Below are 72,089 nucleotides of genomic sequence, written 5' to 3' on the forward strand. Positions count from 1 at the left end.
TGCGCTAGAGGTAGACGTAGACTCTGTTATGTTGGAAACCAATCCTCTTCCTTACGACGGAAACGACATAGTCTAAAGCCTTTCTTAATTTTCTCGTAAGCTCTGCATTCCAAATACACAAACAATCGTTTAAAGTATTTGTATACGTGTCAGCAGCAGCAGTATATGCATCTGAACACAAACAATTTAGTGTTGCGAAGCTACCTAAGCGCGATTAAGGTGGCTCATTTTGCTAAGTTTGCAAACAATTTACTCCTTTATAATAAATGGCATCATACATATTGTACACAGAATAAAGGGTCGAGGGGCAGTATGTTTCGAATATCCTGCTAAAATGAAACGAAAGCTTCTTTATCATTATTATTGCTGACATTTCTTGCTCACAATCTGTAGCCGCTACTGTATCAGCACTCGAGTTGCACCTTGAGTCTGCACCTTGAGTATTTATCAAAACGATGAATACGTTGTTGAGTATTATGCCGTAAAACTATGCATGCGCGCAGTATCGGTGCGTTTTTCCTTCTTCTTTTTGTATCTGCCATTTCTTTTTCTGTATCTGCGGGTTTTCTCGCGTGCCCAATTGCATGCACATATTATTGAGTGTTTCCAATACTGTTTAACACTTCGTGCGGCAGATGCACGACATTGTTTATTTGTCTATATTATTAATATCTGGGGTTTTACTTGCCAGAACCATGATGATTATGAGGCACGCCGTAGTGGAAGGCTCCATGCATTTTGACGATCTGGTGTTCTTTAACCTGCGCTGAAATCGCACAGTACACGGGCCTCTAGCATTTCGCCTCCACCTAAATGCGACCGCCGCGGCCGGGATCGAACCCGTGACTCTCGGGTCAGAAGCCGAGCTCTGTCACCACTATAACACCGTGGCGGACGTATTTTTTAAGGCGAAAGCCTTAAATGCCTCATCAAACGCGACCGTCGGCGTCCCGCGTCTACGGCATCAGCGTACCACGACGTTGGGGACGAGGGATGCAAAAAATCATGGTCACTTGATGACATCACCATATGACGTTATCATTGCTTCACAAATTTTGGCGTGACGTCATATGATGCCGTTATCACATGACATCGTAGCTTGGTCAAAAGTGGGCAGATCACGGAGGCAGTGCAAAACCGCGCTTTATGCGCAAAAAACTGAAAAGAAGCAGCTGGCTTTCGCTTTCGAGCCGTCTTAAGCGAACCCATCAGGGAGCCTGTGAGTTTTTATTTCATTAACTGGTTTTCCATGACGCAGTCATTGTACAACTTAACTTAGTTTCTTGTATTTTTTCACTGACATAGCGTGTCTACTGTACACAATGCTTCCCCGTCTTCTCGTTGTTTTGATGCGTCTTCTTTGTATAGACGCTTCGCGAGAACTGTTTGTATGCGCATTCCTGTATGAGCCTTCAGGGCTTAAATTATTAATAAATAAAGTATGTTTGCTCAAAGAAATAAGATACTGTGTGTGTGTGCGCGCGCGTGTGTGTGTGTGTGTGTGTGTGTGTGTGTGTGTGTGTGTGTGTGTGTGTGTGTGTGTGTGTGTGTGTGTGTGTGTGTGTGTGTGTCCAGTGTACATGCCATTGATTTGTGCGCTTTAATGCTGCGCTGAGAGAAGCAATTACAGAAATAACACGCAAATTACACAATAAAACACAACTGCCATTAGTCGATTCGGAGTGATCGTAAATGATCAAAAAAAAACGGGAACTGCGTAATTATTTAAAACAGGACGAAAATGTAACCTTGAAACACAGAAACAGGGAAGGATAAAAAACATTTAACTGCGCACATATATACATGGGCATCAGACCAGCATAGAAGGCGTACTTGAAACGCGGAAAGGAATATAAAAAACAAGAACCCGCCGTGGTTTTAGTTATGGTGCTTGACTGGTGACCCGAAGGTTGCGGGATGGAATCCCTGCCGCCGCGGCCCCATTTCGATGGAGGTGAAATGACAGAGGCCCGCGTACTTAGATTTAGGTGTACGTTAAAGAACAACAGATAGTCAAAATTTCGGGAGCCTTCCACTATATCCGGCACCTCTCGTAATCATATCGGGGTTCTTGGGACGTAACTTCTCACAAATAATTATTATTAGGAAACAAGAAGGACCTGATCTGCAGAAAAACACCCTTAATATATTCCATGATACATTCCAAATCACCTAAAATAGCGAAAGCAACAATCAAAGGCAGTTACAGGACCAACCAAGTGCAGTAAACAATGTTTGGGAAGAAAAATGCAGGATTCATGCACACGTGAACCAAAGCATTTTAAGCATATAGCTGATATAAGTGTGTCCATTTATTACGCAAGGTTAACACCGGCAGAAGTTATCCTTGCATGTGCATTGGAAATACCGGCCGGAAACTTACGCTGCAAGTGCATAATGTGTTCTTCGGATGCCGCTTGTCACGTTTGATTTTTACTGTCCAAAGAAACCTCGTATCTTCTAAAACGATACAGCTCCCAGCGTTTCTGGAATGATTGGTGCACTGCGGCACGCAACACCCGGCCATGGTGACGGTAGCGAGCGCATAAAACTGGATTGAAACGAGCACCGACCTAAAAACAGCACGCGCGCCACGCACAAGTGACCGGGCGGGGGATTCCAAATGGTGGCCACGCTGCCGCCAAGGCCGAGGAGGCGGCACCTGCATTTCAAAAGCTGACACCACTCTAAGCGGGGGCGCGCGCATCGAGGCACTCTAGAGCAGCGCAGAGCCGTCGATGGGGAGAGTCTGGCGAATGGGCGGGGCAGTGACGTCGCAGCGCGGCGATGACGCTGTTCACGTCACCGACACGCCTACGCTCCGGCGGCGTCCGCCATATATAGTCTTTCCGCGCGACGGGCGCACGGATGAGGCTATGTACGCGCTGTTCATTCGTGAAATCTAGCGCTCCTAAACAAATTGCGAAAGCGAAATTCTGCAAGAACATTGTTATACAAATTTAATAAAGAATATGGAATGAATTAGACGTGTCCAAATAATCGTGAAACTGAGTTGTGCACGCCGATTCGAGTCCACGAAGTTCTACGATACGCGCTGTGCTTTTAGAGCGCAGCTCTTAGGCGTCTGTTCCTGCGTTGTTCGGCATCGCCGTTGGCGTAGTCGGCGTAACCGATAGAGCGAACGAGGACGAAAGACAGCGAACGTGGATTCTGTCTATATCACGAACCACTGCATCGCTTTCTTCCTCCGTCATGCGTGCTCGCCCTTCGGTCGGAGCTCGTGCGCACGCAGGGCAGGTGGGTGCGCTGCTACCGTCTCGCTTGTCGTGACGGGGATGTCGATGACGCCTGCAATGCACAGAGTGGCGTGCGTAGCACTCGAGCACTGGCAGTTTCTGTGGCAATATGTAACGAATGTTCCAATGCGGATAGCCAGAAATTCAAACACAGTTCGCGTTGCCTCAACACAAAGCTGCGCTCAGAATTCGCATGACGGATTATCGTGATCATCGGTGACTTTTCGAGCTATGAAGATCTGTGGGTTTGCGTCTATGCTTTTTTTTTTAATGCGAAGCATTTCTTAGCGAACTACTGCGACTTTGAGCGTATCTATCTGTCTACCTATCTAGCCGCCTACGAATTTGTGCTCTCCTGGCCGTTTCGTTCATGGGGTGTACACCAAAATTGGTATGGCATAATGTGACTGTATGACAAACATAAATGACTGGTCATAACATGAAAATCATGACATGCATGTCATGTACAGCATGATTTACATGCCACAGTCTTGGTGCTCTTGCGGCCGTTTCGCTAATTTGATATTTACCAAAATTGGTATGGCTTGACAAGAGTGTATTGCGAACATAAATAACAGGAGTTATTATGAAAATATGACACGCGTGTCATGTACAGCATGACTTACGTGCCACGCTCATGGTGCGCTGGCGGCCGTTGCGCTAGCTTGATATACACCAAAATTGGTAGTGCGCGACATGACTCTGTGACGAACATAAATAACGGGGGTTAATGTGAAAATCATGACACGCGTCATGTACAGCATGACTTACGTGCCACGCTCATGGAGCGCGCTGGCGGCCGTTTCACTTGCTTGATATACACCAAAATTGGTAGTGCGCGACATGACTGTGTGACGAACATAAATAACGGGAGTTAATGTGGATGTCATGACACGCGTGTCATGTACAGCATGACTTACGTGCCACGCTCATGGTGCGATGGCGGCCGTTCCGCCAGATTGATATACACCAAAATTGGTTTTGCGTGATGTGACTCTGTGACGAGCATATACAACAGGTGTGATTTTTGGAACATGTCACGTGACAAGTGTTACGTGAGAATCATTGCATACCACGCCGGAAAAGTCTGTGCACGCGTTCTGGCAGCAAAGAAGATAAAGAAGAGGACGGATTGCGTGCCGGTTCATGATGATGACAATTTTTATTCGCCACTAACGGGAATTCTCCAAGCTTAAACAGCTCTGCTTTTAAAAGAAACAGAGATACCAGCGCACGTAATTGTATTAAGGGCACAAAACCGCAAAAGCGGGCGTACACAAGCGGCTTGGGGATCGCGAGCCCTAAAATTCCCTCTTAGAGAATTTTAGTGCCGGGACCCCAAAGTGCCTTGCGTAGGTAAGCCCCTTACATTGCTTTGTATAGTGTGCGGCTGAGAGTAAAAGAAAACGTAAGAGGGTGAATAAAGAAGCGGCTTGGAGTCCCCGGCACTAAAACTCTCTAATAAAAAAGAAAGAAAGGAACCCGCAGGGTCCCTTATGCATTCGCCTAAGACCACTCGAAGGCAAAAGCCGTCTTCCTTTTCTTCAGTTGATGTATTGTTCCTCACGCCACCCCCGCCTCCCCCCTCGAAAGCTTTGTGACCTAACATTGTTTTGCACTGCCTCCAAGATCGGAGGCACTGCCATCTTTCTACACCACATCTGGTCATGTGCTGACTTCATCGCGTGAAGTCGCGTTATTGACGTCATGATGACATCACAATCTTTGGTCGTATGGTCACGTCATTACGCGATGATTTTTGACATCCCTCGTGTTGACGCTACCGACGCGGGACGCCGACGCCCGCGGTCAATTTTCGCGTTTGCGGAGGCATCTCAGCTTTCGTCAGACCAGGTGCAGGGCCCCCAGTAGGCGCGTGTTAAATGAAAACAATACCTCGTTCCGCTAGTCTGATAGCGGACATCCTGTTGGTTTACTTTACAAAATCATTTTTCTGCTCAACTTCTTCGCGCTCTATACTTCCTAATCACGAAATTTCATTGATGAGCTTCCTGCACGAGCACAGCCATCGTGCACTATACGTGCATGACTCAAAAGCGCAAGGCACATTCGCTTAGCACAGAGGCGCAGATTAACTTACATGCGCGAATTAAACGTGAAACCAGTGGCGGACCCAGAGGGGGGGCTGTAGGGGCGATCGCCCCCCCCCAAAGCATGTGTAAGCCCTCCCCCCCCCCCGCCTGTAGTGCTGTCTCTCTCCTCATCCCTACCCTACCCCCCCCCCCCGGTCAGACGAAGGAACCCCCCCCCCCCCAAAGTTGCCGCCTGGATCCGCCCCTGCGTGAAACTGGTAGCATGTACACAAGCGGCAACACAGCTGTAAATGACATCATAGGCTGACAGCCACAGAAACGCAGACCACGTACATAACGTACAACACATGCCAGGTATACCGCCGCAGCTGACGCGCGGCTGCATTAACCTGCGATATGGAAATAAGTCTTCCCCTCACAACATCACGGTAACATCCCAAGCTCGTGCTTACGTAATTACGTAAACGCAACACATCACGCTTGACACTTACAGCGTGATCGCTGCAAAATTTCAGTCTGCCCAAGCGATCGAAACGCGAACCATAAAACTGAAAACCATAAAACCATAAACCATAAGCCTGAAAGGGCCCCATTGCACAACAAATAATAAGTGTGTGTTAATGGTACGTCGTTTATAATACCAGCAATATTCAAGCTAAATACTCAAGTACGTATCCCTCATAGCACGGAGCAGTCGGTCGGGGTACATTTGCTGTGTCTGATGTTTCTGATCCAAAGGCGTCGTCGCTTCTTTTCCTTGGGAAGCCTAAAAGGCAGAAACCCTGGGCGCTGCGGTTTGAACAGCCAACCGCAACAGCAGCCCATCGCACGCAATAAATTCACGCTTGAATGCGAGGAGCAGTAGCCATGAATACGCGCTGCTTCGCACAAAGCTTCGTAACCTACGCGCACTCCTCAGCGATCGTGTAAGTGTGGCGCGCCGGCGTCTCTCCGTCGCGGCAGCGCCGGACTCCGCGCCGCGCTGTCGGCACTGCCGCCCGCCGCCGCCGGCGAGGAGAGAGGGTTTACGTCACAAGAAGAGGGCGGCGCTGGGGCGGAGCTCGGAGAGCGGCGAGATGAAACAATCGCCAAACTCTCCCGAAGGGTATATATGGCTCTGGAGCAGCGGCACTTCTAGCGCCATCTAGTGTCGATTCACACAAGCGCCATATTGCATACAATTCTATTGGACCAACGCCATCTGGGAAATGAGACGAGAAATGGTGATGACGACACAGATTGTGTACAGCGCCATCTAGAAAAATTACACCATCTCCCGCTAAAGGGGACCATGAGGCGATGCGAAGCCGTCGCACTTGTGTTGGCACGCGTGAGCGACGCAGAGACGAGGCGTGTTGTTGAGAGTCTCGGTACCAACTAGCTTTATTTCTCGGCGAACTGGTTTTCCTTCTCTCCCTCTCCGCGCCTCCTTCGTGCCTTTGTTACGGCGCAGAGGGAGGAAAGGGAATGTCGTTCTTCCTCACGGTGGCAGCGCCACGGCTGCACCGCGGCGCATTTAGAGTTCACCACAGTACTCCCCCTCTAGTGAGAGCACGAGCGAAATGAAACGCGGCTACAGGTTGAGGCGATTTGGCCCACCTGTCCGTCTTCCACTGCGTGTGTGATATTTTTCAGTCACTTGGGTGTCCGTCGCTGGCGTGGAATGTGGCGCTGTTCGGCAGGTTTCAGGTGGAAGGGCGGAGGTTGCTGTCGTGGACTGGTTGGTCTCCATGTGTGCCGGCTTAACTCTGTCCAATGACACCACTTCCTGGCGGCCATGCCTTTCGATGGTAATCGTTTTTCTCCCGTGGCGGAGAACTCTGAAGGGTCACCAATTGTTGGCACGCGTGAGCGACGCAGAGACGAGGCGTGTTGTTGAGAGTCTCGGTACCAACTAGCTTTATTTCTCGGCGAACTGGTTTTCCTTCTCTCCCTCTCCGCGCCTCCTTCGTGCCTTTGTTACGGCGCAGAGGGAGGAAAGGGAATGTCGTTCTTCCTCATGCTGGCAGCGCCACGGCTGCACCGCGGCGCATTTAGAGTTCACCACACTTGCACGATCGCGTTCCGTTGGCGTTCGCTGGGCATGCTACCGACCTAGCGTCGTGGAACGCGAAGAGGGACGCTACGCGCGTCGTATCTTCCATCTAGCCTTGCCGTTAATTCTCACAGGGCGAGCGGGGAACGCGGTCGACAGGCGGGCGAGAGGGGGGCAGCGTAGGAGAGGAGAGAGAAGGGGAGGGGAAGCGCATGCGCTCGAGCTCATCGCGGCGTTGCGCAGGAGAGAATTTCGGCATGTGGAGAAGTGGAGAGGGTATGGCAGAGGGGAAGGGGGAGAGGGGAAGTGGAGAGGGGTATGGGAGAGGGGAAGGGGAGAAGGGAAGGGGAGAGGGGTAGAGGACATGGGGAATGGTGAGGGGGAGTGGAGAGGAGGTGTGTGGAGAGGGTATGCGCATGCGCAGTAAGGGTCGTCACGCCGCACACCACCACCCCTACCACCACCACCGGACAGATACTGCCGTTTACTGCCGGCTGCCGGGAGATTCGCCGGACAACGGAGACGTGACAAGGTTAGACTAAGAGGAGCTACGCCCCTAAAATATGCAAGTTTCGTAAGTGTGCTCCTTCATTTCTTCAACTACATGTGCACCCACCTTCAGAACTTTCTTTTGAATTCTGTATATATATATATATATATATATATATATATATATATATATATATATATATATATATATATATATATATATATATATTATTGCATGTTGCATTTTATCAAGCTAGGAACACAATCTCGGTATTTGAACAATTTTGTGAAGTGATTGAGAGATTACACTTTCATATTTGTAAATTTCTTACCGTATTTTCGTTCAGGCAGCTATTTAACTTGTACAACAAGAATGGGGTTATTTGTAACTTTAGTTCATGATATCTGGATATTTGTAAAGCACTTGCTATATTACGCCTTTTATACAAAAAGTTCTGAAATAACGTTAGTTTACCTGGCATTGCTTTTCTTTCATGTGTTTGCGCACGGTGAGCCTTGTTGTACACTACCTCAAAAGCAAAAATTAGCCAAGAGTGTTGCGGTCGTATGGCCACCTCTGCTCTTTGTTTTGTTTCCCTTACGTCTTCCCAGTGTGCTTTGTCCATAATAAAGGGCTAGTGGAGGCTAACAAATTGCCGAATAAAGTGGTGTGCATATGGCTAGCAAACCACTGGCGACCATGAGTAAAAAGCTCGTAGTGTGAAGCGGTCACTGCGCGTAAGTATTTCAACTGACTGCGCGCGCAATTTAGTTTTTTTTATTACTCTTAATTCTTGCATGCGTGATGCTATTTTTGATTATCTGTGAGAATAAGATTTTCATTCTTTTCTTGTGCGTGTTCGTTTTGCGCGTTTTTAAGCACGCACCAACGTTCTCAAACTCCATCACCGGATCTAAGCCACGCTGATGCCGTTTCACACGTGATTGTTTTGCGTTCTGTTGTTGCCCCAGCACTAACACAACGCTTAAAGATGGATAAGCGCCATTCCGCACCGCATTATAAACATTAAGTAGACTTCAAGTACCCTGTGTGGAAATTCAGCGCAAGAAACTACAGCACGTAGCAGACGCCCCTCGCTTTACACGCGCGGAAGGCCCACGAGTACGGTGCAGCAGCGACGCGGTGCGGGAGTTCACCGCAAAAAGCCCACGCGGGAGCCGGCGCTTTGGACACTCCCCCTATTCTAGGGCACTCTAACCGCTCTAATTACGTTAGTGTGCTAAGCAGTCACTAAATTGTGTTGCGGCCTTCCCACTTGCGTCCGCTCAAGGAAAGGTTCCGCCGTACGGCGCAGCAGGACTGTGAATGGAGCCAACTCTAGGAAGGTTCTCAAGTAAGCTCACTCGTTTTACTGACAAGAGTGGCACAAGTTTCCCTATCTTGTTTGTAAACTAGGAGACTAAGGTTCATACCAACACCATTTTGGAAAGTCAGAAGAAGACACCAGTGAAAGAAGCACTGAACTATAAAATAGGAATTAGAATATTAAATCTTAATATCTCTATTTAGCCTAATAACGACGCCTTAAAGGTTAACGACTGCCTTACAAATAAGACGGAATGCTTGCTAATTATGGACGTTTTTCGTGACGGAGTGTGGAAGATCAGACGCAGGTTCCAACAGAGACCTGTGAGAGTGAGAAAGAGAGCGAGTGAAACTTTATTCAAAGGAAAGGGGGATCTTAGATCCTCTATGCCTGGGGTCCTACGTCCAGGGTTCTACGGCCTTGGCCGCCAGCAGGACTTGATCCAAGAGCGCAAGCTGCACTCCCGGGTCGCGTATATGAATTGCTGGCGCCGCAGCGCACGCGAGTAAGAAAAAACTACACCATTTACCGCTAAAGGGGATCATGAGGCGATGCGAAGCCGGAGCACTTGCACGATTGCGTTCCGTTGGCGTTCTTTGGATATGCTACCGACCTCGCGTCGTGGAACGCGAAGAGGAACGCTACGCGCGTCTTGTCTTCCCTTTAGCCTGACCGTTAATTCTCACAGGGCGAGCGGGGAACGCGGTCGCCAGGCATGCGAGAGGGGGGCAGCGTAGGAGAGGGGAGAGAGGGGGAGGGGACGCGCCTGCGCTGGTGCTCATCGCGGCGTTGCGGAGGAGAGAATTTCGGCATGTCTAGCCCACGTTTTAGAGGAAGAGTGGAGAGGGGGAGGAGAGAGGGGAAGTGGAGAGGGTGAGGGGGGAGGGGAGACGGTATGCGCATGCGCACTAAGGCTGGTCACGCCGCACACCACCACCACCACCACCGGATTGAACTCCGCCATAAGATACTTCGCATCTAAAAAAAGAGAGGACGCGGAGGAAGCCAATGGTGGCCGCCGGGCGCTCTTGTTCGCTATTGATTATTCTTTTTAGGTCACGTGACTGAGCCCACGTGCGTTTTCGAACGCACGCTCGCCCCCCTCCATGGTGCAGATCCGCGCATCGAGGGCGCGTGTGAGTGGTTTTCAATAGGGTTATAGTTTCGATCAGCAAAGTGGTTCCGACTCTCAACGTGAAGTGCCTCGTCGTCCACCTGTGCACGGACGGCGACGCGCACGAGTAACACGTGAGACAATTAATGCGGCATGGATCGGCGGCAGGGAAACCGGAAACCCGAAAGCGCGTCCACAGTCTTTGCCATGTTAGCTTGATGATTAGTTGAATCACGTAGGTTTGCGCATGTTGCTCTTCCATTGCTGTTTCTAGCGCACACACGACACAAAAACAAACTAGTTAAAGGGGTCCAGATACCGACCAAATGATTTAAACATCCGAAGACCGGATCCCTTTAACTAGTATATTTCATCCCGGCTAGACGGGTTTCTGTCATACTCTCAACTTCGAGACAAAAACTAGTAACACCGACGAATACAGGCCCTAACTTCCAACAGATGTATTTTCAAAGTGTCACACTCATATATGTGGGATTGGTGAAAGACCCGAGCAACACCGTGGAGAAGGGATCCCAACTTAGAATAGAACCTAGATTGCCTGCTCCAGCATTGTTAACATTAGTCAGAGATGTTTCAATGTGTGCGGAAGGCAGTGATGTTTCAAGGTCTTTTCAGCAGGCGTTGATGCGGTATCGCTGGCAAAGCTCCCAAAGTCAAAAATTTTCTTCGGGATAATAGCCGAGCAGTCCTTCCTGCAGACAATGAAGGCGGGTGTGTGGTTCGTCCGCATGAGAATTTAAAAGTGAAGGCTAATGCAGCTATTAATAATATTAACATCTGCGGTTTAACGTCCCAAGACCACGATCACTATACTCTGCTACCATTACAGTGTTATTTCATGTACTATTATTTTTGTAACGGCTTTATACCGCTTGTTCTACCTATTGCACTGTATTCTTCGCTTTTGAAACTGAAATCATGTATTTCGTAATTTGCAAGCATTTTTTTTTCTTTTTTTACTAGCATTGCATAATAATGACCATGCTGTTATTGATGCTTTTGTCCCCCCTTATGTAATAGCCTGAAAATGGCGATAAAGGGTCAATAAATGTTGATGATTATATCAATATGAAAGACGCCGTAGTGGAGCACTTCGGAAATTTCGGCCACCTGCGGTTGCCAGTGTAGCTATTGGATGTGCATTCTTAAGTAAAAATGATGTTTCACTGAAGAAAGTAAAGAGCGAAGGAAAAGATTATGTCAAATGCTAAACCAAAGCAAACTCGCTCGTGATATAATCAGTAAAAGAGCATTGGTTTTTAAACTGTTCTTTTAGGTGAAGACCCATAAGTCATAATGGCCATTGCGTGTCATTGTGTCATAATCAGGTACTTAGCAAAAGTCTGTTGGCCTTTACATTAAAGACAAGTTGAAGTTACGGAGCAAAGATGATCTGTTTTTGACGAAGAATTCTTAGCAAGTCATCAGTTATCGTCACTCTGAGTCTTGCAATAACTTGCGTGCTTTCTTGATCGACGTCAAAGGTGTGTATTATTCTTTACTCATAATGAGCTGCTTTCGTGCTTTTAAGAATGCATGGACGTTCATGATGAATTGAGATTGATGAATACCCTCTGCGTATAGTTGCAAGGGTTTCGTGAGTTTCTTTCTTTCTGTTTCCGCGCCATACTTCTGATACTGATGGAAATATTGTTTCTTCAAAAATAAGGAATTCGCATTAGTTCACGCATTGCGCCCATTCTTAGCGGTCTGTATCTTGCCCGCGTTAACAGAAAATTCGGAAGGCAATTTATCAGTTCAAATGTCAAGAAAGTGTACCGGTATGTTGACTATTGCCTTGTTTTACTGGATACAACCAGATTTGATAGTGACGTGTCTCAGCTACTAGATGCTTTTACAATGTGCCTTTATATGCTTCTTATCACCCCAGAAACACAGGGAATTAACAGTCTCAGATATTATACGCATGCGTTTAACAGGTAACCATGAGTGTTGGTCGTACGAGCATAGAGACAATAAGCCACTTCTGCCATTTTCGTGGGGTCATTCTAAGCTCGTAAAGAGGAGTATTGAGAAGCTAACTATAACGAACGCGCTTCGCCGCTCCTTCTGTCACAAGTGTCACAGGAGTTTCTTGCTCAGGCCGAGTGCTTGAAAAATGCTGGCTACCCACAGCCGGTGAGCACTTCAGTGGCCGAATGTCTTAAAACCTTGAAACGTGGCCGCCTGAATCCGCTGACAAAAGTGCCACAAAAGGAGGGGGAAAGAAAGAAAAGTAGGCTGTTGTATCATATGTACACGGTGTATCACACAGGTTTATGAAGAATGGAAGCGCCGCTAACGCCAACTTCGTGTTGACAGCGCCAGACAGAATATCCAGTCTGTGCAAAGCCAGCTACCGGAAAGCCAAGGAATCTGGGTGTACGACAAAGAACAGACATGGCTTTGTTGAGTGCGCCACCAATGTGGTGCATGCGCCACCGCTAACGTGCGGGAGGAAGTAAACGCCGGCCAGACTGGTCAATGTATGAACGACAGCTTGCGGGAGCATGCCAACAATGTGCGCAATGGCGCGGTGAGGGCCATCTTAGCCTCCACTGGAAAAATGTGGGTGCAATGCCCAAGTATTCGCAATGCTACATCGTGGCAAGGAGCGCCAAGCATATGACACGCGAGGTAACACAAGCTGCGAATATCGCTAAATGGCGGACACGTGCGTAAGTCCAAACCAAGTAGGTCTAACAAAGAAAGAAATCAATTATCTTAATCACAATTCCTGAACGACATGGCGGAAAGGGCTGTAAATATCTTCTCTTAATCTTTTCCTGTTTAGTCGGCTCTCACCTTGCAGTTTTCATCGTTTGCGACGGGAAATCTGAAACATGCCGTCGTGCGGGCTTTTCACCAGTCCCATATATATGAGTGCGACGCTTTGAAAATAAATCTGTTGGAAGTTAGCGCCAGTATTCGTCGGTGTTGTTTTTGTCTCGTGTGTGTGCTAGAAACAGCAAGTGAACACGAACATGACGACATCTACGTGATTCCACTAATCATCAAGCTGACGTGGCATAGATTTTGAACGCGCTTTAGGATTTCGGGGTTTCCCTGTCGGCGATGTATGCCGTATTATTTGTCTCACATGTTTCTGGCGATACACTCGTGCGCGTCTCCGTCCGTGCACAGGTGGACGCGGAGGCCCTTCACGTTGACAGTTGGAACGACATTGCTCTTCGAAACTATCACCCTATCGAAACCTATTCTCACGCGCTCTCGGCGCGCACATCTGCGGCGTAGCACAGGGCGAGATCGCGTTTGAAAACGAACGCGCGTGCCCAGCCACGTGACGTCAAAAAAAGAACCAATAGCGCGCAAGCGCTCCCGGTGGGCGCCTTATACCGCCGCTGGCTCCCTCCTCGCTATCTCTTTTTTTCCGTCTTGTGTGTGCTGCTGCGCCAGCAATTCATAATACGTTCCCAGGTCCGAGCTCGCACAACCATGTGACAGTAAAAGCGAAACAAAAAAGCTGCAGTAAAGATACAAAATCAAATTTAAGGTTACAGTAAATATGAGATTTATTAACAGTATCTGCGCAAAAGCCAACGAATTCAGCTGTGTGATGGAAATCGCAGGTCTTATTTTATTTGCGTTATAGCGAATATGTTTAAAATAATTTCCCCGAAACATCAATTGATAGATCAGTCTAAATCAAAGTCTCACTAGCGCGTTACAGGTTGCTGCTGATCACCAGTTGTTTTGTCGTCGCATGCTGCCATGTTTTAGCCAGCTGCGAAAAGAAACGCGGTTGCAACAACGAAATTTTTAAGTCAGCATGAAACGACGAAGGGTCGAGTACACTCTTAAAATAAGAAAGTCCTGTCTACCTGACTCTCTGTGTGGCAGACGATGATTACCTTTTTTTCCTAATGATAATCACAATACTCTGGTCGGCGCTCCTGCATGAAATAGATGACTCCCTTGCTCCAAGGGAGTCAGCCATGGACATGCATATACAGGGTGATTTTTTTTAAAAAAGAAAGCTTTATTGTCTGCGACGAATATACAGTTCGCTGGTTTGGCGAGTGCATAATATGATATACCGATAGCTACTGGTTGAGAATATATAAAATGCGATCGTGAAATGCGGAAGTACGCACGCATTATGCGATGACTTCACTTAGATTATTGCTGAAATAGCTCGTCGGAATGTCTAGAAATTGGCAGGGTTCTGAAAAAATTAAAGTATTTCCCTCCAAGCGAAACATTGACAGTTTGACAACGTTTGACAATGACAGCGCTGACAAATTTACGAACCTCTAAACGTTGGCAAGTGAGGTTCGTAGATTATTACGACTACATGTACTGCAGAAAACGTACGCTTACTAGTGAAATGAGCATGCATGGTGTTGAATTGTTACATCTTAGTGCAAACTATGAAAGAAATGCATGAATAAGAAGTAGAAGAAAGGAGAAAGGTAGGAGGCAGAAAGGTCTGCTTTCTCCTACATTTTACTCGTGCCTTTCTTTCATAGTGTGCGCTAAAATGTACCCCGCCAATTTCAATGAACTCTCCGAGCGACATGTTTTACTCATACATGGTGTTGCACGCGCAGGCGATCGGGAACAGATATAGCTTGATGACCGTGAACACATGTGCCGCAATGCTGTCATGAAGGCCCAAGAGCATGCATGTGACTTTTTAGCGACTGCGACAAACGGGCTCCGTCACGCAGTCGCGTCGCGACGGGAGCACCAACATGTTCGCGACGAAGTGTCACGGTTGCTCTATTGAAAACTATTGCGTGCGCGCAGATACGCTCATCGCGGCGTGGCGCAAGAAAGAATGAGGCGCGCGAGAGGGGGGGGGGGTGTAGGAGAGGAGAGAGAGGGGGAGGGGACGCGCATGCGCAGTGGGGCTATGGACGCCGCGGGAGGAATCGGCTAAGCCCCCGCCGTACGAGCTTCGCATCTAAAAGTCGCACTACATATGCATCGTAGAACATCACAGTTTACATTCGAAGTTGTATCATTAACATCAGTGTGAGCTTCAACCACGAATACGCGCAGCACATAACAGGCGAGGTTTGCGATCGACTCTGGCTCGACAATCAGGTGTCCTTGCTGTCGTGCGGGCGCTCGGACGATCAGCGCAGCAAGGCTTTCGGCGTGATTCGCGAGTATCATCCGGGTCTCGGCAATCCTGCTGGGACACCAGTTTGCGGCAAGTGCAAGGACACTTTGGTCTGTGGTAAGCTACCTAACTTCAGCACAGCGAACGGTTACGTGTACCTCGGATGCCCTAAGGTCTACTTAAGCTGAACGCCGTCGAGGAGCGACTGCTTACCCCTCGACTGCTGTTTACGTGTGTTCATGTCTATTTGAATGATGGACGATCAGTCCCTTCATGCCGTACTGACCGTTCCACTGAGTCGGGCACCTCATATTGATGAAGATGAAAGCTATCTTCTAAGTTTTATTTTCTTCTCAGTAGACTGTGGTAACTACCCCCTTCCCTACCCCGAATGATTTCTGCAGCTAACGTAGTTTACTCCTGCTTCCGGGATCGGCCGACTTTTGATGAAGCAAGGTTGGCATGCGTTCATCATAAGTCACGTCATGTCACATCATAACGATGCCCTGATTACGTCATAACAACCTCACAAATTTCAGCGATTGCTGGCGTCACGATAAGCCGGATGCTTATTTTTTATGTATCACTTCGTGGTGACGCCGATGCCGACGGTCTCCTTTCCCCTTTCATGACGAATCTAAGCCTTTCGCCTTAAAAAGGCGCAATTACCACGTCATCGCGCAAGCTTCCCTTTCATTCCTCCTGTTCGGCATTCCTGCGACTACAATAATAAAGCCGCGCTCCTCGGAAGCGTGGGTGCAGGCGTTCGTTCACTTAGTCTTTGTGGCGTTCGCGTGATCTACTAAAGAGGACGGTAATATAGCCTCGCCGGATGGCTTACACTTTGAACAGTAGCACTGATAGTTGGACGAGTTGGTAAGGTTTCATGGTTATGAAACCGCGCATCGAAAAAACACGAAACATTCACAACGAGGAAGACACGAAGACAAGCGAGGAGGACAAGAGTCTTCCCGCTTGTCTTCGTGTCTTCCTCGTCGTCAGTGTTGTGTGTTTTTTTCGTTGCGCCGTTTCATAATCATTCCACCTTGGAGCTGTCGTACGCGAATGCTTTATGAACGCTGCAAGTTTTTCGCAACATTTGGTGCCGAAAAGCGGAGGCCAATGCAAATATACGCCAACATATTATGAGAATAAAAGTACAGTGAGCTTTGCGATAAGAGATGAAAGAACTTCGATGTCACACTTAATATAAGGGGTCAATTCCCATTTGGAAACTATTATTCATTAGAGGTTAACCGCCTGCGAATACAGTGGTGCGCAGGAAATCGGAGGTCTTGTCAAGGCCGGTTGTTAGCAAGGCGGGTAAAAAAAATCCACGCAATATCCACGAAGTGAATGATGCTGGAGGAGCTGACTAGGAGATAATCGGGCACACGTGAATACTCCGTACAAGTCTACTACTGTCATATAAAGACGTCACACTTTCTTATAGTAGAGATTGTGGTCAGGTTGTTCTCGAACCACAAGCGGTCGCAAACCTCGCAGGTGTGTCCGAACGTGTGGTCGAGGAAATCGTACTTGAAGCGCGCGTCGGTGCCACCAACTTCAGGTAGCGACCACTTTCGTCGCTTGGTCGCTGCATCCCGTACCCGTATACCTCTTCCAGGTTCTCTTGCCTCCGCTTCCGCGCTGCCTCGGCTTCGCGGGCTTGTATCTCGGGATCCGCTCGACGCTGACATCTCTCTGCGGCCTCGCAAGATCTCACCTCAGGGTCTTGTCGGCGAGCCCGCACTGCTGCTGCTTTGCGAGCCCTCCGCTCCGCCGCCTTGTCTTCTTCGTTGATGTTACTATTATTCAAGCGCTTTGCCGGAGTGCAACGAGCGCCGCATGCTACAGTTGGCTATCCTATATGTGGTTTTGCCCGCGTTAATATTATCATCAAGGCACTCGAAGAACAAGAGGAAGCAGACTTCTTGTTCGCCCGAGCTGCGCCTGTAGCGGTCGCCTCTGGAACTAAGGTTACGCGTACGGCGCGGGACATTTCCCTAGCTTAAGAACCTGGCGAGCCAGCTCCTAAAAGTCCGCGGAAAATCTCCAGTGCAACTTGTCTAAATTATCAGCAAGCATTCGGTGCTATCACTTGCTCTTTTCCCGTCGTAAGCTGCTGTTTTCCAAGAATTGCGGGAGTATATTTTGCGATAATTGCAAGAGACACAATAAAAAATATCTTGAAACGCAAAAGCGCTGTCGCGAGAGCAGCACGCTAGGTAATATGTACGAAACGAAGAACAGCCCAATAGCGCGCTCTTTGTTCTCGACGACGTTCTGCGTCGCAGGAGTGTGCTTCCCACACTTGGAGTGTTTGCGGCTTTTTCTGCACGTTGTAGTTTTTCTCTTATTTTTTTTAGTTTATTTATATAAAAAAACATATTGTCAGTAGGTCACTACAGATCATATATAATATTTTTTGGAGTTTTATGGAGCATAATTCATATGATGAAAACATTTGTCAAATATAAACAGTACATAATGATCATGCGCAGGCACCATACACAAGAATATACTGATACATAAGAAGTGCGCCAATATTAAGTGCGGGTAACACATATGTACTTCATACGATCGCCACATTTACTAAGTATACACAATATTTTATCAGTACCCACGACAAATACGCCCGATTTACTGGGTGGTAGGCATGTTGTCCTAAAGTAAAGTTAGAAATTTATTCATCTCGTTGCTACTATATATGCGTACGGGTAATCTATGTCGTTCTGCAATCGCTGGCTTGAAGAAATGATATTAGCAATGTGGACGAAAATAGATATGTGGCTAGGAATATATATTTTAAGAAGTTTATCTGCTGAATGGAGAAAAATATGAAGGAAACTCACGATGAAGTACTGCGTCATTGAAAGTTCGGAGTAGTTTACATAAAATAAAAAAAGAACAGAGAGGGTGAATTGCATATGAAAAGTGAAAACAAAGATGGCCGTGAATATTCGCTATGGTGAGCGAAAAAGAAATCACAAGGGATATTGGGTGCTATAACAGAAAAGACACCACTTTACAATCTGAAGCCAGAGCTGAATGAACGCAGATAAAAACACACTGCAGTAATCATTCACAAAAAGGAGGAGGCATGCTTCTATCGTGAGAAATATGTGAATGCGAGGTGTACTGCACTGCCTTGCGGTCCTGATAGGGGAAAGAGCCGACCTCAAACGCGTTTACCGCTCTTTCATTTTCAGGTTGGCTTTGCTGCACGATTCGGTGACTTTCCTAGAAAAAAAATGTTTAGTTGAATTACAGAAGGAAAGCACTTCATAACGCCGTGCCAGTGGCGTTTGCTTGAATAAAGTGAATGTTCACGAAAAGTACCAAGACTAAATGGCGCGATGGTGCAAGCTGGCAGAAAACGTGTCTTCGACAATACCCGAGAAGCTCGTCGAAGGTTTTTTTTTGTGAGACGAAGTTTACGAAATTACAGAGAAGTATGGCTTTCGTATCGTTTACGCTCAAACGGTCAACACCTCGAGCAGTGTGTCGGAACGGAACGAACAACAAAAAAAGATAAAAAAACGATATTTTTGACTAGAACAAAAACGTAACCGAAACTTTGTGTATTATTTCGTTCGGAGTGATACCGAAATTTTTAATTTTTTTTTCGTTGAGCAAGAAAACTTGGCGATGCGGAAGAACTGAGGTAATGCAACGTGAGCACTTATGCATCTCACTGGGTACAGTAATGGCGCGTACCTCAGGCAGGTATTATAAAACAAATATATGTTGAAATTGTGCGAAAATCGAAAACAGTGGCAACAAGAGATTTTTATATTAACGCAAGTGGACTTTTGCGCGCTTTTCACGCAGGCCAGCATGGAGTGGACATTGTCGGCGCTTAAGTTTGTTACCGCGAAAGCTGTTTGAGATCACAACACCGATTTTTGGGCCATAGCTGTCCGCCGCCGTCGGTGTGCGTAAACGCTGTCGCGTGAGATAGGAAAAACATGGTTGATCCCTACGTCATATGAATCGGAATAACACGAAAGTAAAACGTGCCCTTATAGAAGTAACTGAATGTTTACTGTACGTTGATATAAGATAGTTTACACAATGTATATTGATGTCTGGCAGCTAAAGCACTGTTTAACGTGGATGCACCCACTTTGATGCTTGGTGGTACATCTCCATGCCGACGACTAACGTTAACGTTCAGTGATTAAATGAACCCTTGTGGTAGCTGTGGTAGTTAACGGTGAAAGTGTAATAAGAGAACGAGTTGTGATAGCCAGAAGAGCGTCGCATATAGGACGCAGAAATTGGTCGCCATCCTGCGGCATGTGAAAATGTGATTGAACACCACGACCGCACTATAGAGGGAAACGCAAAGCGCGTCGTGCCGACCCGGTAGCCCGGCCGCAGTTTTTCTCGGGGCGAGCTCGTAGGCGGGGAACGCCGTGTTACAGCCAGGTGAGGCAGGCGCGCGTCGCAGAGCTATTTTTGGTTTGTTTAGCTTGATGCTATGAGCGAGGCCGACGCTTTTACGACGCTTGCGTTAAGGTCGCCACCTCGCAGTGTGGTAAGACATTGACAAAATTGCACTTCTGTGGAAAACGCGCCGAATGGGACTAACGTATAACGCGTGTAAGGGAGTAATCGCGGATGCCACAGCAATGATGAATTACTTTACTTTGCCGCTCCCAGAGCGCGACACCACCCCGCCAACCGGGAGAGTGGTAGATATAAAAGGCGCGTTTGAAAAGCCTCTAGAGTCTGTGACCGTGGCGCAGTGGATAGCGCGCCCGGCATCTGTTGTTGTGGACCGAGCGGTCGTGGGTTCGATGCCCGTTGACGGAACTTTTTTCTTTGCCATCTGATCGTGTACATTATTTCGACGTCATTTCCGTGACGGAAATACGTCACCGAAGTCTTGGTGGTCCCCTGCATAAAACACTTTCGTGTTAAAAACTTGGCTGATCCCCCTTTCATAGGAATCTGTATAACACGAAAGTGAAACATGTCTTCACATGGGTAGTTGAGGGTTTACTGTGCATTGTTTCGCCCCAAGGGCGAAGGAATGAATGCTGTAGCAACAAATTGTAATGTCATGCGAATAACTGCATGCAGCTCGAAACATGCAGCGCGCTCTAAAGCCGAAAGGATGCACGAAAACAACATATACAGGCGAGCGCGATCTAACTGTCAGAATTGTTACTTCTATGCGTGTGAGCATCGCACTCTTTCCGGAAACGCGGCCACTGCAGCGAGCGAAGTGACCTTCGTTCTCTCTGAATCGTCAACGGGAACTTGCGGTGAAAGGACAAGACGTTACGAGCCGCCCCATCATGATCTAAGCGCGTGCTCACGAGAGACACCCCCTGTAGAAGCGCGCTCGCATCGCGACGCGCAGGGGGTTGACCTTTAAAGCGCGCCCTGCACGCTCTTCGCGCCATCTGGCTAGCGATAACAAGAACACGCTGAAGTCACCGAGCGCTGAATACCGCGAACGGTAAATGGTGTATATAAATAGGATGCCGTTAGTAAGCTTAAGGACGTGCGCGCTGTGGCCGTGTGGTTTCACGCCGTGCGCTGCGGAGCGAAGGGTCGTAGGTTCGACTCCCGGCAACGCAACTTTTTCTTCTAGTTTTTTTTTCTTTGCCTTCTGTTAGTATACATTTAACAACGTCATATCCGTGACGGAAATACGTCAGTGGAGCCGTGGTGAACACCGGCATAAAACACTTTCGTGTTAAAAATGAAATCAGAAACAAATTTCTAGGATCGGATGGGACTTTAACCCGCGCCATCTGCGTGGCAGTCGAGTATTTCACCACAATGCCACGTTGGCACATGTAACTCCTTCGCAAAAATACTCTATACAGGTGTCATGTCGGGCAAGGAATTGTGTTAACATATGTCATATGGCATGGCAGAAGACTAAAATAACAACCTGGCGTCACACAATGCGAAAAGCGAAATGAGTCGGTCGTCGAAATCTTCCAACCCGTTACAAATGACTTAGCTGTAATTCTTGATCGCCATCAGCCAAAGCACAAAGTGCACATAATGCCTTACAGATGTGGAGCGGGTGCCACGATTCTCCGAAGACTGACGAAAAATGGCATAGTGGGTGCTTCGCTACATCAGAAATCTTACGATAATTTATAGCGCAGCGCGTACTTTGCATGTGTACTTGTACTAGGTGCCCCAAGAGAGTCTACAACGGGATCTAGACAGGCCGCTCTCCCACATTTCGCTGTGGCTGTGCTGCGTGTTCCGCTAGGCCTGGCGATATTTTTGCATCAGAACAGCGGTCTCGCACATCGGGGAGTACACTCAATGACGTGCTGCTTCTGAGATCGGGATCACTCCTTGAGCCCACTAAAAAAACGTAAATGGCTTTTGAGAAAATAAATACGATGACATTGAAGGGTGTACTGGTTTGTGCTAGTTAGCAGGAATTCATAGTACAGTTACTTCCGCTCCTCTGAAGAACGTGGCAAGAACGTGTTTTAACCATGTCACTCTTTTTAAAGAGGATGGCAAGTAACTAATGACAAATACAATGATTTTTTATTATTACTTTACTATCAAATTTTTGCATAAAAAAGAACCGTTACGAACCATTACGGAACATTCCATTTTTGTTCCGGAACAGAAACGGAACATAACTTTTCGCGGTGGAACGAAAGTAAAACCAAAACGAAAAACATTTCGTCCCGACACCCTGACCTGGAGACGACTAATGCCTTGAATTATGTTGTAACATACGCGGAGTAATGTATTGAGGAGCGTGTGACATCGACAGTGCGTCTACATAAACATCGCAGGATTTAGAATGAGCGAAGAGAACGTTGCAATTTTACAACGACGCTTTACATGAGTGATATCCCCGGATTTCTTCGACTGCAACGTCATTAGAAAGGACAGAAAACCACCAACGAATTGAAGCAAAAGGTGGCATTGAACGCATGGGAAGCACAGGCAATTGCAATTCTATATATGGACGGAAACACACTCAAACTGTCACTCCAAGAATGGAAAAGCCGATACAAACAAGAAAACCAAATGATAGATAAGGTTATCAAATTAAGCACAGGTTAGTTTTGGAATACGCCGGTAAAAGTTTCGAAAAACTTTTGAAGCGATAAAGCGTGGCATATGTTTCAGCTCCACTCGCGTGAGACCGGGGGACGGGCGAAGCATGCAGTTCTCGCTGCTTCCGAGCTTACAGTTCAGCGTCCCTCGCGTAACGAGTGTTTCCGGAGCCAACGCGTGCAATACGCTCTCACGCCATTTGGCGCGCGCTGATTTGGCGCCGGTGAAGTGCCAGTGGGAAGAGCAATTGCGCCCTTGCTGAGGTTGTGGCGCCCTCTCTTGCGTTGAACCGGTTTTATTCATTTAAATGAGAGGCTGACCTGCCGTAAGTTGTCTTCGTGTTAGACACCATAATGTGCTACGAAGTATTGTTTACAGCAGAACACTTGGCATTTTAAACCAATTTTGAGGGGGAATTTAACAATTTTCTGTTAAATAATGCGATTGCATTCTGATTATTTCTCTATAATAAATTAGTGTCAGTCAGTTTAGGTTATTCTGAACCCTTTTTGACGTATTATACACTTCTTTTTGACCATAGTCTGACAACATGACTTACCGTGTCAACGACATGAGACGCCAGCAAGCCGAGACTCTGAGGTGCTTCGCCCCTAAAATGGTTGACAATTCAGCCTACAATGCGCTATACTAGGGGAGAGCGCAAGCCAACCAAACACTGGAGTCTCATTGGAAGCGTTGCGGGTTGTGCTTCGCACAAAAGTGAGTGGTTCACTAATAGCAGTTGCTGGGGGTTGAAGAGGAATCGAAACCACGGCGTGATTATGAGGGTCGTCATCGTAGTAGACTCCGGATTACATTTGACCAAGTAGGCTTCTGTAACGTGCATGCAATATCTAAGCACACATGTGTTCATTGCACTTCGTGGCATCAGAAGTGCGGCCGCCGTGACCGCAAATATGTAATATTCAGGGGCGTAGCCAAGGGGGGGTTTGGGGGGTTCAAACCCCCCCCCGAAATTTTTCAGTTTTGCTTGCGTATATATACACGCACACATACAAACACACGCACGAACATATATAAAGTATGGTTGAACCCCCCCGAAAAAAATTTTTGTTCAAAGTATTACGAGCTGCACTACGATAGAGTGACCTACACAGTAAAAAAATTTACACCCAAAAGGGTGTAAAAAGGGTGCTTTTACGTTTTAACACCCTTTGCAACGCCCTTTAACACCCACGAATGACTGATTTTGAAAAATACACCCTTTTTTTTGGGGTGCTTGCATGATTCGCACCCTAAAATGGGCGCTAAGGGTGCTTTTGTGCCTGAGAAGGGTGTAGGTACGATGGATCAGATGGAAAATGCAGCAAAGTATGGCATGTGAGCCGAACCACGTCTCCATCATTTAGCGTCACACACACACACGCACGCACACAGAATATGTGTAGCTGGCAGTAGAACAATCCGTAAAAAACTGTAATATACAGAGATGTGTTCGTGATTTGTCGATGCTGTAATTTAATTTATTTATTTATTTATTTATTTATTTATTTATGATACCTCAAAGGCCCCTGAAGGAAGGGGTTTTACATGAGGGGTGGGCATATCTACAAAAACAGTTCTTCTATGATGCGTTTGAAGATGGCTGGGTCGGAATGAAGCACTGCCTTGGGTGGGAAGGTCATTCCAGTCCCTTGATGTCTGGTTGAAGAATGAGGAGGCATGGGAGACAGTGTGAGCTCGAGGGGGGTATACGGTCTTTTCGTGGTTGATCCGGCTTGAGTGGCGATGTGCGGGAGAAATGAGATCGGCTTGGGGTGGCTTGTGGAAGAACTTATGAAAGAGAGAAAGGCGAGCGACTCGACGGCGTGATATAAGGCTGGGAAGGTTGGCTTGGGATTTGAGTTTCGATGAGCTAGAGTTGTAGGAATAGTCCGAAAAAATGAAACGCACGGCACGGTTCTGTACTGATTCAAGCATGGTAATGTGATTATGTTGGTATGGGTCCCACAGGGCACTTGCATATTCGAGCTTCGGTCTTACTAAGGAGCAGTAGGTTAGAAGTTTGACTGAGGAGGGTGCTAATCGGATATTACGTCGCAGGAAACCAAGAACGCGATTAGCAGAATTTGTTATGCTGGTTATGTGGGTGTGCCATGATAGGTCAGTAGTGAGATTAATTCCTATATACTTGTAGGTGTTAACAGCGGATATTAAAGAGCCACTTATTATATAATCGCGAGCAGGGTATGACTTCTTTCGATGAAAAGTAAGAAGGGAGGTTTTTGATGCGTTTAATGACATGAGCCACTTGCGGCACCAATCTTCAATTTGACTGAGGTCAGATTGTAGGGATAAAACATCGTTATTATTGTTAATAGGGCGGTATAGCACGCAGTCGTCTGGAAACAATCGAATCCCGGAAGAAATGTTAGTTGGAAGGTCGTTAATGTATATGAGAAAGAGCAGGGGTCCGAGGACTGTTCCCTGAGGAACCCCGGATGTAACAGGTGTGTGAGAAGAAGAGTGTTCGTTAGCGTAGACAAACTGCTGACGGTTAGACAGAAAATCACGTATCCAGTGAAACACAAGATAATGAAGGTTTAGGCGAGAGAGCTTTAGGAATAGGCGGTTATGGGGTACTTTATCAAAAGCTTTTTCAAAGTCCAAAAATAGCGCGTCAACGGGGGTGTTAGTATCAAGGCTAGAACTGATGTCATTAATGAAGAGAGCCAGTTGAGTGTCACAGGAAAGGCCCTTCTGGAAGCCATGTTGACTGGGATGAAAGAAATTAACAGAGCTAAGAAACTTTGCAATGTGTGAATGAAGAATGTGCTCCATTAATTTGGAACATACACTCGTTAGTGAGATGGGACGATAGTTTCTCGGTGATGCTGGGTTACCTTTTTTGGGAACTGGGATGACCTTTCCCACCTTCCAGTCATGTGGCAGGGTACTAGTGGAAAGTGATTGCTGAAATATGCAAGAGAGAAAGACACTGGTGATTTCCTTTGTACTTTTTAGTATTTTTGTGTTGATGCCGTCTATGCCAGCTGATGATGTCATCTTTAGGTTGTCGATTAAGGCAGCGATACCAGCAGCCTCAAAGGTGATTTCCTGCATTACTGGATATTCAGTCGGGGACAAGTAGGGCAATTCGCTATCAGGCTCTTCGGTGAATACCGAGCAAAAAACGCTGTTCAACACGCGTGCCGTATCATGTAGTGGAATGGGTTGATCATTTTCGTCACAGAGTGATAACGTTTTAGACGCGCTTGGGTTGATAAATTTCCAGAACTGCTTGGGGTTAGTGTTTAGCATGTTCGGTAACGTTGAAGCAAAGAAGTTGCGTTTGGATTTTGCGGCAAGCGAATCGAACAGTTTTTCAGTGGCGCGGTACTTTTCCCACGCTTGTACTGTGTTTGATAACTTAGCGGACCGGTAATGTCGCTTCTTTTTGTTTTTTAGGCGCTTTAGTGCCACACTAAACCATGGTGTCTGTGGACGCTCTGTTACCGTTACGGTAGGGATGTAAGTACGAATGAGATCGTGCAATTTGTTTTTGAAAAGACACCAGTTTGTTTCGACTGGGCGTTGTGAGAAGTCTTCACAAAACCAGCAATAGAATGCTGCAAGTTCGTCGTTAATGGCCACGTAGTTGCCTTTATCGTAAAGTGTTAGTTTTTTCTTAACGTTTTTTGATCTTGGTGAGTGAAACTGTAGTGTAGCATTTATTATAGCGTGGTCACTTAGCCCAGCCAAGTACGAAACGGATAAAACAGTTTCTGGGTGCGATGTTAGTAAAAGGTCGAGGATGCTTGATGAGTGAGCAGTTTTTCTCGTAGGGGTGTAAACGAGCTGTGAAAGTCCGAATGTTAGGCAGGAATTAACGAAATCACTTTCCGCGCTACATTTGGACAAAGTTAACGACAAATCAGACCAGGATATTCCGGGAAAGTTGAAGTCTCCAAGAAGTATAATTGGGACATTGGGATGAGTGCCATAAAGTGAATTCAAAACGTCATGATATTCACCAACAAACGACCGGTCTGCGTCAGGTGGGCGGTAGCACACACCGATAATGGCGGGAGGATAAAGTGCTTTGCAGGATACAAACAGTACTTCTAAGCTACTGGAAATTTCTATAACGTTACATAACAACCTGCTGTGAGCCGCTATGAGCACACCGCCTCCTCTCCTACCGATACGGTCGCAACGAAAGACATCAAAACCAGGAAAATAGAGTGCCAACTCAGCATCAGAAATTGACTCATTCAACCAAGTTTCGGTTAGTACGACGAAATCGCATTCGGTAGTTTCTATTATGTGAAGTATTTGGTCTCGTTTAGGTATGAGACTTCTTATATTGGTGTAAATGAGTTGAACGGGAAAAGTGTTAGTAGCAGAACGTAAGGGAGTGCACGGCCCCCGTGATTCCGAAATGTGCTCGGAACACTGCAGATTGTGACGTGAACTCGGTGTTAGCTATGATGGTCGCGGGATGACGCTTTCCGAGATTTCGTCGTACACATACGTGACGCCATCGATGACTAGCTTGTTGTAACGAAGTTTTATCGGTTTATTTTTTGCTTTGGCAAACTCGGCCAATTTTTTTCGTGCGAGGCGTGTGGCCGGTGAGAAATCTTCGCTGATACTGTATGGGGACCCTCTGAGGTTTTTGGAGCATGACAGTACACGATCTTTGTCTTTCCAATTTGCAAAGCGTACGATTATGGGTCTGATCTTGGTCGGGTTGAAACGGCCTATCCTGTGAGCCCTTTCAATATCTTTTGGTGTTATCGGAACGCCAAGGTTTTCACTGCATACGTCAATTGCTGATTGTTCTGACTGAGCCCATGTTTCATTTGCGCTGTCCTTGAGACCAAAGAATACAAGATTGGATCTGCGGGCGCGATCCTCAGAGTCATCTACTCTAGCTGTAAGACTGGCAATTTCACGCGAGTTCTGCGTCGCGATTGCCTGTACTTCCTTAATGTCGTTCTTCAGGGAAAGGAGGGATGCGCAGTCTGTCTCAATTTTTCCAAGTCTTTCAGTGATAGTACCGAGAGTTTCGTCATTTTGTGCCAGTTTGGTACGGAGACACTTCATCTCGGTTAATAGCGCAGCTTGACCTGTTTGGAGATCTCGCAAGGCTTGCAAAATATCGGAGGTTGCTTCCAGAGCAGACGAGCGGGTAGGGGGACCAGGATTTTCCTCAATGTCGCCAGCTAAAAGCAATAGTTCTAAGACAACAGATGCACATTCATAGGCAATTTTCGCACAAGTGGGGCTCGGCAGCACAATCAATGCCATATAACGAGTACGCGATGCATACAAGGAATAGCGATTGTTTACCTGCACAAGAAACAGGCGGGGCGTGTAAGCGTTGGCCATCGAAGCGTTGCTGCCAAGCCCACTAGTGCGCACGTGGTCAATGCAAGACTTTTTAGCGCTGGTCGGTGACGTCAGAATCAGCTGGGTGCCACGAACTGCTGGACGGTGCGCAAAAAGTTGATAAGGTGGCTCGATCACGCTGGTCGCGTTGTCGTGACGCCTGTTGAAGGGTGCGGAATCCGGGAACTGTGAAATGGTCTGGTCCGTGGCGGGACTGTGGACGCTGCGTGGCATTTCCAAAGACGGCAGCACCACACTTTCGCCAGCAGTACACGGTGGACCAGCAAAACAGGCCAGGAGATAGGCCATGTTGACCATCTGCACAAGAAACAGGCGGGGCGTGTAAGCGTTGGCCATCGAAGCGTTGCTGCCAAGCCCACTAGTGCGCACGTGGTCGGTGCAAGACTTTTTAGCGCTGGTCGGTGACGTCAGAATCAGCTGGGTGCCACGAACTGCTGGACGGTGCGCAAAAAGTTGATAAGGTGGCTCGATCACGCTGGTCGCGTTGTCGTGACGCCTGTTGAAGGGTGCGGAATCCGGGAACTGTGAAATGGTCTGGTCCGTGGCGGGACTGTGGACGCTGCGTGGCATGTGAGACCATCTGCACACTCTTTATGTTTATTGTGTGTAGACATTGCAATACAACAAAATAGAAACAACATGAGAAATATATGGTATCAGTTTATACAAATATCTACAACCTAAAGAAACGCCTGGTTCAAACTAAGTACACTCGAATATTTTGCCTCCTCTCAGCAGAAGAAGCAACAAATAAGTGATAAAACTGAACAAGTATGTGAAAAATAGCAATGCAAAAAAACCAGTCACATTGACAAATTATGTCAAGATAAAATACAGACCTATACGTGCAATGCATGAATACACAAATACATACATAGATGCATTCACGTAGATATACTTAAAAAATGGTAACATGCGTTGGCAGATTAGGAGCACATGCTCTGAAAATAGGAGAGCTTCTGTAGTAAAGTGCAGGGATGCTGTGTTTAGCGGGAATACAAGTGCTGCATGACAAGCGTGTGATTGAAAATGACACTGAGTCAAAAAAGAAACATACACGCCAATTGGCAGCGAAGCAATCGACATTTGTAAACACTCGAATAAATATTTTAAAACAAGGCATGCCGAGTGCTTATAATGCTGCGCCCCATGTGTTTACGTATGTAAAGTGGCTCCATCACAAACTCTGAGAAGGATGTTAAGATTCTGTACTTGTCAGTCGTGCTAACAACAAACACATGGAAGTGTTCATCGAAGCAAACAGTTTCAAGTAGCTCCAACACGATCAAAAGAACTTTGTTCACATAAAATAGTCCGCAAACATTCACAAACTCAGGCAAGCTGTCATCTGGAACGTTAAGGACGAGGCTGCATCCTACACGGTATGACCTTCCGTCCATGGTGACACAATTCACATTAAAACAATTGTTGCATTCAAGGTCATGTTTGGAAATGAACTCTTTACCCCGCAAGGCAGATGCTCATATAAAACAGACTGACAGCCACTTGTAACCGGCATGCTCTTGTCCTCACCAGAAATAAAATAAAAACACTGACAGAACTGGTGTCTCATGGCAAGAGTGTGCGAAATGCGCTTCCAATTATGAACTTTACGCGAAATGTCTTTAAAGTACTGGTGTTTGCCTCAAAACGGATTGCCCAGATGTCAACCAAAGGTCCAAATTTCTGAATACAAGATGGATAATGAATGAGGTAATGCATCTTGCAAGAAAATGAACATGACGGAAACAACGCCTTAAATTCTAGACAAAAAAGGTGTATCTTTCTCTGCAAGTACGCTATGTGCGAGACTGGGATTTTGTGGCTCATGATGATGTCCATGATTTCTCTAAGAAGTAAATAAAGCTGCCAGACTTGGTTGCCAACTGGAACACAGTTACCTACAAAAAGAGAAAGGTGGCGAAACAGTGCAAAAATTTGTGTTGCAGAACCCTTAATGGTAGCCTTTCCAGAAAGAAAGAGCTTAGAAAGCTTCTCTGGTTTGTTCTTTGAATCGCATGGGTCATACTTCCATTCTACAATCAAGTTGTTGAGATGTTCAAGTGTGAAGAAACCTTGTGAAATTAAAGATGAAATAATGTACTTCAGTGTGAATGGTATGATGCCTTCGTGCAGGTCGTGCATTAAATCTGGGGGCAAGTGTTGGGTTGGATCGAATCCTTGAAGTGCAAGAAGTGGGCAAACCTCCTTGACGCCATACAGTGATGCAGTTGGCAGCAATGCATTCAGCATGTTTAAATGATGTTGATGCCCTTCCGGCGTTCGCTGCACATAGTCACTCTCTAGATGCTTGTAGTTCACCTCGTGGCGCAGTGCCATACAGAATCGGCATATTCTTCCTTGAGTGAATGAAGCCTTAAAACCCCCAATTCTGTGGCTGGAAAGGTTGTCCCCAGTAAGTATAAAAACAGACCCTTTCATAACTTTTCCATTTGCAACTATGCCATCGTTTTCTAATATGGCCACGTCTTCAAGCAAGGGTGCAAGAATCTTTTGAAAACCGTATGTGGAGACATATTTGTCTTTCACTAGAATGACCAAGTTGATGCCTGAAAGCGCCGAGCGATATTTAGTGTTGAAGTTGAGCACAGAAAAGTAGACCGCAGTCATCTTGTGCTTTCCCCTTTTGCTCCCCAAAGGGTTGCACACCTCGAATTCATCTGTGTACAACTGCAAGCAAATCTTGCTCTTGTCCTCAGCAAAAAAAGAGTGATTCTTAAAAGCACTACCATCAAAAACTGAGCACATATGATCATGCATCTCAAGAAAACTGTTGAAGTCCCCTGAGAGGGCAGGATGTTCTAAAATACACTTGAGCACATCACGCAGTGGCACGTACTCCATAGTTTCACACTTTCCATTCACCTTTCCAAGCAATATGGTTTTGGGCTCAACAAGCGTGAAGTTATTCTTCCAGTGCGCCTTTCGGCCGCTTTCTGTCAAGAGCTTGCTCATCTGCGTTTTGTACGCCCTTTTTAGCTCTGCAGAATTTTCTTCATTCGACAGAAGTTTGTCATCATCTCAGATAGAAGCAACGAATGGGATGATGTCATTTGCTATTTCATTCACCGTTGACTCTGGAAGGCGTCTTGCTTCCTTCCATTTTAAAAACATGACGGACAGATGTCTCACGTAGTCACTTGGAACATCAGAGCACTCCGATCGGGAATCTTCTATGGGAATTGCTTCTTGATCCTCCTGACTACAGCCAGCGCCAGGTTGTGTTTTTGTGCTGCTTGGTGTTCTTTCCGCCACAAGATTTTGTTGAGGACGCCGGTTCACTCCTAATGCCTCATCATGATTACGATACACATGTTTTCTGTATGAAGCGAAGACTCTGAATGTCTGCGTACATCCTTCAACGCCGCAGATCCAGTCTGTCTCGTGGCCATGGGCTAGGTTCAAATGCCTGAAGAGCGACTTGAGTGAAAATCTATGGCTGCCGCACCGTGAGCAACGATAGTAACGAATCCCTGGCATCTGTAAAAAGGACAAGACATGATTTACACTAAATGTCACTTTTTCATGGCGTTTAAGGAAGGAAACAAAAGCATTTGTGTTTGTAACCTATCGGAGCTGCGATGAAATTGTTTAATAGAGGAAATTATTCTACAACAAGGCTCACGAAATAACAAGAACAGCAAATATGTAGCACTCAGTATGCTTAGCGTACTCTTACCTTTCTAAAAGGACATACTGGGGACGACAGGATTCAGGACAGAGCTACATTCCGAGTCGAGATGGGAGCGTATACCTGTTGGGTAAAAACGTACTGAAACAAAACGAACGCCATCTCTCAACTGAAGGTGGCTAAAAGGACCACACAACACCTTCCCAAATCCACATGAATGTTGACTAAAAAAAGCAGGACTGATATTACGTGTACCTAATCAGTAAACTAAATCATGCAGCTGATTGTTGTTCACTTTCCGGACCATGCGCACACAATTTATTACCTTTTTCTGAAACCATGCATACCTATGTTTAATTTAAGCGCGTACAAATGATACCACCGCGGACGCGAGAAAGGCAACAGAGTCCCCGTAGCCAACGTTAATGGCGAACTCGCACATGAGAAGCAAAGAGAAAGCGGAAACGCCAGAGCCTTCGGAAAACCGCGTTCGCTAGCGTCGAAAATAGGGAGCTTTCGAATAGCGCACGCAAAGCTTTGCGTTGGCTTATCGCGCAACTGCGCATGCGTCGTACGCTAACCGCTTGCGGGCTCCCGTTAAGTGACAGAAATAGCGGTACGCACACGCTAACGCTAACTTAGCGTGCGCTATTCGAAAACTGCCGAATGTTCACATTTTTTCTGCCCCTCCTGCATGCCGCCATCACCACTTCGAGAATTCATTCCATTTTGTTCGTTTTCTAAAAATTTAATTTCGTACCGAAATAAGTTATGCAACGAAAACACCGAAAAGAAATAGTTTTCATCTTTTCGAACCGTTGCTTCGGGAGATACCCGAGCCGAAACCACTAAAGCGGACGCAGTGGCGGCGGCAGATTCGTCCGGCTGTCCGAGGTAGTACGTATGTACCTTGGGACAGGGGCGTAGCCACGTTAGGGCACACCGGGCCCGTGCCCCCGCCCCCGAAATTTTTTTTGCCATAGCATACAGAACAGAAAATGACACTCGACCACATCTACATGCTCGTCCCCACTACAGATCAAGGAGGTGCACCCCCCGAAAAAAATTTCTGCCTACGCCCCTGCCTTGGGGCACGCCTACGGTCCCTAGGCACGCCGACTCGCTGCTGCTTTAAATTCTTCTACTTCCAATGCTTCCAGACTTTTCAGCGATTTAATCAGGCTCTTGAGGAACGCGTCTTTGCAGAAGCCGCGCGGGCTGTCGTGCTACACGGGTACAGTTGAAAACTACGCCGATGCGAAGCACCACTGGTACCACCGCTGCCTGCTGCTGCTGCCGCCTGCCTGCGCAAGCTCGCTACGATGGCTGAGACGCATGCTGCGCCGCTATTGGCTGGATGCGGTCACGTGATCTACGCACGCTTGCGATAGCTGCGACGCACGCTGCGTCGCTATTGGCTGGAGGTAAACACGTGATCTACGCGCGCTTCGAAATGTGTTTGTTGTTGGAGACAGTCACGTGATCTATGCGCTTTTAGCTTTTTGCTTTTAGTTTTTTTAATGCAAGTAGACGCTGCGCCCGCGCGACGTTGTGCTCTTCTCTCCGTTGCTCTTCCTTTGCGGGCTTCATTATTACAGCTCTCGCCACTCCAGCGAAAAAGGCGGGAAAACGGGAAGCCATTACAGCAATCACAGTTGCAGCCCTGCTTGAAGGCGTTTTGTTGTGCGGACGACTGTTTCTTCTATACCGACGCTGGATTACGTGTCTACAGCAATCACAGTTGCAGCCCTGCTTGAAGGCGTTTTGTTGTGTGAACGACTGTTTCTTCTATACCGACGCTGGATTACGTGTCTGCCACATCAGTCGACGGATTGCGTGCTCCGCTGTAGCGCAGCGATGTCGGCGCGGTGCCTTGTGAGCGTGCCAGCAATACATGCGAAGCGTACGTACACTTTAGAAGAAGGCACCCTGGATGCATTGAAGGCCGCCATATCCTCGTGCCCCATTTTGGGCGACAAGGTGGACCTTTCCAACAGCACATTCAAGGCAAGTCCCTGTTAATGTTTCCCTTTTATTTGCTTTTCATGCAATCAAAATATCGCAATAACACGTAACTTGGCATTATAGTAGCAAATAGACGCGCAAGTTTCTTTGCTTCCTTTTTCTTTTATTTTTTGCTTAACAGTGACAGCACACCGTCGGTAGCGACGTTTATTATTCGGCCATTATTTTTCCTTCATGTACTCCTCTCATTGGTTGAATACTCATATCGCATGGCGGCTGGCTCGTCTAGCGGCATGCTGGTCGATTGCTAACCGGCCAAATTAAGTCATAAGCTGTCAGGAAGGCTCGCGCTTTCATCGCAGGTGAATGTATCAGCTCGCTGTCGGCAACGCTCTATATCTGCGTGAAGCGCCGCCAGCCGTGCGCTCCGAGTATCGTTCTTTGTTCACTGAGAGACACTGCTCTAAACACAGAAACAGTGTTTTTACATTCAGCGAAACTTTTTTTTTTTACATAAAAACACTGAAATAACCCCGTGTAAAAAACATTTATGTGATAATAACGTTGAGAACGTCACTCAGCAGACTGACTTTTTGGCCAGTGATTGAGTGAGTTGCATAGTATTGCTCCTTCTTCGCGCAGGTTAGAGCAACTCTAATTTTAACCTTTATCAATGTTTAAGTGCGTACAAAGAAAGTTGTAATAGTAAAATTTCTGACTCAATATTTAGGCGTTGCGCGTGTCATTTACAGATATTTGAACCCAACTTTGACGAATATGTGGACCTTGCACCAAATGACGGCGTATTCGACTTAGCACGAGTAATGGTGCTCTCCGAAGACAGAATGATGCCAGCAGAAGCAAATTTCGTTTCATCTCAAGAGGTAATTAACTGCAATCCATGTTAGGCAAGCTTCGTTAGCGTTGGTTATGTGCTATGTGTTTGCTATGCATATATATATATATATATATATATATATATATATATATATATATATATATATATATATATATATATAATGTGTGCGCGTGTGCGTGTGCGCAGTACTGCTTCATGGTGTTTAACGTCCCACAGCTGTTCAGGCACTGAGACTACATGAGAGGCGGCTTAAGGGAGGGGCGGTGGATAATTTTGAAGATTTGGGAATCATGTACGTGTATGTACTGACAACGCACAGTGCGCGGCCTATTCATTAGATGGAAAACAGCTGCACATACTCGTACCTCATCTTTGCTTACAAACTCGCCGTGGTAGCTGATGAGGTACGCTATGGCGCTGCTACGCTCGAGGGCATGGGTTGTAACCGTGTCACACGGACAGCTTTAACTGCGGTTATGCTTAACGGGGGATTATAGTATTAACTGTAGTTAACAACAACGTGCGTTGCCGTTGCTACATGTGCTTAGTTAGCTCAGTTGACCAACCAGGTGAAATCACTTGCTGATCATGTGGTGAGCAATAAGTTTGGGAACATCCTCGGCAAGTTTCATAGTACGTGATATATCTGTTCTACACCTCCGCGACAGTGCGTTCATTTGTCCCACCTACGACTACGTATTCAGTGTTCGCGCCATACACGAACGATGCGAAAAATATTTTCTCTCGAAAAACCTGTAGCGACGCTCTCTCGCTGATCTCCCCGGGTAGAGTGTACACTCTACCCCGGGGACGGAATAATCATTGTTTCTAGCCGTTCCAGGGCGAACTTTTTTTCCACGCGGTCCATGAAAATCCTCAAACAACGCGAGGCTTCGAATTAACCTGCGACGCTTCGCTGCTGGTGAGAAGCTTGTCGGCCATCTTGTTAGCTTCTCGGTTTGTGAGAGTCAATGGTGCTTGCCTAGCTTGGTTTCCGATAAGCACGGTTAGGATACTAACTGTTGTTAAGTCTGCCGTGTAGCTACTCCTAACCGCGGTTAGCCGTAGTCAACTTAACCGTGGTTAAGGCTGTCCGTGTTTCAGGATTCTTCAGGGCGGCTGCATTTAAATGGTGCGAAACGTATAAGAACACCCCTGAACATTGATTGGACTCCACGTTGAAGGTCCCGAAGTGGCCGAGGTTTTTCATAAGGCCCCCACTACGGCGTGCCTCGTAGTCATATTGTGTTTTTGTTGAGCAAAACATTAGAAGTTAACTTTCAAGACTTACAAGTGTTGCTTATCGATTAGGTGTCCTGATTATTTTAGAATGATCTCTCTTACACTGGGAACTTGCGCTCACCTTTATGTCATGACATGTTCAGTAAATTACAGTTCACTGTGCACACTGAACTGTTTGAACCTCTATTGAATACAGCTATGCCATCAAAGCTAATTCATAAGTATTACACTTCATTCAAGAATTCTGTTAGGTCTTAGAATTTGTGTTGAATGACGTTGCTCTGCCATGGATCCACACCTAAATGCGCACTTCCCATTTGTTTCTATTTGACTGAATTGTTATAGATTTGTTTAAACCAATGCATATCCATACAACGGGCCATAATATGGTAATGACGTATGTGTATGTCTCATCTGTATTTAGGGTTCACAGGAGGTAAATGAAAGTGAGCCTTCCGCGGCTGTGACGGTGGATGGTGGCGGCTCCTCAGGCCTGGAATGCTTTGATCTGTAAGTTGCGAGTACTTCTTGCTGTGGGCTGCCTATAAGGCGAGAGAATGACTATTATGCATTAAATAACTTCTACTTGACTTGTAGGGTTGAAGGCGCGTTGAACTACCTTGTCAGCTGTGGCAGGTGGGTTAAAAGAAGGGTTGAGTTGGAGGGCTCCACTAATCTGCGGCAGGTGTTTGTGTAGGGCCAAATTGACACCAAGCTCTGTGCTTGTTAGCCTCTGTGGTCACGTGTCATCTGCCTTGCAGTATGACACGGCTGATAGCTTCCTGCCTTTCCTTCCTTCACTCCCTCTGATAGCTTCATATCATGTGGTGTGAATATGTAAGTGCACTGCAGTGAGTGCATTGTGTGCAAGTAGTTGCGGCCTAGTTAAGATAAATTATCATCTTGAGCGTATATTCATCTTGCTACTTGAAATATTATCTACACACCATAACTCGCAGCTTGCACTTTTTTTGGTGAACTGCTTTTTGTTTGGTTTTTTTTTGTAATGACAGGCTTATATAAGATGTAAAGGCATTAATGCGGAATGAAAATGCGCACTTGTCTTTTTCCAACCAAACAGAAGCTTTAGCTTAATAACATTCAGAGACAACCATTTTTCACGATGACTGACATAATCGCACCTTGAAGTATCTAATTGTATGTTCCAGTCCTTCACGTTCAGATGACGACGGAAAGACATTTGTGTTTCCAAGTTTCGGAGCCCTTCATGACACCATAATAAGCGATGGCCCAGTGACTTCCGCACTGTTTCGGCAAATTGTGGATATCTTGTTTCAAGAGATGGTGAAGATAACAGTGTAAGTACAAAAGTTGCTTCCCCTGTTTTAGATATTCATGTCATGCTTATTAGGGCTCTATAACCTAGCCTCCAGTGCTGTTCTCATTAACTTATTTTTAAGATACTCAGCCTTCTTTTATATAAAAAAAACAAGTCTTTACTATAGGTCGGCAAAAATATAGGAGTTACTCAGACTCACTAAAATATATTTTGCTCCGAGCGCTCACTCAGTCCGACTCACCGAAATTTTCCCCAACCGAACTCACCCAGACTCAGTAAACTTTTTCTCAACCGGACTCACTCGGACTCAATCTCACCGACATATTGCTCAGCCAGACTCACTCAAACTCACGGCTTGACACGAGTCTGGGTGAGCCTCATTGAGTCGACTATTGAGTCCGATGGCGTAAAATTAGCTTTTCTGATCATGGTGTAAATGTTCTTTAACGACAATATCCCACATAACTGATGCTCCACGACACATCTCTTGATCTTGTACCTTAAATACAAGTTTTCAGTGGTTGCGATGCAGTAAGGACATTGTTAAACATGCGACTCACACGAGATGTTTTTATCAAGAAATTCCCGTGAAAGGGTTTTGGGGGCAGGTCACGGCACCCCCCCTCCCCCACTAATGCCTCTGATCAATACACATTCAGATGGCGCTTGAACACTAGTGCATTGAGGTATTTGTGAATATATTTCAGTGTAAACGTAAGCCGATATAGGGCTAATAGTAATGCTGATATGTGAACAGATAGGACCATAGGTCGGCAATAAACGGTGAAACTCACTCGGACTCGCTCAAGAAATATATTTGTCGCTTAGGGATCACTCACACTCACCAACATTTTCCTCAACCGGACTCACTCGGACTCACACTGACAAATTTTCCTCAACCGGACTCACTTTGGCTCATACTCACCACAGTATTACTCACCCGGACTCACGGCTAGATCTGAGTCTGAGTGAGTTTGCCAACCTATGGTCTTGACACACTCGTCTACAGCCATGTAACCTGAAGCCTTCAGTGATAAATCTGTTGAAGATGTGTGCATATTCTTTAAACCTACTTAAGACCAATGAGTAATCTCCTCTGTAAAAGAAAACTTCTGAAAGTAATGTTTTTGAGAATTCAGTTTATGCCCATAGTCACTAAGGAGCATGATGTGGTTAAATTGACCCTCTTGACCAAGCCTGCCTATTTCTTTCTTGCAGGGTCCCAACGAGACACTTTTATAACAAGGTAATGATTCAACTACAAGAAAAGTACCCTCAGTTGCAAGACGCCATGGGGAGTGGCATGGTAAGAAAAGCTTGAATCATGCAGAGACAGTAATCAGTTACTTTCTAAGCTATGGATTACTGGGTCTTGCTTTGGAATTGTGCTGAAAACTGTTGAGGTGTATGTAGTCTGTCTATAGGAACCGGAAAATGCGGACGAATGACATAGTGTGCTGTCCTTAAAAGAACGCATTTATATGTTTAGCTTCACTTCCTGCCATTGCATTTAAATAAAATACGGGATATATATGTTTATTTCAGCCCTGATTTCCTCACAGCTGTCTATATAGTTGGTATGATCTTTAAGATGAAACAGCAGTGTACATCAGGCCAGTAGCGAGGGGAGGGGGCCGTGGGGGCCGAGACCCCCCCCCGAAATTCTGACGATTTTATGTATCTTACCCAAAATAACTATTAAAAATTGGTGTTTTTCAAAGCCTTTATCAAGTGCCCCCCCCCCCCTCTCCCGAAAAAAAATCCTGGCTTCGGGCCTGGTGTACATTTAGTTGAACATTACATTAGCAGTTGATTCGCCGTGGTAGCCTGGCACGTAATGTTTTGTGCTGCTAAGCTAGATAATGCGAGATCGATTCCCTGCTACAGCATCCATTTTTCGATCGGGGAAAGCACCCTTGCGTGCTTTTTTAGTCGCCCGTTAAAGAATCCCAGGTAGTCAAAATTAATCCAGAGACTCCCACTACAACGTGCCCCATAATCATAAGTGCCTCATAAACCTCGTCGTTATTATTACTCTTCTTATGCGTGTAATTTTTCCCTGTCGATCAAGTAACATACTCCAGTGTTTACAGGACTCATGGAGGTGCTCACTCCGGATGAAATTTAAAAACCAACGGCGGAAGCTATGCAACGACACTCGCGTTGCTGAGAATCGCAGAAAGTTTGCTACATCTCGCAAACCCGATGACAACTCTGCAGCGGATGAATTGAAGCGGCACAAGAAGCGCAAGATGGTGAGTGAAATTGAAATAATGAACACAGTGGACGGCTTGCGGAATCGTTATGTTTACAATTATCTGCATATCCTGTAGCCGCTCGAACAAAATTAATATTTCTTCACATTAACAGGAGGAAATTTGGAAAATTTAAACTCAGGAGCAAGTTCAGTTTCACATGTTGGCTGTTCCTTTATTTTCCAAATGACGGTATATTATTACAGCGCATATTTTGGGGGGCAGGTCACCAAACATTGTTCTTGAAAGAATGAAGTTAACGTGCGTTTCCTGTCTCTCAATTTGTCTCACTTCCCACAGGACATTGCCATCAGCGGTCTAGATGGGGAGGACGAGAATAGCCTCGCAAAACATGAGGAATGGCTGCGGGCTGAGGCATTCAATGCTGCACCAGATGAGAAAATGATTTACCACAGAATGAACTTGACCGCCAAAAGAAGGCTCCTCGAGGTGGCAGACATGAGCATTGGGAGTGCTACACGCAAATATCCATATCTGATGGACTTTGAACGAGTAAGCTGGGCTTCATTGTTATTTTTATAGGATAGACAGTGTTGGAGGGAAGGACTTCTCTGCTTCATCTTTTTCTAGCAAAATGAGTGACATTCTTGTGCACTTACTTGTAGCCTTGCTTGGTACTTACGTATAGTGCATGCCGCATTGCTTTATTACTCCCTTAACCCATAGTGCTATCTAATGAAGGGGGCAAGCACTATTTCTAGTCCTAGCCAACTTCTGGTAATATTGATTTGTTTACACCTCTCATAAATGGGTCATGTCACGCCAGATGCCTTAGCCATTTTCGCGGCCACCTCAACTGTACCCACAAAGATCATGCTTAATTACTGAGTTGGAAACAATATATTTTTAGAATATCTTGTACAGGAAAAAAGTTTGGTCATTGGAAGCCTTGATTGTCGTGTTAGTAATGGCCTTAGAACATCTCTTCTGAAAGTCGCGTGTCGCATCATTGCGAATTTTGTTTCTATATCAAGCAAGGACGACGTTCAGCACTTTACTAAATCAATAAATTATGGGAACGTTCATGCACACAAGCTTCGGGAAATTTTTACATAATATGCTATGCATGCATTCTTACTCATGTAATGTTTCTCTATGTTGGAATATCAAGGTAACACGTTACCTTAAGGAATATGTATTTTATATAAAATATATTTACAGCTATTGAATTTTTATGGCTTTCGAAAAAGATTAGAAATTTAAGAACACGTTCAATTGCATTAACACTAAAACGTAATTCGCACCATGTGGTGCCGCAACCGAAAATCGCATTTATTCCTCAATTCAAAACAAGTTCACTGACTGCTTTGTCATCGTCAAGCCAGCAACTGGTTACCTGGATGAAGTGTTCCTTCTGTGAAACGTTTGCTCCAGCGCCACTGTCTGTTCAATTGTTCCCCATCACTTAAAGTGTCTATGCCAAAAATCATCGTTGTTCCAGTCTTGCGTTGTTACATGCAGTCGATGCTTCGGTGTACGGTCATTGTTAGTGCCGTTGCTTATGTTACCAAAGATGTGAAGGCGATAAAATAAGTGTAGATCTGACCACAACAGTGGGACGTGTCACATTACTGAGATGTGTCTTGCGTGGGGTTACGGCGCAATTCAGATTGTATGCTTGCACAAAAAATGCTGATGTACCATTTCTTTGGTTTTGTACAGTTTGCTTCAGACTTCCAAAGATTGACCGGAGTAGATGGAAAAGAAAAAATCAAGCTTGGCATCGATATGCTTGCTTCTTTGGCACGCAAACGTGTAGTGGGTCACGAGGACGTCTTTAAAGAAATTCAGACTGCAACACGGCTGGAACAGCAAGGTCACGCACTTCGAACCAGACGTAAGTATTCAAAAACGTCCAAAACGTGGACGGTCTCTGATATCTGTGATAAAATTACAATGGATTAAAGTGATTAAATTATGGATGACAAATTCGTGTGCCAGATTAAGTGCATAAAATGCATGTTTACAGTGCGGGGTTTAGAAAGCTGGCAAGTATGAAGCACAACGTCAAATGTGGAATAGTTTGCCACGGAGCTTCTTGTGAGGGTAGAACGAACAAGGAAATTGTCTATTTCTTGCTACCTCTAGGGAGGGAGTCAGAATTGTACTGATTCCTGAATTGGCAGAATTCCTTGAATTGTTAGACGCGTGGTTAAAGCCATTAAAAATGTTTGATTTTTGCAGATCTCTTTGCTGTTGCTGTGCTCAAGATTATTCCATCTGATGTCAAGGAAAAAGCAGCAATGTCTTCGCTGTTTGTACATGAAGATGTAAGTTTCTGGCGCGTTTTGGCGAATGCTATGCGTCCTGAACTTTGTTGTAATTTTTCAATTTTTCTTCACACGGGCTCATTACTTTCTGAAGGATTTATATGCTTTTTAGGCGAGTTTAGGCTTTCCTAAGCACCAGAATTTCTTTTTTAGCTGTAGTCTTGCACTTCACCACAATTCGAGAGGCAGATATGGGCGGGAAAACTACCTTACTTTGGTTATGCGAAATTATTGGATAAGTATGGGTTGTGTGCTTTGAGTTCAGTCTAATGTCAATTACATGACTATTTATATATAGGATAGGCACAGCAAACACTTCATGTGGTTCTGCCAGAACAACACGAACATCATTTCATGACAAATTATTTTTGGTGTCATCACAGGACGAGAGGGTGCCGCTGACGCCATGCGTGGTCTACTCTGGCCCCAGCTTGGAGCAAGCAGAGTTTCTACACCTGCACGTCGACAACCGAAACATCTTCCGCGTCAGTAATGCCGAAGAAGGAATGATAGCGCTGATGAGTGCATATTTTATTTTTAATATTGTGTACGGGCGCAAGGCGTTCAATACTACCACCGTGCTAGAACGGCTTTTTCTTGGCATGAGCAACACATCACCGAGACCTGTGGCTACGAAGTTCGTGAACAAAGTTGTTCAGGCAATTCGACGCTGAAAATTTTAGCATCGCATTGCCTGAACAACTTTCTTCAGTTGGTTTGTGCTAGGTGATGCCTTAATGTTATTTGTATAATGTTGTTTTGCTTATTTGTAGCTGCGTATAATTACCTATAATTAAGTATTACCTCTTTCTTTTGATTGTTGTGTGTCGTAACTCAGTTGCGTGTTCATTTTTAGCTTATTCTGTTTCTCATCTCTGTATTTCGTACTTTTATGCAACGATGAATCAAGGTGCCAGGTGCACACTCTTACCATGGTATAGGTTGTCCCACATAACATGAGCCAAGATTGAAAATGGAAGGCACTCAGAGGCGAATTGACCCAAACGTATACTATTCACACGAGCCCATAGATACTCAGACCATTTTTTTTATTTTGCCTAAACTAATGAATTAGGTTTAATTCACAAACTTTTTATTTTTGGCTTAAAACCTAAAATATGAACACTGAGCTTAGAGCACGTTCAGAAACCACCGTATGAATTGTTTCCTGTACGATATGTCCAGCGCTGTTATTTTTTCCGTGTTGTAAAAAAAACCTAGAGCACTGCGCTAGCGGTCGGTCACCTGGCTTCTTTTTGAATTTTGCGGGCTTTCTTTACAACGCGGAAAACAATAACGTCATGAGACGTATCGTACAGGGAACAATTCGGACGGTGGTTTCTGAAAGTATTAACAACTCGGTGTTCATATTTCGGATTTTCAGCCAAGAATTAAAAAGTGAGGTAATCAAACATATTCATTTAGATTAGGGGTAAATAAAAAAGTAGTCAGAGTATGTATAGGCTTGTGCGAATAGTAGACGTTTGGTTCAAATCGCCTCTGAAGTGCCTTTTATTTTCAAAGTCTTGGCTCAAGTTATGTGGGAAAACCTGCATATGCGTGTACATCATTTATTGTAACCGATTGTGTACATGAAGGAATACTTATAAACTGAAACCACTGTGATTGTATATATTGTAAAGAATGCTTAATAAACTGAAACTGAAAAACTAAAATTGCACATTTTAGGTGTCGCGTTTCAGGTTCATGTATGTGAGCATGTTAGACGTCTAGTGGCAAAGATGTCTGGCAGGAAAAAGTAAAATAGCACCGACTACTAAATGTGTTTTATTAGCAAAATAAATGAAGACTATGCAGCAGTTTAGTTTTGTGTAAGACGCATTATGCATAGCGTGTAGAATAATATATATATATGTGTGTGTGTGTGTGTTCGGCCGGAGTTCATCAGGCATGATTGCACGTGTTTTAAATATATTTCAGCGCACACTGATTGAATGGAGCTCGAACGCTGGCACACTATCGCCAATCATGACCACATCTTTCAAGCACTGTCTAATGAGTGCATGCTGATATCTATTAGTGCATTCTATAGAAGAATACTGCCACCCCTGCTATGGGCACTCAACACCCTTGTACACCCTTCTGGCACCCTCCTCAGTGGGTGTTAAAAAAGTGAAGGGTGTTGAAGGCACCTTTTTTTTAGGGTGTTTCTGCAACACCCTACAGCTTTTTTACATGTACACCCTCGTCTTAGGGTGCTTGGGAAAGCACCCTGTTTGGAAGGTGCTCAGTTAACACCCTTAGGGTGTCGCCCATGGGACAAGCCCATTTACACCCTTTTGGGTGTAAAAATTTTTACTGTGATATATATGAAGTGGACGGCATGATGACCGCTGCCGTAGCTCGATAGGTGACTGGCAAAAGAGCGAGATATTGTGGGATGCGTCGTCTGCTGCCGGTTTCCGGTTCGAGGCAAGCAGACGTCGAACCACGCCGCCGTTGGCCTCTGATTGTTCGGCATTCTCGCACGCGGCATTATCGCCTTGCAAAGCCATGGCCGGCTTTGCGGGAAAGTGGAGAGGGGAAGGGGAGAGGGAAAGGGGGAGGGAAAATAAAAGCAAGACAAAACGCAGCATTGAAACACGAAGAATATTGAGCTTGCAATAAAAATTCAGCCAGTTGCACGCAGTGAACACCCCCGGACGACGAAGCGATAGCCCATTTTGATAGGCATTAGTTTTCCACCTAAGTTTCGGCAAGATTTTCACATTCCAACGTGACTCAGATTGAACTCGATTATTTCCTCAAACCATTATCGGTTCGCCGTCAAACGACTGTGTTATGCCTGTTCACAAATACGTCTACAGTAACGAAATATCGTGGTTACAGCTTGAACACCCCTTTTACACTTCACGCAGGTTGCATAAACACTTCATCTTCATATGCATCTTTGGTAACACAAACGTGCTGAACACACCTGCACTACCAGGAGCCATCCGCATGTGGAATTAGCTTCCTCATATTATTGCCTCTGATGGTAACCCTGACACATTTCGACATAAACTTAAGGTGCATTTTCTTACAAAAGTGTCGTAAGCTTTTATAGTAATATCTGGGGTTTAACGTCCCAAAACTACGATATAATTATGAGAGACGGCATAGTGGAGGGCTCCGGAAATTTCGACCACCTGGGGTTCTTTAACGTGCACCTAAATCTAAGTACACGGGCCTCAAACACGTCGTAAGCTTTGTTAATTTAGACTATTAGTTGAGTTTTCTTTTTCTTAATGTGCTGTAATCTCCTGATGTATTTGCTGCTGATTTAGCTGATGTACTGCATTAATAATTTTGTTGTGTTGTGTTTTTATGGCTGTTATTATTCACTTGCATTGAACCCTGTTTCATACAAGTTTAAATTTGGTTTCATTGTGAACAACCTCACTCAAAGGGCTTGTAAGGTATTTTGCAATAAATAAATAAATTTACTACTAAATAAAAACTCACACGGTCCATTATGCATTCACTTAGGATGACTCGAAGGCGAAAGCCATCTTTTTCTTCACTGTCGATGTATTGATCCTGCCCCGCCACTCTTCGAAAGCTATTTGCACCTAATGTAGTTTTCCACTGCCTCCAAGATTGGAGGAACCTCACCTGGTTTAGCATCGCATCCGCGATCGGGCACCTTTGACCAAGCGACATCAAGTCATGACGTCATTATGTAACGTTACGTCACGTGGCGTAACAGTTACACCATGACGACGTCACGAATTTTAACGATCAGTGACGTCATCGCTACCTCATGTCGTAACGTCAGCTCGTGATGATAATTTTTCCACCACTCGTCCCCGACGCCCCGGGACGCCAACGCCGATGGCGGGAACATGCCAGGTGACTAGATTTACGTGACTGTTATTCACGCGAGTAGTCGTTACGTGATTTTAGTCACGTGACCAGTTTTTAGGTGATGTTACGTGATTTTAGTCAGGTGACTAGGCGTTCCGTAATGTTAGTCATGTGAATAGATGCTACTAGAACAGCGCGATGTCCACCTATAAAAAGACGAGCTTAAACTGTTTGAGAACTGCAGTAGGTGAAGGTCACATTCCCGGCACGGAGGAAGAAAAAAATTACACCATCTCCCGCTAAAGGGGACCATGAGGCGATGCGAAGCCGGAGCACTTGCACGATCGCGTTCCGTTGGCGTTCGTTGGGCATGCTACCGACCTCGCGTCGTGGAACGCGAAGAGGGACGCTACGCGCGTCGTACCTTCCATCTAGCCTGGCCGTTAATTATCACAGGGCGAGCGGGGAACGCGGTCGACAGGCGGGCGAGAGGGGGGCAGCGTAGGAGAGGAGGGAGAAGGGGAGGGGACGCGCATGCGCTCGAGCTCATCGCGGCGTTGCGCAGGAGAGAATTTCGGCATGTCTAGCCCGCGTTTCAGAGGAAGAGTGGAAAGGAGGAGGGGGGAGGGGAGAGGAAAAGGAGAGAGGGAAAGTGGAGAGGGAAAGGGGACGGGAAAGTGGAGAGGGGAATGGGAGAGGGGAAAGGGGGAGGGACAGTGGAGAGGGGAAGGGGAGAGGGAAAGTGGAGAGGGGGAGAGGGTGAGTGGAGAGGAGGTGTGTGGAGAGGGTATGCGCATGCGCAGTAAGGGTGGTCACGCCGCACACCACCACCACCACCACCGGATTGAGCTCCGCCTTAAGATACTTGGCATCTAAAATTGAGGGAACATTTAGGAGGAACGACAATAAGTCTAGGAAGGAAACGGCTCCTAATTGTTTTATTTCTTAATTAATTCCCCCGCTCCATTACACTATCTGTCCGTGCTTGACCACGTGACCTTCTTCCCTTTCCCTTCTCACGATGCTCGTCCTTTCTCGCTAGCCACTCGACCTCTTTCATCAAACGCCATGGATTGCGAACGACGACGACATCGGCCGAGAGTCCGCAAAGACAGCTTCACTGCAAGATGCGTTGGTGCTGCGTGTAATCTTGAAAATGTGGACAGCAGGAGGTGAAACGGGCGGAGTAGTGAGACTTTCATTGCGGGCAGCTGGGGGTGAGGTGATTGATTGGCCTTCGTTTATGTATGGACTGTAGGTGTTTGTATGTCTGCTAGTATACGGTATATATACACACACAAAATGTGAAAGTTAGGGAGGGGAGGCGTTTACTCCTCTGACGACGCGAATTTCACCAACGTTCACGAATATAGTTGTCTTTCTTGAAACTAAGAGGTGTTATCGGGGTCGGAAGATAGCACAAATATGTAAAAATATTCGGCGCATAATGTCTTCGAGAAGTTGCCGAAAGCATTCGCAGTGTTTTCTCCTAATCACCTGTTATGTGGTCGTCGCCGTGTTTGCTAAAATTGCGACAAACACTGCTAAGTGAACCGTGAAATGTTGATACGCGGTTGCGCCACTATACTGTTAAGTGAGCATGAAGGGACGAAGAGCCAAGAGTGCGTTCACTATTCCTGATGATGCCGAGTGTCACGGCTTTGTACTTTCCGCGTTTCTTCTGCGTTACCACCTTCCCGGGAAGGTTGTTGCCGGGCAGTATCAGCACGGCGTCTTCCCCTTTCTTTCTGGCGTTAATGAGCGGCTTGTTGTAGTTCAGCCGACACAACACACCCATATGATTCGCACCGTCGGCAAGCAACGGAGCTTAGTTCCCCGGATAAGACAACCAGCTTATGGGCATGCGGTCGTATACGTTCGAAGCTCACCATCGCCAAGTTTTCAGTGGCATGAGTACTGTGTGACCAACTTTTCAACTGCAGGTGCGAGTTGTCCGAAAACCCTGATATAAATACAAACATCACTGATCACTGTCATAGGAATCGGCTTAACGCGAAAGTGAAACGTGTCTTCACAGACGCAGCTGAGCGTTTGTTGTGCATTGTTTCGGCACAAGGGCGAAGTGATGAATGCTATAGCAAGAAATTGTAATGTCACCCGAACAACGGCAAGCAGCTGGAAACTCTGAATGCGCTGCGCGAGCAGAAAGGAAGCACGGAGAGAGCATACACAGGATGAGCGCGGACTAACAGCCGTCTTGAGAACCTTTTAGCGCAAACTAAGACACGGACACAGAGGGAGGAAACAACATCAGCGCTACTATCAATTGAAGGCTTTATTAGGCCAGAAGAATCAAATATACCCGGACTACGTCACTCGCGGCACATGCGTACGGTCAACGGTGCAAACCAAGGCGCTATCTCTCCGTATCTATTGCTAACCACTTTCCTTTAGGAGCGAAACTTCTTTGTTGGAAATCGTTAATGACGGGTGACTTATGCAAGAGGATCCCCTAATATGTATGTGAAAAGCCTCTGCCATTTCTCGCGTGTTGCGATCACGGTGTTCAAATCACGGTGCATGTTGTTTCCTCCCTCTGTGTCTGTGTCTTAGTTCGCGCTAAATGGTTCTCAAGATGAATATGTACCAACTAGCTCGCCTTTCGGTCTTAATAACAACAGTCATAGCTCGATAGTTAGAGCGCGCTGTTAAACACAAAGGACGCACGAAACGAACGCACACGTATATACAGGATGAGCGCGAACTAACTGTAACAGTTGTAACTAATTTGTGTATGAACAGCGCGCTCCTTTAACAAAAGCGGTCGCTGCAGTGAGCGAAGTGACCTTCGTGCTCTCTGTAACTTCAACTAAAATCAGCGGTGAGAGGAATCCGCGTACAAACCACCCTCCATCACGAGATAAGCGCGCGCGCACGAGCGACCACGCCCTGTGGAGGCGCGCGCGCATCGCTACGCGCGGGGCGACGACACTCTAAAGTGCGCCCTTCGAGCTCTTCTTGCCGTCTTCCTGGTGATAATGACAACAAGCTGAAGTGCCACCGATCTAGGAGTACCGCCAACGGTAAATGGTGTATATAAGTAGCTCGCCGTTAGTATGCTGAAGAACCTGCCGTCTGTGGCCGAGTCGGTTTGCTCCGCGCGCTGCGGAGCGCGGTGTCGTAGGTTCGACTCCAGGCGACGAAACTGTTTCTTCTAACTTTTTTTGCCATCTGCTAGTGTATATTTTACAGCTTCATATCCGTGACGGAAATTCTTCAGTGCAGCCATGGTGGACCCCGTCATAAAACACTTTCGTGTTAAAAATATAAGAGGATTGGAATGGCTTTAGCCTGCGCTTGTACATTAACAGTGGACATTAACATTAACGTAGGTCATAAGTTGAAATTGGAGTCATAGTTAGTAGGAACTATTATAAACGCAAATTAAAAAACCTCAGATAACAATGGGACCAGGTTCGTTGCGGCTTCTGACGGATCAGATCTGAATTACGCGCTTTTTTCTGCGTGTATTCGGGAGCGCATGGAAGGCAAGTTTTACCCGAAGAATACGCCACGGCACATGAACGCCGAAAACGTATATAAAAAATATGAAATAGGTTAAGCTAAGAGTTGAGTATGACAGAGTGGGCATTACATTATGTTTTGACAGAAAATGCGCTAAAGGACGGCGATCATCTATCGTGTCGACGTCACGTCCTCCTCGCTGCACGCTCTCTCGCAGTACTCTCTCCGGTTGCGCCAGCTGAGAGCCGGGTTACGCAGCGTTCGCGCGACGTTGAAAACAGAATTGGGCTCACTTGGGGCACACATTCTCCGGTGCTTGCCACCTGTCCTGCGCCACGCCCTTTTTCCTCTCCTCGCAAATTTAAGACGTCAATAAATGCTCTTCCGACTACGTCGTGGCATAGTAGCCTCAGAAAGCACGTCCGTGCACGTGCTGCTTCTACTCCTCTAACAGCGCCGGTTCTCATGCTCAAGTCACCAGTTGCTCTACTGAGTGTGTCGCAGTACAGTGATCTAGAAGAGGAGCAGTGGGCTGACTGGCATCAAACGCCTTACGCCGCCGATGTCTCCATGGCCACTAAGGCGCATTCCAGGACATGCGAAAGCCGATGAGCGAGTGCCCCTTTGAGACATCTAAGTGAATGATTAGGATCGCCTACACACTTTGTTTACGATTTTTTTTCGTGGACTATATTCAATGGGACATTTTTGCAGTTATGGTTTACGGCACGGAAAGCGCGGCGATTCCTAACGTCGTCGTTGGCGTGTACATATGTTCTTCTGCAAGACCTATCTAATCTCGCCATCCCATCCGGTTACCGGACGCATCGAGCAACTCGCGTAATAAAATGTATTCTGATCGTAGCTCGCAGACACGGAATTGTAATACTGTAGTGCAAACGGTACTGTAGTGACTGTACCAGTAAGAAGCCTTAATTTATTAAGACATTCCATCAATTTTTCTTCTCAGTTGATGAATTTATTTTACCCCGCCCCCCTCAGAAGGCATCCTGCACCTAACGTGGTTTTGGAATGCCTTTAGAAGCTGAGGCATTGGAAGCTTTCTGCGCCTCACCAGGCGCAGAAAGCTTCCTATTGTGCTCCCCTTTGACCAAGCGACGACGATCTGTGATGACGTCACCATGCTACGTCGTGAATGGTTAGCTGTGACGTCTTATGGTGACGTTATCATGTGAGTACGATTTTTTTCAAAACTCGTGTTGACACCGACGCCGCGGGACGACGTTCAATTTTCGCTTTTGATGAGGCATCTGAGGCTTTCGCCTGAAAACTGGTTCATTGATTGATCTGCCAAGAGAATATTTGCGCGCTTTGAACGGAACCAAACAAGTATTACACTCTTGCAGAGGCGAAGGCCAGGCGACGCGCATTTTTCGGGCAGAGACTGCATTAATGCTCGGAAGTGTTGTTGTTCAGACGAGTTGGTCATCCATGAACTTAGCGTGTATTAGCGCGGTACAAATAAGAAGGATACACGACACGATAGACAGGTAGGCGCTAAGCCTAATTTTAGCCTAAGCCTAGACTAGCCTAGCCTGAGCCTAGTTTTAGCCTAATTAGCGCCTACCTCTGTGTCGTGTCGTGTCTACTTCTTATTTGTACCGCGCAAATACACGCTAAGTTCTTGCAATAATGCGATGGCGTGAAAGATCTCGTTTCGCAGAAAAGCCGGTGTGTGCGTCGGTGCAGACGTCGTTTGTTGTAAGCGAAACATCGGCTTTCTCCGTGAGTGAAAAGTCGGAATAGATGTAGATAAATAAATACAAAAACTTGGAGGACGATTGAGCTCTTCCTTTAAGAGTAGAACGCGATAGCGTAATCGGGCCCTGTGCGCATCGCCTTCTCAACTGCTAGAACGTCGAACGTCCCGACAGTGTTTAGACATCCTGAGATCAGTACTCAGCTAGAACTAATATTTTATTCAGAAACGACCAAAAATATTTACATTACTAAACAGAAAGCACCTGGCTGGCCTCCGAACGAAAAGCAGCTGGTACTACTCTCTTCTAGATGTGCGAGGCGGGCGAACCGCAGTTTTGTGGACGGAGCTCATTCTTAGGCTGTAGCCAACCTCAGGACACGTTTCTCTCATTGTGTTTGTGGTTAGACAAAGAGAGTCACGATTTAGAATACTGTGAACTCTACTGTGGGAGAGATATGAACTGAGCCGTTACGTGGAAAGCGTTTTAAAATTAACTGATGATGTAGAGTATGATCAGAGTGCGTTATGCAGCCCCGAATATAGAGGAGTGGAGCGGACCACAACCCAATAGCGCTGCAACTGGAGCCGATAGTGCGAGAATTCTCACAGAAAGCTCTTTCGTTTCACCAACATTAGTGACACCGGTTTCTCTACAATTTTTTTTAAACTAGAGACCTCAGCTTTACATATGCATCATTTTAGGAAAGGATGTGAAAACATAGGCAATAAAACCACTAAACTGTATAAAAAGTATCTTAATAGAAAGCGTTAATTCTGTTTTAGCCTAATGGTGACGCTTATAGGCTTGACACATAACTTTTTTTTTGTCGTAAACAACTCGGGTAATGCCGCGCAAATAAGAAGGAATGTGCAGCATTCGAGATTACTGCCATCAGCGCTCCGGCATGCTGCTGGAGCCGATCGCGGAGGCCATGTGGTATGCTTGCTAACGGACATTGTGTTGGACAGGTTGCGCCGGAGATAATAATAATATCTGGGGTTTAACGTCCCAAAACCACCATATGATTATGAGAGACGCCGTAGTGGAGGGCTCCGGAAATTTAGACCACCTGGGGTTCTTTAACGTGCACCTAAATCTAAGTACACGGGCCTCAAACATTTTCGCCTCCACCGAAAATGCAGCCGCCGCGGCCGGGATTCGATCCCGTTGCGCCGGAGAGCGGGCGCCTATAAGCGCATCAGCAGATTCTGTGAGAATTACTTCACAATGATCCTTGCAGTAATGACACGCAAAGAATGTGAAGTCGCAATAAGTGTGACATGATGATCCCGAATTGTAATCTCATAATGGTATCAGCGCGAATGCTCGCGACTTCAGTTCTATGCAGCAAATCTGAGGTGTTGCCGGTTTCAAAAGTTAGAAAAGGTGTGTAAGATAATTCCACGCAGAACCGCCTCTGCAATCCTTCTAAATACATCGAAAGCGTTTGCACTAATCACCTAATGTTTGTTCGACGTTTGGTATATTTCCGAGGAACACTGGCAAACCAACCGCAAAATGCAGCAGCGCTGTCGCGATAGCAGTATGTTAGGTGAGCCTGAAACGACAGATAGGCGGTGCGCTATTTGCTCTCGACGACGTCCTGTAACACGCTCCTGTATTTCCCGCGCATGTTCTGCGTTGCGACTTTCCCTGGAACGTCGTTGTCGGGTTGTATTGCAAGGGCGCCTCTCCTGTCTTAACAAGAAGCTTTCTGTGCCTCACTGATTCGCCCGTGAGCGTCGAAAGCTCACTCGAGGAAAGCCAACTTAAACATTCGAACATTCAGCGCATCGGCGCGTGGAATGGAAAAAAGTCGCACTAGATATGCATCGTAGAACATTACAGTTTACATTCGCAGTTGTATCGTTAACATCAATGGGAGCTTCAACCACGAACTTTATACGAATGCGTGCAGCGCATAAAGGGCGAGATTTGCGATCGACACTGGTTCGACAATCAGGTGTCCTCGTTGTCGTGCAGGCGCTCGGACGATCAGCGCGGCAAGGCTTTCGATATGATTCACGAGTACCATCCGGGTCTCAGCAATCCAGCTGGGATACCAGTTTGCGGCACGGGCAAGCACACTTTGGTCTGTAGCAAGCTACCTAGCTTCAGCACTGAACGGCTATGTGTACCTCGGATGCCCTAAGCTCTACTGAAGCTGAACGCCATGGAGGAGCAACTGTTTGCGCCTCGACGTCTGTTTATGTGTGTTCATGTGTGTTTGAATGATGTACCATCTGTCCCTTCATGCCGTACTGACCACTCCAGTGAGTCACCCCCGTATTCTTAAACGGGGCCTGTGCAATTGTTGCTTTTCTTACCTCATTACCTGGGAGCTTTAGCGCGACACTCTAGTAGTGAGTGTGAGAGAGTGAGCACTTTATTGTGGTCCAAAAGTGGCAGAAGCTGAACGTGATTGGAGGTCCCGCTAGCTCATCCAGGTTGCTCCACCCAGGAAGGTGCCGGAAGCTGGAGCCTCTCGGCGATTTCCCGGGCCCTCTGGACTGCCAGGAGTTGGTTGTTGAGTTCCATGCTGCGCATGGCAGCCTCCCAGGTAGGTTTGTTTGATAATCCTGAACCCAAATTAAAGGGCAGAGCCAGAGCATATGTTCGAAATTGCAGTGCACGTGATTACAGTGCTGACAGTGAGGTGAAAAGTTTGGATCGGTTCTGTTTATCATGGCTGGAGTGATGTACGTTTTTGTCTGTAGTTGTCGTAGTGTGACCGCTGCGCTTTATTCAATTTAGGGTGTGGAGGGGGAAAGAGCCTGCTCCCTAGTTTGATGCTGAGGTGATCTCGTGGAATGATATTAATGGATATTTGAAGTCCATGCATCCCCGTTCCCGTCCCGTCTGAGATGGCGGTTCACCACCGCGGGTAGCTAGTTCACGCGCTAGCTGGTGAGCCCTCTCGTTAGGGTTGCCGGTTGGGGACGATGACACGTTGCCCATGTGGGCCGGGAACCATATGATGTGCGTTAGGGGATCTTCCCCTTCGTTAGCCTCAGTAGTCGTCTTATTAACAATGCTTGCGGCTGCGGCGAAGACGAAGCCGGATGAAAATGACCTGATGGCAGTTCGTGAGTCCGAAAAGATGGTGACGTCCCTTCTTCGTTCTTGAAGAGCTACCGCGATAGCCAGTTCCTCGGCTTCGTGATTGAAGCCGGTGATCACCGTGGCCGCGTTAACTAGTGATCCCTTGGCATTAACGACTGTGACGACATACGCGTCCTTCTTCCAGTATTTGGCTGCATCAACAAAGAGGGCGGTTGAGCTGGAATCGATCCTACCCAGGATGGCCTCGGCTCTTGCTTTTCTTCGGCCTTCATTGTGTACGAGTGTGATGAGTGACGTGCGCGGGTGTTCAAAGTGCGCGCCATGGCAAGATCAAAGAGAAGATAAAGACGAAGAGAGTTGCACGAGCGCTGGAAAAATAAAATAACGAAGAAAAGGAAGCACCAATCGGAGAAGGCCACGGCATGCGCGCGGAAGAAAGCGCGAAGTGTTGGAGGGAGACGACAGAAGCAGCGAGGAAGACGGGCGCTGCTCTCGGCCGTCGGGTTCCGGACCCGAGCCTTGGTGAGCAGTTGAGCCGGAGGGACCTGCCACGTACGAGCAGGCCATGGCGGCGCGTCTTTGACATGCTGTTGCTGCGAGACGGCCTGTGCCTGTGGACACGCTGAGCTGTCGGGCTTCGGGCGCGAGCTCTGGCGTGGGTGTCCGGCCGGGACGCGGCCACGGCATCGGAGCCTCCTCTTCTACCCGCAGCCTTGGACGGCTGTTTCGATCAGGGGTCATCGCGCTCCACTCGAAGGCTTGTCCACCATCCAGGACCTTGGTGAGACCAGCGTTTGCGCCTCGTCGCTCCGATGAACGTAGGAACTGAGAGTTTAGGACTTATGCCTGGGTTTAGTTGTTGTATATTGTTATTTTGGGCTTCTGTCAGTGTGATGTCTGATCGTTTTCCGTGTGTGTATTAAATGTTGTGTGCAAACGGCCTCGTCCTTTCGTGGGTGTCTGTGGAGACGCATCAGACATCCATTAAATAAGAACCTGCACGTTGTGAGAAACATCACAACGTAACATTGGCGTCCGCAGCGACAGGACGAGGCCGGTTGTAAACATTGTTCGCGGGACAAAGCTATTCTTGAAAGATGAGCATGGAAGAATTAGCAGCCTTGGCATTGCGCGTGGGTTTAGAGGGTGCGGAGTTGAAAGCTTGGTTTGAGGAGCGAGAAACTCGAGTGCTGGAGCAGAGGGCTGCAGAACGAAGGGCAAAGAAGGAGAAGCTCGAATTGGAACTAAGGAATAAGAAGGAACAGCTCGAATCAGAACGGAGAGCACTTCAGAAGCGGCTGGAACTTCCAGTGGATAAAAAGACGGGATTGGACAGGCGGAGGTGTGAGGAAGCGTGTCACGCGTGCCATGAAACCAGTTTTTGCGGGAGTGGGTTGGAGTCTTTCAGTAAAATAGACCTCGAACCTCGCCATAGTCTCTCGTTAGAGCTAGGAACTCAGGCAGAGAATGGCATGGAGGTAGGTAGCCAAGAATCTTGGAAAGGTCAGATTGAGCTCGACGAAGCAGAGTACGGCTTCGGGAGCACGGAACACAGAAGTTCCATTAACGCTCAGTTGTGCTTTGCAACCTCTTGGATACAAAGCACGGGCCTTCAAGGGGCTAAGGAATCTCAGAATAGTTCCATTGAAGGAACAATGACGCTCCTTGAGGGTGATTACGGCGAATGCCGTAGAATGAACTCTAAGGTGGTAACCACATGTTTGCCAACTCAGCTGCAAGATCTGGCAACCGCTGATTCAGACACGTTCGTGCATTATGACAATGACGAACATGTTAAGACAGGGAGGCCAACTTATCTGGTTAGTGATGATAAAACTTGTCTGAGGGAGTTGGAAGAGAGTGCGGAAGCACAAGTCATAGCTGACAGAGTAAGGTGTGAAATAGTGTCAGTATGCCATAACATGGCCTCACGCGGTAACTTGACTGGAAAGGTCAGGAGTGATGAAGAAACAGCCACTAAATTGGCTGATGAGGTTGAGGATATTAGTAGAGCGCCAGTGCAGTGCTCTTTGGAGAATAAGGAAATCGAAGTTTCAGCTGTGGCGCCCTGGGAGGGAGAAGGCAGTTTCTTAGAGAGTTTGAAGCCTTAGCCAGCTGATCGGTCCAGACTAGGCGTCGACGTGCCTAAAACAGTGGCTCGAACGCTCCTAGCTCCGCGTGCGTGGAGGCAACGCGTCCACTTTGATTTTGATGTCTGCTGGTTTTGGGCCATCAGGTCGGCCGCGTGTCAGACTGTCATCGGGATTTACAGACAGATGTGTGGGCGCAAACGCTCACAAGCGTCTCCGGTGCTTTGTGGCAAATCGAAGGCCTATGCGATTCATCTCGTTTGGGACGCAATCACATGAGCGCTGAGGTCAATGACCGGTGGCTTTTCTGGATTTTTTACTATTGGCAACGGAGTTATACTTATTATACATATTCCGCGTGTTGTGTACTTGTATGTAATGTGTTAAGTTGAGTATCTCGTATAGGTTTTTTTATTGTTTACAAAACTGTTGGTTTAAGATAGGCATTTATGTTGAATGGAAATACTATGGTGAATGAGTGTGGTGTTAGGACGGTATGTAAAAGGAAGCAATAATACTCATTTAGCATTGAGCATATGAAAGGGTCGAAGAATACTAGCGCGAAATTCATGAGTATATTGTGAGTCAAGATGTCAGGTTTGGATGGACTGTTTAGTGAAGTGTTGGTTTAGAATAGGGATATTTATGTTGAGTGAAAACATTATGAAGAGTGGTAATTAGAACTGTATACTGAACGTTGCTGTGCACATGTGCAGTGTTGTGAATGACATACCGCGCACGGGTCAGCAGTTTTTTTTTATAAAAAAAAAAACTTGATGAAAGGGGGGCTTTTGTGATGAGTGACGTGCGCGGGTGTTCAAAGTGCGCGCCATGGCAAGATCAAAGAGAAGATAAAGACGAAGAGTGTTGCACGAGCGCTGGAAAAATAAAACAACGAAGAAAAGGAAGCACCAATCGGAGAAGGCCACGGCATGCGCGCGGAAGAAAGCGCGAAGTGTTGGAGGGAGACGACAGAAGCAGCGAGGAAGACGGGCGCTGCTCTCGGCCGTCGGGTTCCGGACCCGAGCCTTGGTGAGCAGTTGAGCCGGAGGGACCTGCCACGTACGAGCAGGCCATGGCGGCGCGTCTTTGACATGCTGTTGCTGCGAGACGTCCTGTGCCTGTGGACACGCTGAGCTGTCGGGCTTCGGGCGCGAGCTCTGGCGTGGGTGTCCGGCCGGGACGCGGCCACGGCATTGGAGCCTCCTCTTCTACCCGCAGCCTTGGACGGCTGTTTCGATCAGGGGTCATCGCGCTCCACTCGAAGGCTTGTCCACCATCCAGGACCTTGGTGAGACCAGCGTTTGCGCCTCGTCGCTCCGATGAACGTAGGAACTGAGAGTTTAGGACTTATGTCTGGGTTTAGTTGTTGTATATTGTTATTTTGGGCTTCTGTCAGTGTGATGTCTGATCGTTTTCCGTGTGTGTATTAAATGTTGTGTGCAAACGGCCTCGTCCTTTCATGGGTGTCTGTGGAGACGCATCAGACATCCATTAAATAAGAACCTGCACGTTGTGAGAAACATCACAACGTAACAACGAGATGGATGTTGCAGGGGACCGGGTCGACGCATATGGCCCCTCTTATCGCCGAGGAGATCTTGTCTTTCTCGGGGGGCATGAACAGAGGTTGCAGCCCTGCCTCCAGGGGGATCCTGGTGTCTGCTTTTGTGACAGGCAATCGGCAAATGAGCTGTTCGTTGAGCTTGAAAGTGCTCCGTTTCTGTGTTGTGCAGTCCGAGCTGCAATAGCCGCCCCGTGTTGGTGCTTTTTGGAAGATAAGAACCCGTTTAACCCCTGTCCTGATAAGGCCATCAATTTTATTGAGCTCCCCCTATTACAAAAAGTCAAATGGTGGGCATGGTGGAAACCACCATCCACCATTATAGTGGATTAATGTAGTGGGTGGATGGTGGACGGTGGTGGATGGTGGATGGATAGTGGACGGTGGTGGATGGTGGACGGTGGTGGGTGGATAGTGGACGGTGGTGGATGGTGGACAAGGTGGGTGGATAGTGGACAGTAATTTAGGTGGGCAGATGGTGGACGGTAGCCATGGTGGCTAGAAATTATGCTGTGTACAAGGTACGCGGCAGGTACGGAGATGGCGGGCATATTTGTCAATGAACTATTTCCCTTTCAATGCTATTTCAGTTATATTTCAAAACACATTTGCCTGTTACCCAAGGCATACAGGTTAACCACAGAAAACCAATTGGTAACTCTCAGCTTTGGTTCCAAATGTGTTATCAGGCAAAACAGGCACAATAATACCATGCTTGCACTAAGCAAAAAACACACTGGCTCAGTGAATAAGTTTATTCCCTTTTCTACATTTCATGGCGTTATGCTTTCTCCTTTGCCTCGACGAGCAGCTTCTGCAGAAAACCCTTGTAGAAAACTCTCACCACGACATCACGGTAGTTCCTCGGTGGCTATAATTGAAGCGGCCACAAAGAGATGCATTTCTCCAAGCAACCTGAAAAATATTTAAAAAGCATCATTAAAAATATAAATGATTTGTTTAGTAATCAATATATTGATGCGTGTTACACTGCTCCTTTCAATCAAATAAATAGTACTATAGTGAGTTCTTGTTGCAAGTATGGCATGTTGTTGGGCTAGTTTGTTCATAGATACAGCAGACACCTTTAAACTGGGCGAAGACAACACGTTAGAAGACAGAAATATAAACAGACACACACGAAGCGCACGGTGTGTGTGTTCTCTGCGCTTCGCTCGTCTTCGCGCAGTTTATACGTGTCTGCTGTACTTAGGACTAAGTGACTTTTGAATACAGTAAAATTGCACTACAAATCACTACAGCTGGTGAGGTACTACCGGCTGTTATATTATTTTTTTCGCGAGTTGCCGTAAGCGAAATAGTGCCGGCATTCCGTGCGGGGACAATTACTTGCCCTCGCAACAGGTCGGCAGCGTTCACTTGATTGTAGCCCTTGAAATAAATCTTATTAAAACCGCAAGTGGGTCAGTTCTCGCGGCAATTAACCTACCCCTCGCAATATGAACGCACGATTCGCTAGCCCGCGTTGAGCAAGAGAAAAAAAAAACACACCGAAACCACAGCCTAAACTTTCAAACGTTGCAGCGGCAAAAGAAATCCACATTGGACGATGCCGGCGGCCAGCCAACGGGGATACACAGCCCATTCCGCCAACGGGGATACACACCCCATTCCGCCTTCCCCAGAAGCCCACCTACCACATTATATCGTCCTTCAGGGGCGGATTCTGAACAAATTTTCGTTATTTCCGACGTAAAAACTTATGAGTGGTCAAAGGTGCTAGCATAATCAGTGTTGTTTATTGCATCGCCAAATGAAACTTATCCTCCTCACCGATTCCCAGTCACAGCGCAACGCGGTGGCAGTAGCAATAATTTTTTTTTAATTTGGTTATTACAAATGCAGTGACGATTGTTAAATACCTGTGTAAGACGAGAGCCTTTCTGTCGAAAATTTGATCTATGCTTTCAGTTTTACGGCGGGTAGTGCGCCCGTCTCACATATCCAAGCACTTTGTAACAGTAGCGATTAAGCTGTTCACAAACGTCGGACGGGAGCAGCTTCAACACAACTGCAAAGACATTCAGCACCACCGTAATCAATATCCCTTGCCAATACGCATACAGCAATAATAATGCATAACGTGCACAGAGTAGCACTCACAGCCACCTACCTTTCGCAAGAGAACATGCTGGCAGCGTACACGTTGCGACGTCCGCCAGTTTTCAGGTGATGTAACGAGTCGGCGTTGGCTGACCACCCCGTTTGCAGGCATCCGTCGGTCTAGAGGCAATATGGTGAGTTCCCATGTGCACGAACTGTCACGTCGATTCTCCATGCCACAGCGCGCGTTGCGAGAAACTATTCCGGCATTCTTCATCGATGATGATCACCAACAAAGGAATCGTACTTGGGAAGCTGGCGCCTGCCGCTCACTTAGTGTGCCGTGTACCGCGCATCATACTGATTCAAGATGTTCCGCCTAAGTCAATGACCGCAACATAAAACACAAAGCACGGGCACGCACGAAAATCAACCGCATCAGCACAAACACAATCACCACGCCATGACCACGTTGTAAGCAGCGCGCCGCCATGTCAGGAAAGAAAAATCTGGGAGGACGACAGCGGCGACGCCAGTGGCCACGGCCTAAACGAATTTCACTTCCGACGCTGTCGGACCGGACGTCACCGCCGCCATTGAGACAGCGCCTATGGCGAACACGGCCTCAGAGACGGGCAGTAGCCATTAATCTCGGAGGCTAGGTTGTAAGCCGCTACCAGCGCAGCGAGGAGGAGGGAGCTGGAAAGCAGCTTCTCGGCTCAGATAATAATAACTGCTGGGGTTTGACGACGTCCCAAAAGCACGATATGATTTTGAGAGACGCCGTAGTGTGGGGGCTCCGGAAATTTCGACCACTTGGGGCTCTTTACGTGCGCCAGAATCTAAGTATACGGCTGTGCTTTGCACCTTGCCCCCGTCTAAGTGAGGTTCTCGGCTCAAGCCGCAAATTGTTTTTGCAATACATTGTCAATCTGTTTACGCGAGGTGATTCGATTGCAGCATGCATTTCACGGACCTTTTTCTCAACGTTTACATCCGTAGCGCACATGATGTTGATGTTTACTTCCAGCCTTATCATAAATGTGAGCGAGCAGCAAATTCAGCGCGAATGTTAAAGCGCAACAGGCGTGGTATCGGGTAGGTACATCCCACGGAACTCCAAAAATTAACTGCTATCCAGTGATCACTAATTTTGCTTTATCTTCGTGCTCGAATCAATATTCTCAGCCAAGAAAATTCTATTAAAATTTATGCATAATCAGGCAATACACTCTTGAGCATTTTTTCGCGATCAATACAATAGGCTCTGCAAACAAATGTAGCATTGAAAACGATAGCTCAAGGGGCTCGACCACTCACCACAAAAATATAGATTTATTTCATGTCAGTCAATAAGAAATAAAGAAAAGGCATGCTCACAAGGGGTATTACAAATACAAAACAAGTTCGATATCCTGTCTATTGAGTTTTACATTGCTCCATTAGGCATTACCAACTCGCTCAAAATGCTGTTCATTTGCACTGCAATGATATTTCACATTATACTCATCATAGTTGGCACTGCTTTCGAGTATAATGACGGTGTTTGGTGCAGCGTGGTACACCATCATTTTCCTCACCAACCATTCCCTCGCTGCTTTCCACCATTCGCGTCATAGTGGGCGCTGTCTCCTACCCCTACCCAGTATTTTGCTGCTACTCTCCACCATCGTCCACCATCGTCCACCATCCTTTCCACCTTACCCAGCTAACGTAAACCATGCCACCCACCACTGTCCACTATGACACCATGATTTCCAGCATACCCAGCATTATTTCCACTATATCCACCACCTTTTCCAGTATCACCATGGTAGTTTTTCCGATAGGGCCATCTTCTTCAATTTCAAGAAAGGGGCAGCGTAGATAAAGTGGCTGATGAGGAACGCATGGAAGGCTTTCATGAGATTGTCCTCTTTAACCCTTTCAGTCACGGTGTGTACAATTGTACACATCAACTTCGGAGTCGCATCACGCACCGCGTGTTCTTTCAAATGGCCTGAAACTTAGTGTGCACATTCGCGCAGGCATCGTGATTGGACAACTAGCACTTATTTCTGTATATTGCTGCAGATGATCACTTTGCTAGAGACACTACCATGTTCGACGATCGTTCGACGTGCGAGGTTCCAGGACCGACGTCAAGAGTATTTTCTTTCTTCGCTCGAAAAGCATACAACCAAAAAACAAATTGTGCATGCGTTTTGGACCTAATAGTTGATTCCTTTTATGCAAGGATTTCTTGGAATGTAATACTGAGCGCCTTGAAATTATGCCATGAAAATTTGATGCAGTTGCAGACGGTGCATTATAATTCGTGACTGAAAGGGTTAAGTCATTTCCTCTTGTTGGCAACACTGGAGATGTCCCTGGTGAAGCTGTGAGTACTCTTCTCGATACGTCTGAGCGCCTAAGTGTTGTTATTGCTGTGCTTTCCAATTGTCATGCCAGGAACCTTGATTGAGTCAAAGATGGGGATTGTTTTTCCGCTTTTGAACCACAGGCAAATAGACGCCCCGTCGACCTCCGGCCACCGTCTCGGGAAACGCTTGTGGAGGAGGAGTTCGGACTTGTTAGGTGACAGCTGTAGCCCTGTGCTAGCCAAAAAGTCGTCCGTGACGTCGAGTGCCCGTTGTAGGTTTCTCTCCAGCTTGCCAAGAGGGCCCTCCGCCGACCATATGGTGATGTCGTCCGCGTATATTACGTGGCCGATTCTCGGAACTTCGGCGAGCCGCTTGGATGGGTTGTGCATTGCAATGTTAAATAAAAGCGGGGACAACACCGACCCTTGGGGTGTGCCAATGTTACCCAGTGTGTATTCCTTGCTCTTGATTGGGCCAATATGAAATGTAGCCTTTCTATCTGCTAGAAAAGACTTTACAAAGGTGTGAAACGTTTCGCCAAGGCTCAAGTTGGAAATTTTATTCAGAATATGCTCATGCCTGACCGTGTCGAAGGCCTTTGCCAGGTCGAGCGCCAGTATCCCTTTGATGTCCAGAGATGTGCTGACAATTATCGCACTCTTAATGAGGAGCATAGCGTCTTGTGTAGACAAAGATTTCCGCAAGCCCACCATGTTGTGGCGAAAGAGGCCTTCGTCCTCAATGTGCTCGCTAATTCGGTTATGAATGGCATGTTCAGCTACTTTTGCGAGGCATGACGTGAGCGATATCGGTCGCAAATTCTCTGCTTGAAGGGGCTTTCCCGGTTTGGGTATGAATACGACCTTGGCTGTTCTCCACTACTCGGGGACTTTGCCATCGAACCACACTTGGTTGATTTTTTCTGTAATGACTTCTATCGCTGCGTTACCCAGATTTCTAAGGAGCTTGTTGGTAATTCTGTCTGGGCGGGCGCCGACAGTAGTAGTAGTGGTTCCGCTTCGTTCAACAGAAAAAGCGGAATATACTGCTCGCCGCTGCTATTCGAGGTTGTCTCGGAGTCGCGTTAAGAAATAGATATGTTATACGCATGGTTGAGCGTTCAAATTAGACTGTTACGCATGTTGTGGAAAGCAAGCCTTTGTCTTTTCCCTACTACCTACGGAAGCGGCGTTTTACTGTCGTTTTTTTTAATAGCAGCATATGTTGTCGGTTAATAGGGACTGATGTGTATGTTTCTTTTTCTTAAAAGCGTTTCTTGACATACGGTATCGTTCATGCAAAATGTTAATCTTACGAGGATGCTGGAGTTCGCAGTTAATTGTTTACACCAATGTTTTTTTATTCGCCCTGCACTTGTTGATGTGCCTAACGTGCCATTATCTATGGACGTTTTTAATTTTGTTAATTCTGTCTCCAAGTCCACGCAGCTGCCACATTTAAAAATTTTAACACGAAAGTGTTTTATGCCGGGGTCCACCAAGACTTGCAGGGACGTATTTCTGCCACAGAAATGACGTCAAAAAAAATTTACACGATCAGATAGCAAAGAAAAAAAGTTCCGTCAACGCGCATCGAGCCCACGACCGCTCGGTCCACAAAAACAGATGCCGGGCACGCTAACCACTGCGCCACGGTCACAGACTCCAGAGACTTTACAAACGCGCCTTTTATATCTACCACTATCCCGGTCGGCAGGGTGGCGTTGCCCTCTGGAAGCTGTAAAGTAAAGTAATTTTTCATTACTGTGGCGTCCGTGATTAACACCTGCAACGCGTTACACGTCCGTCCCATTCGGCGCGTCTTCAATAGAAGTTCAATTTTGTCAATGCCTTAACACACCGCGAGGTGGCGATCTTAGCCCAAGCGTCGTAATAGCGTTGGCTTCCGTCATAGCATCACGCTAATCCAAACCAAAAATAGCTCTGCGACGCGCACCTGCCTCACCTGGCTGTTACACCGCGTTCCCCGGTCACGCGCTCACCCCGAGAAAAATCGCGGCCGGAGGGCGTCACGACACGCTTTGCGTTTCCCTCTAGTCCGGCCGTGGTGTTCAATCACATTCTAACATGCCGCGGGATGGCGAGGAAGTTCTGCGTCCAATATGCGACGCTCTTCTTGCTATCAGACCTCGTCCCTGAATACGCTTTCACCTTTAACTACTACAGCTACCACAAGGGTTTGTTTAATCATTTAGCATGCAGGTTAGTCGTCGGGATGGAGATGTACCACCAATAATCAAAGTGGGTGCATACACGTTAAACGATGCCATTAGCTGCCAGACATCAATATACATTGTGCAAACTTTCTTATATCAATGTACAGCAAATATTCAGTTACTTCTGTAAGGGCACGCTTTACTTTCGTGTTATTTTGATTCCTATGACCAAGGGATCTACCATCTTTTTTGTCCTGTCTTCTCACTCTGGAAGCGCAGATGGCCTGTACTTAGTGCACGAATGTCCTATGTACTAAAGTTTTGGCTTTGATTTGCAGTTGACTCCTGGGAATACCTGCTGAGGAGGACATAGGTGTCTGTGCTGTATTGCGAAGCTTTGGCAGTACATAATCCATAGAACATCCTTGGTGATTGTGCACATAGTGAGACTGAAGCCGCTTGTGACTTTTGGAGCTGTTCTGTTTTAACAACGACCCCGTGGGTGCTCTCAACCTGGAAGGAAATGCCCATAAGGAGAAGAGTAGTTCGCTCTGATTATTCTACGAAGACGATAGCAACGAAATGGTGTGAAAAATACTCAAGGACGTTGCAGTCATCGTGGGCACTTCTGGTCACAAGAACCTTGTAAATATATGTAAACAAATCGTCTTGAAATGCGAAGCGAAACGCTACGCGCGTCGTGTCTTCCCTCTAGCGTGGCCGTTACTTCTCACAGGGCGAGCAGGGAACGCGGTGCGACAGCCAGGCGAGCGTCGAAGAGCTATTTGTCGATATGGATGGATGCTATGAGCGAGGCTTGCTGAAACCACCACATCGCGGTGTGTTAAAGCGTTGACAAACTTGAACCTGTATTGGAAACGCGCCGAGATGGACGCTCGTTGCAACGGCGCGTTTTCTTTGTTTTTTCCGAGACTGGTGGCACAGAAGTCACCGCCCCGTAATAAAAGGGGCGCTCATAGCATCCATCCATCCGAGAGCACTGCGAGAGGCAAGTCTGAAAGATAAAAGGCGTGTTCATGTCGCCTCCGTAATGTGTTGGGCGGCAGCTCAGTGGGCTAAAAGCCCGCCAGGCATCATCAAAGACAGGGAGGTCAGGAGTTCGATTTCCACCGCGGAACGTTTTCTAATAGCTTTTTTTTTCTTTGCCATCTGATGGCGTTCATTTTGCTGACGTAGTTCCGTGACGGAAATACTTCATGAAAGTATTGCTGGACCACGGCATAAAACAATTTCGTGTTAATATGGGCAATTGCTGTAAAATTAGCATGCCTGCCTGTTGGAACCGTGCCACCTCAATTTAATGTACTAGGTATGGTGATGCATTATACAGAACATGTTTGATTTTTGTAGGACTGCTTTAGAGACAGTAGTGGCGGCGGTTTGGGCAGGTTGGTATTCCATCTTGAAAAAACTATGAGTGCACGGAAAACACGGACGACAAAAAGACACACATATGCACACACTTAGGCGCTTACGTGTGTGCATAGGTGTGTCTTTTTGTCGTCTGTGTTTTCCGTGCGCCCATAGTTTTTTCTAGAGACAGTAGGATTGGGCGTGTTGGTACAACATGATAAAGAGTGCTTAACAGCGCAAGTGACAGGAGGGGATAGAAGAGAGGATACAGAGCGCTGAGCTTTCCTGCTTTCCTCTAGAATCGGAGCAGATGCTGTTTTTTGCCATCCTGTGTGAACACGAAAGGACAAGGATAACGCTAAATTCAGGTATTGACACTTCGACTGAGCAGAAATGAATTGGAAAGGTTAAATGAAAATTTATTGTATGTGCTTGATGAAGAACAACATAGGTGACAAATACAAGTGTGTAAGCTGCAAGGTGTTTCTCAATCAAGCATATGCAGCCTACATACTGTCAAGGTGATGTCTGAGCTTGTAGGACATCATAAAGAAGAAACAGGCGGTAGCCACACTAGCGTGACTAATGCAGTGCAGCTAGACAGATTAACTGCAGCTTCGCTCCATTTGTATATTGCGGTGCAAACGCTGCAATTCCATGCAAATGCTGCGCGTTTGGAAAGAGTGTTGATCTGTGTTCTTCTGTCGGCAGCCTGGTCCTTGCACAAAATAAAGAGGCAATAAATAATGAAAAACACAATGGCACATCAAAGCTGCATTTTTCTTTACTTCTAGTCACACATTAATTAATATTTTTTTGCGTTAGAGAGCAGACATGTATGTTGTTGAGTTAATGAGATTTGACCATTTTCATACATACTTGGGCCAGGCACTTGCGCAGCTGAACAGACATGTGACTAACGCCCATCGATTTTTTTATCGAATGGCATGAATGTCCACTAATTATACTGTGTTCCTTTTTTTACAAATTGCCGTCGTTGCTTTAATAGAAGCAGTGTTATTAGAATGCTTGAAAATAAAACAATCTGATATAAAAATGCTCCTCTGCTGTATTACTATTATATCTATTTGTGTTTGGTACGACATTTCGTGCATATCTGCGTACATTCCCGTTTCATACTACATGACCTCCTGGTTATATTTCCTATTGCTGGGCTTGGCTATACTGTGAGCTGCATAAATATTGTATCTCGAAGCTACGAACCATGTAGTACTATAACGTTCAATACCACCAACTGCACACCCGTCGTTACCAGTCACATTGCTTTTTGTTTAACTCAACAGTCCAGAATTGTGATCTTATCAAGAAGAAGGAAAATGTGAAGAAAAAATAGGAGAACGTACCTTCTCATTGATACAGAAGAACGACTTGCGGAGGTATGCTTTGTCGTATTTCGGTTAGGGTTGCGAAGGTTTGCCTGAGTGAAAGCCCCTCAGGAGTACGATGAATGCCGGCGCATGAACAGTCCGATACGCATGCATGAAGCTAGCTCCAATAATTTACCCATGGTTTGGGGGAAAGTCTGATATTACGTTTGTCTACCGCTTGTGCGTAAAGTTTTTCGCACCAGGCTTGAACGGCGTACGATTTTCATAGGATACACGTGAAAGCACTGGCGTCCGTAGGAAGACTTGTAGCATTCGCACGGCGACTATCCAAAAGCATGTAATCCACTGGCTCATCAACAGAATACGACGCATCACGGCACAAGTGAGTGGTCCTCTTGACATCATTGCCGTCTATCTCAACGCCACAGTATAACTGAGCCGTTGCCGAACCGCTCGAAGACAGCTCCGTAGTAAATGGGCACCTTCACTGTCGAAAGAAATGCTGCGGCGGTATGGCGGTGGCAGCTTGATTCTTCGGAAAATGCCGACGAAGCGACACACGCTCCGCATTGACGCCACGCTGACGAAAAATTTCACTCAAGGAATGATTCAACGTAGCTCCCGCGCTACCTTGACTATCTCAACTAAAACGCTCGAGATTTTCTCCAGTCGAGGAGCGTTTCGAGTTAAGGGTCGGGTCAAGGAGCGTTTGTGAATACGGGGGTCGATCAGGCGCCTCATGCAGATGAAGGTGAGAGCCATCTTCTAAGCATTCCTTTTCTTCTCAGTAGATTGTGCTAACCACCCCCTCCCCTACTCCGAATGATTTCTGCAGGTGACGTAGGCTTTGCAGCACGATTCGCTGACTTTGCTAGAAAAAAAAATGTTTAGCTGAATTACAGAAGGAAAGCACTTCATAACGCCGTGCCATTAGCGTTTCCTTGAATAAAGTGAATGTTCGCGAAAAGTGTCAAGACTAAATGAAGCGTTGATGCGAGCTGGCACAAAACGTGTCGTTGACAATACTCGAGAAGTTCGTCGAACGCTTTTTTTCTCAGACGAAGTTTACGAGATTACAGAAAAGTGTGGCTTTCGTATTGTTTACGCTAAAACTTTCAACACCTGGAGCAGTGTGTCGGAACGGAACAAATACCAAAAAGGAAAAGAAAAACGACATTTTTCACCGGAAGAAAAACGTAACCGGAACTTTATCTATTATTTCGTTCCGGAGTGAAACCGAAATTCTTTTCATTGTTTTTCGTTTCACGAGAAAACTTGGCAATCCGGAGCAACTGATGTCATGCAGCGTGAGCACTTATGCATATCTCAGGGTACAGTATTAATAGTGCGTACCTCAGGCTAAAGTGCGTTGGCGGGCTAGTTGGTTGTTCATGCTTAGTTTCTACAGCGCGACTGGACGCGGACGGAGAATTTCCGAAAGTTATTTCCGGACACCTTGCCATTCACTGCCAAAGATGTGGCTGTTTTCCAATTTTTGACAAAACTAGTATTCTCAACAGGGCAAGAGATCGATTGACAAGAGAAATTATTGAAGCGTATGAAATAGATAAAATGAATGATACATGTGTCAGCATGTCATCCTTGTCACTAACAGATAAGGAAAAGAGATATCTGGATCCGTCACTCTAGGTTGGTGGCAACTGGTTGTGATTGCGGCAGAACATGCGCGTTTGGGTCCTGCTTTTGTTTCTTGTTTTGTGTGCACCTGCTCGCGTGTGTCTATATAAGCGTCACGTGCATATGAAAAATAAACATTCCAGTTGAAAGTCAGCGCTGTGTGTGTGTTTGCGTGTTCCTTCTCCGTCCGCGTCCAGTCGCGCTGTAGAAACTAAGCAAGTACCTCAGGCAGGTATTCCAAAGCAAAGAAATGTTGAAATTATGCGAAAATCGAAAACAGTGGGCACAAGAGATTTTTATATTAACGCAAGTGGACTTTTGCGCGCTTTTCACGCAGGCCAGCGTGGAGAGGACATTGTGGGCGCTGAAGTTTGTTACAGCGAAAGCTGCTTGAGATCACAACAGCCAAGTTTGGGGCCACAGTTTCCGCCGCCGCCGGTGTCCGGAAACGCTATCGCGTGAGATAAGAAAAAACATGACTGATCCCCCTTTCATAGGAATCGGTATAACACGAAAGTGAAACATGTCTTCACAGGGGTAGTTGAGCGTTTATTGTGCATTGTTTCGCCACAGGGGCGAATGAATGAATGCTATAGCAACAAATTGTAATGTCACGCGAATAACGGCATGCAGCTGGAAACTTGCAGCGCGCTCTGAAGCAGAAAGGACGCACGAAAACAACATATACAGGACGAGCCCGAACTAACAACTGTCAGAATTGTTACTTCATTGCGTGTTAGCAGCGCGCTCTTTTCGGAAATGCGGCCGCTGCAGCGAGCAAAGTGATCTTCGTTCTTTCTGAATCGTCAACGGAAACTTGCGGTGAAAGGACAAGACGTTACGAGCCGCCCCCATCATGATGTAAGCGCGTGCACACGAGACAAACCCCCTGTAGAAGCGCGCTCGCATCGCGACGCATGGGACGTCGACCTTTAAAGCGCGCCTTGCACGCTCTTCGCGCCATCTCGGTAGTGATAACAAAAACACTCTGACGCCACCGAGGTCTGAATACCGCGAACGGTAAATGGTGTATATAAATAGGTTGCGGTTAGTAAGCTTAAGAACGTGCGCTCTGTGCCCGTGTGGTTTAACGCCGCGCGATGCGGAGCGAAGGGTCGTAGGTTCGCTCCCGGCAACGGAACTTTCTCTTCTAGTTTTTTTTCCTTTGCCATCTCTTAGTATATATTTTACAACGTCATATCCGTGACGGAAATACGTCAGTGAAGCCGTGGTGGACCCCGGCATAAAACACTTTCGTGTTAAAAATGAAATCAAAAACTAATTTCTAGGATCGGATGGGAGTTTACCACGTGCCCTCTGCGAGGCAGTCGAGTATTTCACCACAATACCACACTGGTGCTTGGAACACCCTCGCAAAAATACTCTGTATAGGTGCCACCTCGGGGAACGAATCGTGTTAACATATGTAATATAGCATGGCAGAAGCGTAAAATAACAACCTGGCGTCACACAGTGCGAATAGCGAAAACAGTCGGTCGTCGAATTCTTCCAACCCGTTACAAAGGGCTCAGCTATAATTCTTCATCGTCATCAGCCACAGCACAAAGTACACATAATACCTTACACATGTGCAGCGGGTGCCACGATTCTCTGAAGAATGACGAGAAATGGCATAGTGGGTGCTCCGCTACATCAAAAACATTACGATAATTTATAGCGCGGTGGGTACTTTGCATGGGTACTTCTTTTAGTTGCCCCAAGAGAGTCTAGAACGGTATCTGTTGCAGACTGTGCTGCGTGTTCCGCCCAGGCCTCGCGATTTTTTTGTATCAGAACAGCAGTCTCGCACATCGGAGAGTACACTCAATGACGTGCTGCGTCTAAGATCGTGCTCACTCCCTTGACAAAAAAATGGCCGCGTATCTGCGTGCTTCGCTGCAAATGTCGTCTAAAGACGATAGAAGAGGCGCTGCGTGAGATATGAACGCCATCTGGCAATACGTCGGGCAACGTGAATGCTGTGTGGCGGGCTGGTAGTCCCGGCGCAGCAGCAGGCAAGACCGGCGGTGACCAACGCGACCGGCGGGGACGCCAGCCAGCCCGAACACGCGGTTTGGCGCGAAGCGCCGAAGCAGAAGAAACGTCCGCACTCAACGAGTACTCTCCACACACTCTTTTATATTCACGTCGCCTGGGTAAAGCAGGAATGCCAGAGCGGCGCCCCATGGCACTCGAACAGTGCAATACTGAACTGAAACCGAAACACAACAATGAGCTCGCGCAGAGGGCACAGATGAAGCCAAGTTTCGGCGCAGTCGCATTTTCAGCGCAGCTTAAGAAACTAGGGTCTCTAGAATTACGTATCTATGTATTTTCTATTAAAGGAACACACCACCTAATGCTTACCTAGTGATGTTGCGCCTCAGATATGCGTAATGTTTGCTTTTTGATCAACCATGTACACAAGTATGAACCTAGTGAGCCGTTCACGATGGCTGGCCCTTGTGCAAGTGGTTCAACTTTGGCCGAGTGGCTGAATCGAGGGACGTGCCGACAAACAGAAAGACAGACAGACAGAAAGACAGACCAAAATTTCTCCGTTTAAGTTCCCCAAGAAAGACTATCGTCTTTAAAAGCATTGAGCCCACTAAAATAAATCACAGCATATCCACGTGGTGAATGATGATGAGTGGGGCGAAGCGAACTCGCGCTGCAGCACGGCGATGGCATCGGCGCGAGCGTGGTCATTCTTGATGGAAGATAGTGTGACTAGATTGTTTGAGAACCACAATCTGCTGCACACACCGCAACTATGGCCGAAACTGTTATCAAGGAAGTCCCGCTGGAAGCGCGCGTCGGCGCCTTCGGGCAGAGCCCGCCTGATGCGTTTTGCAGCCATTTCACGTGCTCGCACAGCCTCGGGCTCTGCCTGCCGGTACGCGCGCTTTCTCCTCGCTTCACGGTCCTTCACGTTTTGAAGATCCGATTCGCGCCGCAGCCGTGCAGCTTCGGCCTCGGGGGCTCGAACGGCGGGGTCTTCTCACCGCAGCCCTGCTGCTTGTCGAGCAGCTTCAGCCTCGCGGGCTCGAACGGCGGCGTCTTCTCGCCGCAGCCGTGCAGCTTGTCGAGCAGCTTCGGCTTCGCGGGCTCGAACGGCGGAATCTGCTTCGCGGCGTCGACGTGCAGCTTCGGCCTCGCGGGCTCTCACCTCAGGATTCTGTCTGCGAGCGCGCGCTGCCGCCGCCTTCCGTGCCCTCCGTTCCGCAGCCTTGTTTTTCATCTGGCGACTCCGAGCTAAAGAGAAAGCGTGCCAAGAGGGAGCCTCATGGCGCGTTACTTCTGAAACGTCGTCTTCTTCTTCTACTGCATACCAGAACGCGCGCAGTAAAGAAGAAAGAATGCCACCCAGGCGAACACGCACGAGAGTCTCACTCGTCAACGTCGTCTTCTTCTACTGCATACCAGAACGCGCGCTTCTCACGAGCTAGAGGGGGCTACTACAACGCTACAAACAAACGGAGGATAGACAGACCCACGGAATAAGGAGCTTCGCCCCTAAAAACGTAATTGACTTTTGAGAAAATAAATAGGTACTATGACATTGAAGGTTGTACTGGTTTGTGCTAGTTGGTAGGGATTCGTGATACAGGTACTTCCGCTCCTGTGAAGAACGAGGCGAGAACGTCTTTTAACCCTGTCCCACTTTTTTAAGAGGATGGCAATTAACTAATGACAAATCTAATGTTTTTTTATGATTACCTTACCTTCAAATGTTTGTATATAAAAAGAACCGTTACGGAACATTCTTTTTTTTGTTCCCGAACAGAAACGGAACGGTACTTTTCGCGGTGCAACGAAACTAATACCCGCGCCACACGGGCACAGAAAATGACATTCGGTAGTAAAGGCATTCAGTTCCTGAATGGCATTTTTTTTTCGGCGGAGCTGCTACACGTGCAAACCGAATGGCATTTGACTTGATGATGTCGATCGCACCATCTTCTGTAGTGAGCAATTGTTGAGTAATAATAAAAAAATAAA

At 46.7% G+C, this 72,089-nt stretch overlaps 1 protein-coding gene and 1 pseudogene across 1 annotated transcript; one reads left to right on the forward strand and one right to left on the reverse strand.

Annotated features, from left to right (window-relative positions):
• Positions 1 to 27,524: 27,524 nt before the first annotated feature.
• On the reverse strand, positions 27,525 to 31,326 carry LOC125760279 (uncharacterized; annotated as a pseudogene).
• A 2,008-nt stretch (positions 31,327 to 33,334) lies between these two features.
• On the forward strand, positions 33,335 to 42,063 carry LOC119406599 (uncharacterized). Its single transcript, XM_037673332.1, has 9 exons — positions 33,335 to 33,484; positions 35,968 to 36,053; positions 36,713 to 36,862; positions 38,062 to 38,149; positions 38,937 to 39,098; positions 39,399 to 39,611; positions 40,782 to 40,956; positions 41,304 to 41,389; positions 41,773 to 42,063. Exons 1-9 carry the CDS (start codon positions 33,335 to 33,337, stop codon positions 42,061 to 42,063), a joined length of 1,401 nt encoding a protein of 466 aa, XP_037529260.1.
• Positions 42,064 to 72,089: the final 30,026 nt, after the last annotated feature.

The sequence above is a fragment of the Rhipicephalus sanguineus genome, chromosome 10, assembly GCF_013339695.2.
Source record: "Rhipicephalus sanguineus isolate Rsan-2018 chromosome 10, BIME_Rsan_1.4, whole genome shotgun sequence".
NCBI classification, from domain to species: domain Eukaryota; kingdom Metazoa; phylum Arthropoda; class Arachnida; order Ixodida; family Ixodidae; genus Rhipicephalus; species Rhipicephalus sanguineus.

Bases quoted from the DNA above. Each gene is read 5' to 3' on its own strand.
- LOC119406599 (XM_037673332.1), top strand. From the start codon at position 33,335: ATGTCGGCGCGGTGCCTTGTGAGCGTGCCAGCAATACATGCGAAGCGT. The intron at 38,150-38,936 runs GTAAGAAAAGCT...CAGTGTTTACAG, and splicing joins ACGCCATGGGGAGTGGCATG to GACTCATGGAGGTGCTCACT. The intron at 39,099-39,398 runs GTGAGTGAAATT...CACTTCCCACAG, and splicing joins GGCACAAGAAGCGCAAGATG to GACATTGCCATCAGCGGTCT.